Source organism: Mixophyes fleayi, chromosome 11 (genome assembly GCF_038048845.1).
Source record: "Mixophyes fleayi isolate aMixFle1 chromosome 11, aMixFle1.hap1, whole genome shotgun sequence".
Taxonomy (NCBI): Eukaryota; Metazoa; Chordata; class Amphibia; order Anura; family Limnodynastidae; genus Mixophyes; species Mixophyes fleayi.
The window spans coordinates 30825303-30897391 of record NC_134412.1 but is presented as its reverse complement, the minus strand read 5'-3'; the positions used below and the strand labels follow the sequence as shown (position 1 = coordinate 30897391).

Here is a 72089-nt window from a genome sequence, read left to right as displayed (position 1 = left end):
CAAGGGGAGGAGTTGCAGGTGGTCAGAGAAGTAAGTTGAAGATGGCACATAGGCGAGTTGGGTTAGAAGACTGGGTGGATATTAGAAATTTGAAGTATCCTGCTGTTAAACAGTGTTTATAATTTATAATTGAAACACCGGAACCAACTTAAAATATTTTGGCTCAACATAATCACAAATGTAGTAACGTGAATAATAAAGAGAAGTCCAAATTTTCTCAATTTAATTATAATTAATTTCTGAGTGTTGTAAAACTCCAAAATGGAGGAATAATATAAGTTACTTCAAGAACATCAGTGTAGAACAGGCCTAGCCAACCTGTGACTCTCCAGATGTTGTGAAACTACTAGTCCCAGCATGCCAGGCCTGGTGTAGATGGATCCTGGAAAACAATATCAGTGAAGGGTGTTAGATCTCAAATTCTGATCCAAGTTTGCTTGTGGTGTCAAGTATATCTGGAAGCGCTTCAATCAGCTGGAAAGAATTGACACAGACCAAGTTCTGTATACAAGGAATATTCTCTGATTTATTGATACAAAGATACATGTTTTTATAGCCTGCTGAATAAATGAATCCTACGTCATAAGCATAGTCTATACCATTAGTCTATGAGAAGTGCTACTGATTAACTTTCTCACATATTCTTGAGGTGTTTACTTTCTCCCCCTTCTAAGGACAGATGAGCCTCTTATTCTTATCTCAAGGGGAGCTGGAGGTTCATATCCTATATGCCACAAGGGCACAGCTCCCACACTACGGGCTGAACATGAAGCTACTTATTGTTCTCATATCTTGTTACATTCTTCAGGTGTTCTCTATGTCAGCTTAACCTCAAGGCCATGGGCTTACATCTTGTAAAACTGCAAATCAACAGGGAAATGAATAATCTCTTTTAGCAAATAATATTTCTATGCAAGTTACAATAAATTGCTGAACAAAGGCCTTATGAGGACTTAACAAACGAGGAGGGGGCTCAGAGGGGTTAAAAAACGAGGGGGGGCTCAGAGGGGTTAAAAAACGATGGGGGGCTCAGAGGGGTTAAAAAACGAGGGGGGGCTCAGAGGGGTTAAAAAACGAGGGGGGGCTCAGAGGGGTTAAAAAATGAGGGGGGGCTCAGAGGGGTTAAAAAACGAGGGGGGGCTCAGAGGGGTTAAAAAACGAGGGGGGGCTCAGAGGGGTTAAAAAACGAGGGGGACACAGAGGGGTTAAAAACCGAGGGACAAGCAGCATGGCACAGGGGGTTAAAGAAAGGAGGGACAAGCAGCATGGCACAGGGGGTTAAAGAAAGGAGGGACAAGCAGCATGGCACAGGGGGATGATGAAAGGAGGGGGCAAAGGCAGCATGGCACAGGGGGATGAAGAAAGGGGCAAAGGCAGTATGAAGGGTGCAGTGTGATCATAAGGGGGCATAGCGTGGTGATGATAAAGGGGCACAGTAATGTGTGTGTGATGGCACAGAGCTTTTGGCAATGTAGTGTGTGTGAGGTAGATGGTGGCTAATTAATGGCTGCCATTTTGTTTGCGGGGTAACGGGAATACTATTTTAATGTTGGGGCTGGAGGAAGGCCTAATTATTAATCATGGATGCTATTGATTTAACGCTGGGGCTGGCTGTAATTTTCTAAATGTAGCCATTTTTTTTCCAAATAGGTTCTCCAACATTCCAGGATCCAGACAAGCCGCAACTAAAGAAACCAGCAGCCGCAGGTGGAGAAAGTGAGAAGAACAGGTAGGACAGAGCAGCATAGTGTGTGAAATGTTGCGATTCTAGTAGGGACAATGCCAATTTTTGGTGAGTGTTTGGTGAGCCCAGGGGGCGCAGGCCAAGACTACACTCTTTCTGTACACACTTCATTCTTCCTATACTACACAAGGGTGCTAGATGTCCTGAAAGTCAGGAGTGCTTGGACAAATGTCACGCTCCGGTGAATTCAGGACCTATTGATTTTGTTGTGCTAGCCACGCCACAATGGCGCATTGCTACGCCCCCAATTGTGCGACCACACCCCTGAATCTTTTTTCTGCTTACTCAACTATAAGGGGGGGCCCCATCAATTTGTTATACCGGGGCCCTGAATTCCTCTTGGCAGCCCTGCTATCCATAACCTGTTAGTGAGTACAACCTTAGCATCTTTCCCCAGATGCACTTTCTCATGTGCGACATTGGCCATTTTGGGATAAAGTACTTTTGGCAGACACAAACACTGAAATTTACACCACTCTCCTTGCACTTCTAGTGCTCCATGTTTTGCCCAAGTCTTTTTCTCATTCTCTGTTGCTTGTCTTTGCATAAGTTAGAGTGTGGTTTGGTCCAACTTGGGGTCAGAGGGTCACCATGTAAATAGACTCCCCTTGGGGTACTGGGGCTATGGCGGCTTCTCGTGCGGCCTGGTCTACCAGTCTATTTACCTTAGTTTCGGGGTTAGTGTGTGTCTTCACCTTTAATCAGTCTGGAGGACAGCTGGAATGCGGTGAACAGTGCCCTGGTATGTTCATCATATTGACTGGTTTGCTTGCTGAACCCATAAGGTCCCAACTTTTCTAGATACAGCCATAATATTGCGCAATTACAAATGCATAACTTGAATCAGTGTAAATATTTACTCTTTGTCCTTCTGCATATATGCATGGGAGTGTCAGGGCCTATAGTTCAGCTTCTTGTGCTGACATGTGACTCGGTAGAGTCTGTTGAATCACTATTTCTGTGTGTGTGGTTACAGCACACCCTGTATAACAGACAGGATCTATGTAATAGTGTGAACCATCTACAAAAAGAGTGATGTCTGCATCTGGTAATGGTTTATCTTTAATGTCAGATAAAACCAGAGATTCTTGTTTCATTAGTTCTATACAATCATGTTCAGAAAATGTTCAGAAAAATTTTGTGCTTGCATTTTTTTTTCTTCCTGTTCAAGCTGGGATGGAATTTCCCCAAATCTCTAGGTGAACCCCGATATATACAGGTACTTCTCCCATCTTTTGAAACTTGCTGCAATAAGGCAGCAGGATTCAACATTGTGCACAGCTTAAGTGTAACATTACAGGGAGTTAGCAGTGCTACATCATAAGGATAGGCTTCACTAAGGAGCATGTGGAATCCAAGGAAAAGCTTCTTGGTTTCTGAATTCCACAAGGTTCACACTCATTAGATGGGGTGTACAGTACAGTGGTTAAGACAGGTGTGGTAACATTAATTTTTCTGGAAAAGAAACACTTAGCTTTAAAACACTTGGTAATAAGCAACATCATCAGTTTTATTAGTGTATATAATAATAATAATAATAATAATAATAATAATAATAATAATAATAATGATTAGTAACAGTCCTTGAAGTACAACATGTATAAGACCTGATACCAATCCTCCTATACCCTTGACCCAATTGGCCAGGTACAGCCATGAAAATTATCCTTCTAGATAAGCATCTCCAGTGTGCTCCTTTAAAAATTTATATTTCCTGTCTTATTTTTTTGTAAGTGTTCATCAAACATTTTCTCTGGATCATTTGCATCACTATTTAAAAAGGTGCAACCCTGGGATTCAATTTACATATTTAGGGTCAGGCACTACCCTCCAGACTAAGCTGTCAGGTAGTCCAATATTAACCTATTGTCTTGTGTAAATGTAATAATGTGTTGGGCCACATTACTCACAAATACATTTTCTGCATTGGGTGTAAACCCCTACAGTCATGGGTTGCTCTTTTCTTTATTTGGTTATGTTAAACTTTCATATTAGAATTTTCTAATTATGTATAATGATCTCTACATTATTATTGGCATGAGTCTGGCTCTTCCAGACCTGGCTTTCCTTTCTAGACTAGTACACATCCACAGCCTACAGCAAAGCAAAATAACGTGCAATCAATATTCCTCCTGCTAATATCAACGAACTCCACTCTCTGGTGTCTCTTGGACCTTTAAAAAACTTTTAAAATACATTTTACTCAGACTCCCCTTATCTGAAGATCTTAACATATATCCAGAGCCGGATTTAGACCTCATGGGGCCCTAGGCTAGATATTGGTCTGGGGCCCCCTCCCTGAAAAAAATCCATAGCACTATAGTTTTTAAGCATAACATATACCCCTATTCAGGGGCTGGCTGGCAGACTTTAGCCCGGGTGGGGCAAGCATATAGCACTGGCCCATAAGTAGCAGTTCATTTTTAAAGGGTGGTTTCTCTGCCGGCCCTGGGAGGGCCCTCTGGGGACCGCTGGGCCCTAGGCAATTGCCTAGGTTGCCTAGTGGTAAATCCGGCCCTGCATATATCCGTGAACATGAGAGACTCTGGGGCCTCTTGTGCTTCCTTTTTGTCTTCTAACTATGGATTTCTTAGGCATGGAAAAAAGGAAAGGGAGGAAGAAAATACACAGTGCGCTTAGCAAGTGTTCTATGTCACTTATTTCACAATAGAAGGGAATGTCCATTGTGCTGTATATCTTCATATTTAGTAAATCTGACCGGTAACAAATGTTTTGTTTGTGCTTGGTTTCTGTCACAGCGTGCTGTACCGTTAAGGTAACTGGGTGTCCTAGCACAATATCTATACTCTTTGCAAGCACTAAAGCAGCTACAGCTTATTGCTTTTACGCAGGTGGGTGCTGCTGATAGTACTGGGTCTAATTGTGCAGAGTAGTATGCAAGTGACCTTAGCTTGCGACCATGTATTTGTGTCAGTATCCCTTGTACATGTGCACTGACTTCATAACAAAATAATGTGAAAGGCTTGTCATAATCTGGCAAAGCCAGTGCTGGCGCTGAAGTTACTTCAGCTTAAAATTGGTTAAACATTTGGCTCTACTCAGAGGAGAGTATAAATGGCTTGTGTTACGGTGCTGGTAGTTACAGGTCTGATAGTCAGAGCAGGCCTGTACACGACCAGATGCCGAGTCTACTAGGTTCTGAATAAGGAGGCAAGACACGATGTAGTTCATCAATACTTCAATGAAAAACACACACACTATATATATATATATATATATATATATATATATATATATATATATGCAGATGATGATATGCAGATGTCAATTAGCCATGGCGGAGCGTGACAAGGTGATAACCACAATAGCAGTCTTGTTATATGCACATAAACAGACTTGCAGCAGGCTGTGAATCAGTAGAGGCACAATAGAGAGAAAACAAAGTCTTGGTAATAAACCCAAGATGATACTTGCAGCAGGGAAATCCCAGTAGAAGTGCTCCAGCACTAGGTAGAGAACTGAAACTCATACACAGGAAGACACAGGAGTCCAAGAAATCAGGCTAGCAACAAGTTGCACTGACAGTGAGCAGATGTCAGTGCTGAGTTTAAATAGAGCAGGTAAAGTGACCACGCCCTGAGGGGGAGTCATGTGATGCACAGAAAAACAGGGAAAGTAACAAAACCTGGTCAGGATTGTTACAGCTTGCTATCATCCAGAAGTGCTATTGCAGGAGCACAGATAATAGCTCTTAAAGCCTTAAGGCTTTTTTCATTTATGTACAAACATTGAATTCCCTTCAAAGCATTACCATACCCACAATTCAAATAATTATTTACAGTATATGATGATTATAGGACAGTAAATAAGGGCAGTAAATGTCTTTACAACACTGATTGACTCAAAACTGTAATGAGGATACAAATAAAAACCTTTTGCTTTCTGCACATACAGAAAAACCACCTAGTTCATGCATTTGCTATGCGAATAGCCCACACACTCTAATATCTCTTTCCAAAACAAGGTAATCATTACTCAGCAGAGTCTACATTCTTTAAATCCTTAATTAGTTTATACTTATGTTTGCTGTGGTTGTAGACCAAAACATATTGCAAACTTCTATTTATTAGAAGTTGGATCAATGCAATCTGGATTGCCTAATGGGTCTTTGCAGCTTGAGACCTGTGAATAAAAAAAAACTTTTGCATAGAGATTAACATTTATTCACTAGGAATTACAGTAACTATCATGCTTGTCAGTATCAGTACACCGTTATCAGGTAAACAGTAAACATTTTTGTTCAGTGAACAGCTGCTAATAAGACGCTATGCATTCCAATCCATGAAAAAATGATTTCCTCAAAGGGGCAGTCCCCAATATCACCAACAGAGTATGTCAAAGCCACTCCTCATCATCACCTAGTACAGCCCCTTTGAATGACTCCATTGAAATCCAGGATGAAACAATCATTCATCACCAACAGCCCCTGGAGCAACACTGCTCCTCTCATAAACCAGGGTTAGACACCACACATTGTGTCTGCAAATCACTCAACATTTTCTCAACAAAATCTCCCGTCACTAAATATTCACACATATTTCCATATTCTGTGATTTCCATGTTGAATGTACAAATATATTCACTTAAGTCTCGCTCAAAGACGATATTTTATCTTGTAACATTTCTTTAAAGGAATAACAAACCCTCCTGATTTTTGAGAACATTTATCAGCACTATTTTCACGCAGATAAAAACAGCTTATAATATCTGCATGTAAAAGCTCCCTCCCACAATTCTCAACTTCATTAAAGAGAAAGCTATTTTTCTCAATTTCAGAAACAAAATTATTTTGTTCAAATACAGAAAATGCTTGTTGGACCCTAGCCAGCTGAAAGTCATTGTGTTCTTCTGACATTATTCTATCTACATTATTTACAATCTTGTCCGTCCACTGATTCGTGCAGTCATGGAACAAAAATTTCAACACTTCTTTTGGATCTCTTCAAAAGCTTTACAATTAAGCAATGAATGTACAACTTTTTCAACCTTGAAACATGTATCTTTTAAAAACGGACAAGACAGACAAACATTGTGATTTAAACTAAATCACACCTCTCCCTTACAGAGCACTATAAGACAGAGAACAACCAGCGTGAAGTTATCACGGATCTCCCTCACACGCAGTAAGACAGAGCATACACAGAGAGAAAAATTAGCAGATATCTTCCAGCCTACTGCTGTGGAACTACAAGTCCCAGCATTAGACTAAATACAAATTAGCTTCAACATGTTATTATCACTCAGCACTCGACATATTTTATCAAATTTACATACTTTGTCAGATAACAAAAAACAGAGAGCTTCTTATCTCAACACACTGAAATCTCTTAGACAGAATAAGGGAGGGGCACATTTCACTCTTTCAGCTGCACAGGATCAAACATACATTTTATAATACACAACCTACTTGATTCATTATTTTAGTCATTATATCATTTGTATCAGTTTTTGAACAGTTGATTCATCATTCAGTTTCTGATGCATTTAGCATATCCACATATATTGCAACTTGCCAGATCTCTTAACTTTTCTGTGCCACCTCAAACAATCTCTTGGGGTTTGATCTCAATACCCCTTTGTTCTTGTCACATTACCACTTGCAGAACCTTTGTCTCTCCATCCACACATATCAATTCCTTCTTTGGCTATCCCCGCTTTCTTGAAAAATTCCCTGCAGACCTTCTACTCCCCCATTTCTCTAAAATCTTTGTGCATCATATCTATAAGGGAGCTGCTGTCATCTATCTGTTTACTATCTATATTTCCCATGTTGACAGTATTCTGTTGAGTCCAAATCAGGACTCTTATCTAGTTTCTGTGGGTTGTCCTTGCAGTGAATGTCCCGTTCTGTGAACTCCTTGTACTGGATGTCCGTGCAAAATAGCTTCTTTGACAGTATCTGGGACGAAGGTCTTTTGGAATTCTTCTACACTTTGGGCAGATTACAGAATCTCCCTTCTTTGATATATCTCTGGGGATGGTGTCTAAAATGTTCACTCAATGTTCAAAACAATAACTCTCTAAATCCCTCTATTCCATTACATGCTTCTTTGATCAATGTCTTATTTGACTTTTATGCTTTATACATCATACAATAGGTACAAACACATGCACTCAAAATTCACTCATCTTACAAAAATCTAATCAACAATACAATTACAGTAAACAAATTGGGTTAGTACTGTATTATATTAATCAGATGATACTTGAGACTCACAAATTCGCATGTTAGGTGCCTCAGACAGAGATGAGGTGACTCAGACTAGGAACACCAACGAGTAGAAATCTACTGACCGCGAATGTTGGGGTTCAATGTCCTGGGAAACCTCCTTTGTCTGTCTTGTAGCCTGCTGGACAGCGAATCTCTGTGGTGACCTCCAAGTTGTTAGATCTAAAATTCTGATCCAGGTTTGCTTGTGGTGTCAAGTATATCTGGAAGCGCTTCAATCAGCTGGAGAGAATTGACACAGACCAAGTTCTGTATACAAGGAATATTCTCTGATTTAATGATACAAAGATTCAAGTTATTATAGCCTACTGAATAAATGAATCCTACGTCATAAGCATAGTCTATACCATTAGTCTATGAGAAGCACTACTGATTAACTTTCTCACGTATTCTTGAGGTGTTTACTTTCTCCCCCTTCTAAGGACAGATGAGCCTATTATTCTTATCTCAAGGGGAGCTGGAGGTTCATCTCCTGTATGCCATGTCCAACATCAAGGGCACAGCTCCCACAGTACGAGCTGAACATGAAGCTACTTATTGTTCTCATATCTTGATACATTCTTCAGGTGTTCTCTATGTCAGCTTAACCTCAAGGCCATGGGCTTACATCTTGTAAAACTGCAAATCAGCAGAAAAATGAATAATCTCTTTTATCAAATAATATTTCTATGCAAGTTACAATAAATTGCTGAACAAAGGCCTTATGAGGCTTTAACAGAAATCATATTTAACAAGTGAAATGCATCTCCTCAAAGATAAAATCTAACAAAATGTAATATTTGATAGGGATGTGCACCGGCCACTTTTGGTGTCTCGTGTTTTGTGTTTTGGATTCAGATTTGCTTGAGGTTTTGGGTTCGGATTTGTTTCGCAAAACACCTGACGAAAGGTTTTGGTTCGGATTTAAGGTTTTGGATTCGGATTTATTTTGAAAAAAACATAAAAAATGTTAAAATCAATTTTTTTTGGTTTATTTTCACTCCTACGCTATTATTAACCTCAATAACATTCATTAGCAATCATTTCCACTAATTCCCAGTCTATTCTGAACACCTCACAATATTGTTTTTAGTCCAAAACGTTTCACCGAGGTAGCTTTCTGGACTGCATAGTGCAGTGGTCCCAGGACACAATTTGGTATCGGGGCCACAATATATCACCCTCAACTGGTCTCAATTCCACCAAAAAAGTATCTGGACTGCGTAGTGGAGTGGTCCCCACAATATAATAAAAAAACCCTCAACTGGTCTGAATTCCACCAAAAAAGTATCTGGACTGCGTAGTGGAGTGGTCCCCACAATATAATAAAAAAAACCTCAACTGGTCTGAATTCCACCAAAAAAGTATCTGGACTGCGTAGTGGAGTGGCCCTGGTACCCAATTTGATACCGGGGCCACAATATAATAAAAAAACCCTCAACTGGTCTGAATTTTACCAAAAAAGTATCTGGACTGCGTAGTGGAGTGGTCCCCACAATATAATAAAAAAAAAACCTCAACTGGTCTGAATTTTACCAAAAAAGTATCTGGACTGCGTAGTGGAGTGGTCCCCACAATATAATAAAAAAACCTTCAACTGGTCTGGATTCCACCAAAAAAGTATCTGGACTGCGTAGTGGAGTGTCCCCGGTACCCAATTTGATACCGGGGCCACAATATAATAAAAAAACCCTCAACTGGTCTGAATTCCACCAAAAAAGTATCTGGACTGCGTAGTGGAGTGGTCCCCACAATATAATAAAAAAAAACCTCAACTGGTCTGAATTTTACCAAAAAAGTATCTGGACTGCGTAGTGGAGTGGTCCCCACAATATAATAAAAAAAAACCTCAACTGGTCTGAATTCCACCAAAAAAGTATCTGGACTGCGTAGTGGAGTGGTCCCCACAATATAATAAAAAAACCCTCAACTGGTCTGAATTTTACCAAAAAAGTATCTGGACTGCGTAGGGGAGTGGTCCCCACAATATAATAAAAAAAACCCTCAACTGGTCTGAATTCCACCAAAAAAGTATCTGGACTGCGTAGTGGAGTGGCCCTGGTACCCAATTTGATACCGGGGCCACAATATAATAAAAAAAACCTCAACTGGTCTGAATTCCAGGAAACAGATGGCGGACACCGGATGGACGTCTAAAACCAACATAGCAGTTAAGGGCGCAGTTCCTCTTTTTTGTGACTGCAAAAACAATTAACGTAGTAATAGAAATGACAGGTTTTTTTTGTTTTAAATATAGAAAGAAAGAAGGTAGTACTAGAAATGGCAGTTATTATTTTTTTTTTAAATAGAGAAAGAAAGAAGGTAGTACTAGAAATGGCAGTTATTATTTTTTTTTTAAATAGAGAAAGAAAGAAGGTAGTACTAGAAATGGCAGGTTTTTTTTGTTTTAAATAGAGAAAGAAAGAAGGTAGTACTAGAAATGGCAGTTATTTAGTTTCTTTTAAATATAGAAAGAAAGAAGGTAGTACTAGAAATGGCAGTTTTGGGGTTTTTTTTAAATAGAGAAAGAAAGAAGGTAGAACTAGAAATGGCAGTTATTTAGTTTCTTTTAAATAGAGAAATAAAGAAGGTAGTACTAGAAATGGCAGTTATTTAGTTTCTTTTAAATAGAGAAAGAAAGAAGGTATTACTAGAAATGGCAGGTTTTTTTTTGTTTTAAATAGAGAAAGAAAGAAGGTAGTACTAGAAATGGCAGTTATTTAGTTTCTTTTAAATATAGAAAGAAAGAAGGTAGTACTAGAAATGGCAGTTATTTAGTTTCTTTTAAATAGAGAAAGAAAGAAGGTAGTAATAGAAATGGAAGTTATTCGAATCCCCAGGAGAGTCTAAGTGGGGTGAGCCACAGAGAGATTATTTCCCTCAGTTTCTCTAACAGGTTGTCAGTGTTGTGCCTCTTCTTAAAACCTGTGAAACATAACTACACACACTCGGCAAAGCTTTTACAAATTATCTGCGGCACAGGAGAGTACCACTGGACTGTACTTTAATAGCAGTACCTATTATTTTTGGGTACAGCAACAGTGAATGATCGTAGTTAGACTTTTAAATAGCAGTACAAGCTAGATTTTTTAAAATTTTGTAATATTTTTTTCCAATTAATTTTGGGAAAAAAATTATAATTTTTTTTTTAATTTTTTATAATTTTTTTTATAAAAATATTTTTATTTTTTTTAACTTTTGGATAACTTGGAAATAATGCCCTTAGCAGAACAGACCACAGGACACAGGAAATACAGAAAGAAAGAAGGTAGCAATAGAAATGGCAGTTCCTCTTTTTTGGAACTGCACAAACAGTGATGAAAATGAAGGTGGAGCTGGTGGCATGTCACGGTCCTCTTCAGAAGACAATCTCCTGACCAGCAGGTCTTTGCACCGCTGTAGACTTGTGTCCGCCGGAAACAGAGACACAACATACGCTTTAAACCGAGGATCGAGAACGGTGGGCAGAATGTATTCCTCTGACTTTAAAAGACTGACCACCCTCGGATCCTGGCAAAGCGTACGAAGGGCTTCATCCACAAGAGCTACATGCTTGGTGGAATCGCAATGGTTTACCAGCTCCTCCCTCACTTTCTCCAGCTGCTTCTGCAAAAGCCTGATCAGGGGAATCACCTGACTCAAGCTGGCAGTGTCGGAACTGACTTCTCGTGTGGCAAGTTCAAATGGCTGCAGAACCTTGCACAACACGGAAATCATTCTCCAGTGCGCTTGACTGAGGCGCATCCCCACTCCTTTTCCTATGTCGTAGGTGACTGTGTAGGCTTGAATGGCCTTTTGATGCTCCTCCATCCTCTGCAGCATATAGAGGGTGGAGTTCTAGCACGTCACTACCTCTAGTTAATTTAGATTGCAAGGCTTGTAAATACTTTGAAGATAAAAAAAGCAGGCTGCACAGACTGTGGAGCTAGAAAGTGAAATTAAATGGACCACGTTACTTTGGTGGCTATCTATGCCCATCCCCCCCCGCCCTACACTTGTAGTTGAATATAAAAAAAGCAGCCTGCATAGACTGTAGAACTAGAAATTCAAATATACAAAGAAATGGACAAAGGCAGTTTGGTATCTGTCTGCATCAGATCCCCTCTCCACTAGGAGTAAAATAGAAAACTATTCAGCCGTTATATAATCTAGAATATAAATAGAAATTGAGAAAGGCAATTTGGTATCTGTCTGCATCATAATCATCAACATCCTCCTCAGCGCCAGCTACATCAATATCCTCCTCCCGGTGTACAACATTCACACCTTCATTAGCCAAATCTGTAACTGGACTGTGGGTGATCCTTCCAGCATATGCAGAGGGCGTGCTGCAAATGCTGGATGGAGTCACCTCTTCCCGTACAGTGATGGGAAGGTCAGGCTTCACAACCACCAACACCCTTGGACTCGCCTTGGGGATTTGTGATGTCATCTGTTTAGAAGGCAGAGTTCTTTGCTGTTTTGTTGTTGTTGCTGACAGCATAACTCTCTTAAATTTTTTGTAGGGGGGGGGAGGAGGAAGGCTTAGATCCTTGGGTGAAGCTGGACCACTAGTCATAAACACGGGCCAGGGCCTAAGCCGTTCCTTGCCACTACGTGTCGTAAATGGCATATTGCCAACTTTACGTTTCTCCTCAGATGATTTTAAGTTTCTCTTTTTGCTACTTTTTGAGAACTTGGGCTTTTTGGATTTTACATGCCCTATACTAGGAGATTGAGAATCGGGCTTGCCAGACGACGTTGATGGCATTTCATCGTCTATGTCATGACTAGTGGCAGCAGCTTCAGCATTAGGAGGAAGTGGGTCTTGATCTTTCCCTATTTTATCGTCCAAATTTTTGTTTTCCATTATATGTAGCACAAGAGAGCGTACCCCTAAGCCACACACACTCGGCAAAGCCTTTAAAAATTATATGCGGCACAGGAGAGTACCACTGGACTTATACTGCTGAATCAGTGAACTTTGTAATATAGCAGTACCACTGGACTTATACTGCTGAATCAGTGAACTTTGTAATATATCAGTACCACTGGACTTATACTGCTGAATCAGTGAACTTTGTAATATATCAGTACCACTGGACTTATACTGCTGAATCAGTGAACTTTGTAATATAGCAGTACCACTGGACTTATACTGCTGAATCAGTGAAATTTGTAATATATCAGTACCACTGGACTTATACTGCTGAATCAGTGAACTTTGTAATATATCAGTACCACTGGACTTATACTGCTGAATCAGTGAACTTTGTAATATATCAGTACCACTGGATTTAAACTGCTGAATCAGTGAACTTTGTAATATATCAGTACCACTGGACTTGTACTGCTGAATCAGTGAACTTTGTAATATAGCAGTACCACTGGACTTATACTGCTGAATCAGTGAACTTCGTAATATACCAGTACCACTGGACTTATACTGCTGAATCAGTGAACTTTGTAATAGCAGTACCACTGGACTTATACTGCTGAATCAGTGAACTTTGTAATATAGCAGTACCACTGGACTTATACTGCTGAATCAGTGAACTTTGTAATAGCAGTACCACTGGACTTATACTGCTGAATCAGTGAACTTTGTAATATATCAGTACCACTGGACTTATACGGCTGAATCAGTGAACTTTGTAATATATCAGTACCACTGGACTTATACTGCTGAATCAGTGAACTTTGTAATATATCAGTACCACTGGACTTATACTGCTGAATCAGTGAACTTTGTAATATATCAGTACCACTGGACTTATACTGCTGAATCAGTGAACTTTGTAATATATCAGTACCACTGGATTTAAACTGCTGAATCAGTGAACTTTGTAATATATCAGTACCACTGGACTTATACTGCTGAATCAGTGAACTTTGTAATATAGCAGTACCACTGGACTTATACTGCTGAATCAGTGAACTTTGTAATATATCAGTACCACTGGACTTATACTGCTGAATCAGTGAACTTTGTAATATAGCAGTACCACTGGACTTATACTGCTGAATCAGTGAACTTTGTAATATAGCAGTACCACTGGACTTATACTGCTGAATCAGTGAACTTTGTAATATATCAGTACCACTGGACTTATACTGCTGAATCAGTGAACTTTGTAATATAGCAGTACCACTGGACTTATACTGCTGAATCAGTGAAATTTGTAATATATCAGTACCACTGGACTTATACTGCTGAATCAGTGAACTTTGTAATATATCAGTACCACTGGACTTATACTGCTGAATCAGTGAACTTTGTAATATATCAGTACCACTGGATTTAAACTGCTGAATCAGTGAACTTTGTAATATATCAGTACCACTGGACTTGTACTGCTGAATCAGTGAACTTTGTAATATAGCAGTACCACTGGACTTATACTGCTGAATCAGTGAACTTCGTAATATACCAGTACCACTGGACTTATACTGCTGAATCAGTGAACTTTGTAATAGCAGTACCACTGGACTTATACTGCTGAATCAGTGAACTTTGTAATATAGCAGTACCACTGGACTTATACTGCTGAATCAGTGAACTTTGTAATAGCAGTACCACTGGACTTATACTGCTGAATCAGTGAACTTTGTAATATATCAGTACCACTGGACTTATACTGCTGAATCAGTGAACTTTGTAATATATCAGTACCACTGGACTTATACTGCTGAATCAGTGAACTTTGTAATATATCAGTACCACTGGACTTATACTGCTGAATCAGTGAACTTTGTAATATATCAGTACCACTGGATTTATACTGCTGAATCAGTGAATATTGTAATATATCAGTACCACTGGACTTATACTGCTGAATCAGTGAACTTTGTAATATAGCAGTACCACTGGACTTATACTGCTGAATCAGTGAACTTTGTAATATATCAGTACCACTGGACTTATACTGCTGAATCAGTGAATATTGTAATATATCAGTACCACTGGACTTATACTGCTGAATCAGTGAACTTTGTAATATATCAGTACCACTGGACTTATACTGCTGAATCAGTGAACTTTGTAATATAGCAGTACCACTGGACTTATACTGCTGAATCAGTGAACTTTGTAATATATCAGTACCACTGGATTTATACTGCTGAATCAGTGAATATTGTAATATATCAGTACCACTGGACTTATACTGCTGAATCAGTGAACTTTGTAATATAGCAGTACCACTGGACTTATACTGCTGAATCAGTGAACTTTGTAATATATCAGTACCACTGGACTTATACTGCTGAATCAGTGAATATTGTAATATATCAGTACCACTGGACTTATACTGCTGAATCAGTGAACTTTGTAATATAGCAGTACCACTGGACTTATACTGCTGAATCAGTGAACTTTGTAATAGCAGTACCACTGGACTTATACTGCTGAACTAGTGAACTTTGTAATATAGCAGTACCACTGGACTTATACTGCTGAATCAGTGAACTTTGTAATATATCAGTACCACTGGACTTATACTGCTGAATCAGTGAACTTTGTAATATATCAGTACCACTGGACTTATACTGCTGAATCAGTGAACTTTGTAATATATCAGTACCACTGGACTTATACTGCTGAATCAGTGAACTTTGTAATATATCAGTACCACTGGACTTATACTGCAGAATCAGTGAACTTTGTAATATAGCAGTACCACTGGACTTATACTGCTGAATCAGTGAAATTTGTAATATATCAGTACCACTGGACTTATACTGCTGAATCAGTGAACTTTGTAATATATCAGTACCACTGGACTTATACTGCTGAATCAGTGAACTTTGTAATATAGCAGTACCACTGGACTTATACTGCTGAATCAGTGAAATTTGTAATATATCAGTACCACTGGACTTATACTGCTGAATCAGTGAACTTTGTAATATATCAGTACCACTGGACTTATACTGCTGAATCAGTGAACTTTGTAATATATCAGTACCACTGGATTTAAACTGCTGAATCAGTGAACTTTGTAATATATCAGTACCACTGGACTTGTACTGCTGAATCAGTGAACTTTGTAATATAGCAGTACCACTGGACTTATACTGCTGAATCAGTGAACTTCGTAATATACCAGTACCACTGGACTTATACTGCTGAATCAGTGAACTTTGTAATAGCAGTACCACTGGACTTATACTGCTGAATCAGTGAACTTTGTAATATAGCAGTACCACTGGACTTATACTGCTGAATCAGTGAACTTTGTAATAGCAGTACCACTGGACTTATACTGCTGAATCAGTGAACTTTGTAATATATCAGTACCACTGGACTTATACTGCTGAATCAGTGAACTTTGTAATATATCAGTACCACTGGACTTATACTGCTGAATCAGTGAACTTTGTAATATATCAGTACCACTGGACTTATACTGCTGAATCAGTGAACTTTGTAATATATCAGTACCACTGGATTTATACTGCTGAATCAGTGAATATTGTAATATATCAGTACCACTGGACTTATACTGCTGAATCAGTGAACTTTGTAATATAGCAGTACCACTGGACTTATACTGCTGAATCAGTGAACTTTGTAATATATCAGTACCACTGGACTTATACTGCTGAATCAGTGAAATTTGTAATATATCAGTACCACTGGACTTATACTGCTGAATCAGTGAACTTTGTAATATATCAGTACCACTGGACTTATACTGCTGAATCAGTGAACTTTGTAATATATCAGTACCACTGGATTTAAACTGCTGAATCAGTGAACTTTGTAATATATCAGTACCACTGGACTTGTACTGCTGAATCAGTGAACTTTGTAATATAGCAGTACCACTGGACTTATACTGCTGAATCAGTGAACTTCGTAATATACCAGTACCACTGGACTTATACTGCTGAATCAGTGAACTTTGTAATAGCAGTACCACTGGACTTATACTGCTGAATCAGTGAACTTTGTAATATAGCAGTACCACTGGACTTATACTGCTGAATCAGTGAACTTTGTAATAGCAGTACCACTGGACTTATACTGCTGAATCAGTGAACTTTGTAATATATCAGTACCACTGGACTTATACTGCTGAATCAGTGAACTTTGTAATATATCAGTACCACTGGACTTATACTGCTGAATCAGTGAACTTTGTAATATATCAGTACCACTGGACTTATACTGCTGAATCAGTGAACTTTGTAATATATCAGTACCACTGGATTTATACTGCTGAATCAGTGAATATTGTAATATATCAGTACCACTGGACTTATACTGCTGAATCAGTGAACTTTGTAATATAGCAGTACCACTGGACTTATACTGCTGAATCAGTGAACTTTGTAATATATCAGTACCACTGGACTTATACTGCTGAATCAGTGAATATTGTAATATATCAGTACCACTGGACTTATACTGCTGAATCAGTGAACTTTGTAATATATCAGTACCACTGGACTTATACTGCTGAATCAGTGAACTTTGTAATATAGCAGTACCACTGGACTTATACTGCTGAATCAGTGAACTTTGTAATATATCAGTACCACTGGATTTATACTGCTGAATCAGTGAATATTGTAATATATCAGTACCACTGGACTTATACTGCTGAATCAGTGAACTTTGTAATATAGCAGTACCACTGGACTTATACTGCTGAATCAGTGAACTTTGTAATATATCAGTACCACTGGACTTATACTGCTGAATCAGTGAATATTGTAATATATCAGTACCACTGGACTTATACTGCTGAATCAGTGAACTTTGTAATATAGCAGTACCACTGGACTTATACTGCTGAATCAGTGAACTTTGTAATAGCAGTACCACTGGACTTATACTGCTGAACTAGTGAACTTTGTAATATAGCAGTACCACTGGACTTATACTGCTGAATCAGTGAACTTTGTAATATATCAGTACCACTGGACTTATACTGCTGAATCAGTGAACTTTGTAATATATCAGTACCACTGGACTTATACTGCTGAATCAGTGAACTTTGTAATATATCAGTACCACTGGACTTATACTGCTGAATCAGTGAACTTTGTAATATATCAGTACCACTGGACTTATACTGCTGAATCAGTGAACTTTGTAATATAGCAGTACCACTGGACTTATACTGCTGAATCAGTGAAATTTGTAATATATCAGTACCACTGGACTTATACTGCTGAATCAGTGAACTTTGTAATATATCAGTACCACTGGACTTATACTGCTGAATCAGTGAACTTTGTAATATAGCAGTACCACTGGACTTATACTGCTGAATCAGTGAAATTTGTAATATATCAGTACCACTGGACTTATACTGCTGAATCAGTGAACTTTGTAATATATCAGTACCACTGGACTTATACTGCTGAATCAGTGAACTTTGTAATATATCAGTACCACTGGATTTAAACTGCTGAATCAGTGAACTTTGTAATATATCAGTACCACTGGACTTGTACTGCTGAATCAGTGAACTTTGTAATATAGCAGTACCACTGGACTTATACTGCTGAATCAGTGAACTTCGTAATATACCAGTACCACTGGACTTATACTGCTGAATCAGTGAACTTTGTAATAGCAGTACCACTGGACTTATACTGCTGAATCAGTGAACTTTGTAATATAGCAGTACCACTGGACTTATACTGCTGAATCAGTGAACTTTGTAATAGCAGTACCACTGGACTTATACTGCTGAATCAGTGAACTTTGTAATATATCAGTACCACTGGACTTATACTGCTGAATCAGTGAACTTTGTAATATATCAGTACCACTGGACTTATACTGCTGAATCAGTGAACTTTGTAATATATCAGTACCACTGGACTTATACTGCTGAATCAGTGAACTTTGTAATATATCAGTACCACTGGATTTATACTGCTGAATCAGTGAATATTGTAATATATCAGTACCACTGGACTTATACTGCTGAATCAGTGAACTTTGTAATATAGCAGTACCACTGGACTTATACTGCTGAATCAGTGAACTTTGTAATATATCAGTACCACTGGACTTATACTGCTGAATCAGTGAATATTGTAATATATCAGTACCACTGGACTTATACTGCTGAATCAGTGAACTTTGTAATATAGCAGTACCACTGGACTTATACTGCTGAATCAGTGAACTTTGTAATAGCAGTACCACTGGACTTATACTGCTGAACTAGTGAACTTTGTAATATAGCAGTACCACTGTACTTATACTGCTGAATCAGTGAACTTTGTAATATAGCAGTACCACTGGACTTATACTGCTGAATCAGTGAACTTTGTAATAGCAGTACCACTGGACTTATACTGCTGAATCAGTGAACTTTGTAATATAGCAGTACCACTGGACTTATACTGCTGAATCAGTGAACTTTGTAATAGCAGTACCACTGGACTTATACTGCTGAATCAGTGAACTTTGTAATATATCAGTACCACTGGACTTATACTGCTGAATCAGTGAACTTTGTAATATATCAGTACCACTGGACTTATACTGCTGAATCAGTGAACTTTGTAATATAGCAGTACCACTGGACTTATACTGCTGAATCAGTGAACTTTGTAATATATCAGTACCACTGGATTTATACTGCTGAATCAGTGAATATTGTAATATATCAGTACCACTGGACTTATACTGCTGAATCAGTGAACTTTGTAATATAGCAGTACCACTGGACTTATACTGCTGAATCAGTGAACTTTGTAATATATCAGTACCACTGGACTTATACTGCTGAATCAGTGAATATTGTAATATATCAGTACCACTGGACTTATACTGCTGAATCAGTGAACTTTGTAATATAGCAGTACCACTGGACTTATACTGCTGAATCAGTGAACTTTGTAATAGCAGTACCACTGGACTTATACTGCTGAACTAGTGAACTTTGTAATATAGCAGTACCACTGGACTTATACTGCTGAATCAGTGAACTTTGTAATATATCAGTACCACTGGACTTATACTGCTGAATCAGTGAACTTTGTAATATATCAGTACCACTGGACTTATACTGCTGAATCAGTGAACTTTGTAATATATCAGTACCACTGGACTTATACTGCTGAATCAGTGAACTTTGTAATATATCAGTACCACTGGACTTATACTGCTGAATCAGTGAACTTTGTAATAGCAGTACCACTGGACTTATACTGCTGAATCAGTGAACTTTGTAATAGCAGTACCACTGGACTTATACTGCTGAATCAGTGAACTTTGTAATATAGCAGTACCAATGGACTTATACTGCAGGATTGTTTTGGGATATTTTTTTTTTTTTTTATAATTACTTTTTTTGTAATTTTTTTTATAACTTTTTTTGAAATTTTTTATATTTTGGGAATAATGGGGAAATAACAATGCCCTTAGAAGGACAGAGCACAGGACACAGCACCACTGAACTGAACAGGACACAGCACAGGACCCAGCAGCACCACTGAACTCAGAAGGACAGAGCACAGGACACAGCACCACTGGACTGAACAGGACACAGCACAGAACCCAGCAGCACCACTGAACTCAGAAGGACAGCGCACAGGACACAGCACCACTGGACTGAGCAGAACACAGCACAGCACAGCACAGAACTGAACAGCACAACACAGCACAGCACAGCACAGAACTGAACCGCACAGCACGAGATATAGCAGGACAGAGGACCACCTAACACAACCTCCCTCTACCCTGATCAATGCCCGAGTGAAGATGGCGGCGACTAGCGGGAAATATATAGGATCCGAGTATCGCGAGATCCGACAGCGGGATTATAACTCAGAGCCTCGGTTTCAGTTTTGCAATTGGCGGGAATACCCGGATCTGTCTCGGATCCGGCTCGGATCGGCAACGTTCGGGTGGGCTCGGATTTCAGATATCCGAGCCCGCTCATCTCTAATATTTGATAATGCTGGGAACCATGCACCTTGCTAGTCTGACAGAAATCCTCAGAACTTTGAGGAATTTTTGTGATCTGATTGACATAGCAATTACACTATTGCAAGTGGCAGCTCCCTGAAAATATGTCCATTACCCACAAAATAGTGGGGTGTTATAAGGTATAACCACTATAATAAATACATTAAAGGTAGCCATATAGCATCAGGGAGATATTATTATTATTATTATTATTATTATTATTTATTTATTTATAAGGCGCCTCAGATTCCATAGTGCTATAAACAGAAGCAAGAAACAAATAGATGAGGTAATCCATGTCAACAGCATAGATGAGTGTAAGTAATGCTATGTGGACTCACACAGAGTGCAGCAAAAGACGTGATGGGACGTACGGGGGACAGGAGACAGACATGGGACAATAGGTACAGAGGACCCTGCCCACGAGGGCTTACATTCTAGATGGAGGGGTGCTGAGAGACAGTAGGACCAACTGGGAAAAGAAAGAGATGGCAGGCGAGGAAGAGGAGGTGATGGATAGAAAGATCAGGAGGTGGTACGATAGGCGAGCTTGAAAAGGTGAGGTTTGAGTGTAAGATTTTATATGTATTTTCTATATGGTCTATCTTTTCTGTGAGTAAAAGCAAACAATTGTATATATCTGCACTGTGATTGTAGGTGAGTATACACTTACTACTAAAGTTGCAAGTGTATAATCACAAGTTTATTATGCTTCTATTTATGGAGGTGTGACATAGTATACCGATCTGACATTTACACAATGTGCCTCTTCCTACGACTATGCACATTTCTGTTTTGCAGTGGCTATTCCTGAGAACAGATAATAGACAAGCACCTTAAAATGTGCTGGGCAGACACTAGTGCAAAACCAAGACATGTTCCGATGCGTATCCAGTTCACTTTGTAAGTTATAAAGTTAAAATAGGGCAAGAAAGGAAATGATGCTTTGTGCATTTAGTGTATAACATTAAGCATTTATAAAAATATTGTGTTACTTTCCATGGTTGTGAATCTGGTGCAGCCTATTACATACAACCATGTCCCTTCAATGAATTACTCTTATTTCCATTTCCGTTAGTAACAGCTTGATTTATTTTTCCTGATAGGCTGCTTTCCACGCAATGACAGAGTGTTCCCTTTTTTTTTAGGAAGTACTGAGAGCTATACAAAGTACAGCTAGAAATGAAACTTTCAACTAATAGTGAAAACAAGTGATTCAGTGGAACCAAAGGAGAGAAGGAACAGTCTAGTGTTTATGGTAAGAAAGCAGGCTATATATTTTTTTTTTTTTTTGAACTTAGATGTCTTACAGCAAAGTCAGAGGGGAACTGAAATGATACCAAAACCATGCTGACATGTACATCCACCACTGCTAGAGAGCCACGCGCTGCCTGGTTCTGCCTTAGAGGAAACCACAACATAGAGGTGTCTAGTTATGCTGCATGAACTACTATAAAGTTAGGGTAAGTTGGGCATTGCAGAATCTTGAGCTTAAGGAACTGGTTTATTGTTTATAGTTTTATTTTACAGTACGCTGTAAAGATTTGTTTACATATACGATGGTATGTTATGTCATATAGACAGACTACTGAAAGTCATGTTAAAACAGTGCTGTATTTTAAGTAGGGATGTGCACCGGCGACTTTTGGTGTCTCGTGTTTTGTGTTTGTGTTTTGAATTCGGATTTTCGCGATGTTTTGGGTTCGGATTTGTTTCGCAAAACACCTGCCAAAAGGTTTTGGTTCGGATTTAAGGTTTTGGATTCGGACTTTTTTTTGAAAAAGGCATAAAAAGTTCAAAAATCAAGTTTTTGGGCTTATTTTCACTCCTACGCTATTATTAACCTCAATAACATTCATTAACAAGCATTTCCACTAATTTACAGTGTATTCTGAACACCTCACAATATAGTTTTAGTCCAAAACGTTGCAACGAGGTATCTTTCTGGACTGCGTAGTGGAGTGGTCCCCACAATATAATAAGAAAACCATCAACTGGTCTTAATCGCACCAAAAAATGTACCTGGACTGCGTAGAGGAGTGGGTCACCACAATATAATTTAAAAACCCTGAACTTGTATGATTCGCACCAATAAATGTATCTGGACTGCGTAGAGGAGTGGACTTTTACTGCTGAATGTGTGAACTTGGTAATATTGCAGTACCAATGGGCTTATACTGCAGGATTGGTTTGGCAAATTTTGTTGTAATTAAAAAAAACTTTTTTTTAATTTTTTAAACACTTGGGAATAATGGGGAAATAACTATGCACTTAGATGCACAGACCACAGGACACAGCACGACTGGACTGAACAGGACACAGCACAGGACCCAGCAGCACCACTGAACTCAAAATTAACAAAGCACGACTGGACTGATACTGCAGAACAGAACACAGCACAGCACAGCACAGCACAGAACAAAACAGCACAGCACGAGATCTACCAGAACAGAGGACCACCTAACACACCCTCCCTCTACCCTGATCAATGCCCGAGTGAAGATGGCGGCGACTAGCGGGAAATTTATAGGTTCCGAGTATCGCGAGATCCGACAACGGGATTATGACTCGGAGCCTTGCTTTCAAGTTTTCATTTGGCGCCAATACCCGGATCTGTCTCGGATCCGACTCAGATCGGCAACGTTCGGGTGGGCTCGGATTCAGGAAATCCGAGTGCGCTCATCTCTAATTTTAAGTATAGTATTTCCTAGTAAGAAAATTTGGGACCAATGGAATACCAATGTGAGTGTGGGGCAAAAACAGCCCTTAGAATAAGTTATATTTAAGAACCGAGTCTCCTTAGGATCTGTTAATGACCCACAACAAATTAAGTTTGAACTCGTTTGGTTTACGATTTGTTTCTGTCTATTTTTGCAAAGTAGGTCAACATTTATATGTCAACAGGTAGTTGGAAAGTAGTTATATTTTGCAAAAATTCAAGAAAATAGACCTGCATAAAAATAACTGAAGTTCTGGGTGGTTTACTATGATTTACTCAGGACCTGTTACAGCAAAAGTCTGCGGGGCTCATTTACAGATGAATGCATTTGCACACTGAACATATGTGGGAAAAGACTCATGAGAAGTGTACTGACTTATGTTTGTTGAGTTGGACATATCTCAAGATGTATCCAGCTCAAAAACACCAGCATTTTGCACTAAACGTACATCAGGCATACAAGTATGTATACTTAGAGATGTGCGTAGACCCCCGTGTTTTGGTTTGGTTTTGGTTCTAAAACCACCTTCGCGTTTTGGTTTTAGACAAAAATCTTCACATGTTTTAGTGTTGGTTTTGAATCTGGTTTTAATTAAAAATTGTGAAAAATAGGTGAAATCATGTGTTTTTGTTCCTACATTAGTATTTATCACATTTACAGTCAATTACGGTCTATTTTCTACTGATCTTTTCACAACTGCCACCCCACAACTTAATTGGTTTGAGAAAATCGCTGAAACATATAAAGTGTAGAATTCCACCTCGTTACTTCCTCTTGCTGACAGTTACATGATCGACATAATATAGACAGGGTTGGAAAGTTGACAATAATGACATCAATAGGATTATTAGGTTGACAATTTTAATGTAGACAGTATTATTAGGTCAAGAAGTCAAATTCAGACAGCATTATTAGGTCCGCAATTTGAATATAGACAGTATTATAAGGTCAAGAAGTCAAATGTAGACAGTATTATTAGGTAGAAAATTGAAATGTAGACAGTATGCAGGTCTATGTTTTGGCCACTTACTAAAGATGTCACTGATACTGCCCCTCATACAATTGCATTCAGGTTAAACACTTTGGACTTTAAAACCAATAAATCTATTTGTTTTTTGCAGTTTGCTGCTCACAGTCAAACAGGACCTTGTGTTTTGTCCACTAAATAGTTCAGATGTCACTGATTCTGCCCCTCACGCAATTGCTTTTAGATTGAAACACTTGGGATTTTAAAAACTAGAAATCTATTTGTTTTTTGGGGTGTGCTGCTCACAGTCATACAGCACCCTGCTTTTACTTCACTTACACTTACAGTACACTATACTGTATACTATAATATACTATTACAATAACCAGTAGCCACTGCTTATTTGTGCTTCACTCTCTGACACCCACTTAATCAGCAGACTGATCTTTAAATAAACTGCAGTAAAACCACAGCTAATGCAATATAATACCGCTTTCATACTGCCGCCCCGGTAATATCCCGGGTTTTTCAAGCCGGGATTTTGCCGGGGCTCGGAGCGTCCCAGCTCAGAAACACCATTCATACTGCACCTCGGACCCGGGAATTTCCCGGGTTGACCCCATTCATACTGCACAAGTCTGTGCCCTGACAATCTGTGGGAGTCATCACCAGAGCAGTTTTCATTGGCTGAAAAATGAAGACTGGATGCTGCTCCAGTGTTTAAATCCTGGCAGAAAAACCTGAACTTTGCTTCCTTTCACGCAACTAGTATTTCCCAGACTTTGTGACTCTGTAATGTGAGATATCAGCTACATCAGACACCCAAATAAATACACAGCACTGCACTTTAATCAGGACAAGTAACATTTAAAGGGAAATATACTCTATCTATTAGCATGATTTATATATATAAAAAAGTACAATAGTGATGGTATGCCTTCTCTATATCTCCAATCATGTATACCCAATGGTATATTTATGTATGTAATAGCCATTAATAAAATTTCTGTAAACTGCCCTTCTTTTCATATACATTCTTTGTATTCTCCTGCTTTAAATCCTCCAGAGACAGGCAGACAGCCAATCATCTTGTTTTCTGTGCAACCCGGGTTGAAAAACCCGGGTTGCACCATTCTTAGTGCAGACAACCCGGGTCCGACCCGGGAATTACCCCTCGATAAATCCCGGGTTGAAGACCCGGGTTTTTAGACCCGGGATTTTTGACTTGTACCATTCATACTGCACCAAGACCCGGGTCGTTTGAGCTCGCCCCGGGAAAAACCCGGGATTTTAGGAATGGGGTATAAATTGCCTCTTACACTCTGTCCAACCCTTTAAAAGGGATTTTCTTAGCACAGAATTGCAGCCAACCTCCTACCCACATGTTATCACTTCTAAAATACCAAATGAGAACAGGGGGGGAGGGCTATATATGGAAGATATTAATCCGAAACTCGTGAGAGCCCACATTTTACCAGAAATTATGTTTTGCCTGATTTGGCGCGAAAAACTGAGTCATAACTCAGTTCGACACGGAACACCAAGATTCATATCTGTCGGACTTCTCAGAGTCCGAACCACTCATGTCTAACTTATACACCATGATAGCGTAGAGGTGTTGGCTTGACAGTGTTAGTAGAAAATTCTCCTATTGTATCCGCAAGAAATATGCATCCTGCATATTTCAGGATGCGTCCACGTCTAATTATGTTGCATTTAGGTGAGCATGAGCTTACTGTACTCATCCTATGCTTGCCCAGCCCTGCAAGCCCCATTCAGCCTCAGAAGTTCTCTGCTACACCTTCAGCCTGTGAACAGTTCCCACAGCCCCCTGGCTCTCTAACTACACTGTAGACACCACAGCACTCTGCTGTACCTCAAACCTAGGTACAACTTCTACTGTGTCCTTCATTGCAGCAGCCATAGCACCCCGACGCACATCCACCTGGACCAGCTTCTGCTGTCCCCTGTGTCTCAGGTGGCACATCTGCTGCAGCACCCCCAGTCTCCACTGTTCTCTGTACCTCAGCCAATCCATAGTACCTATTTTGCCTGTCTACCAGCTGTTGTCATCCACCAACTACTACCTGTACAATAAAACCCTGTTCATCACAGTATTTGCATCCAGTGCCATTTGTGTAATGACACTTTGACTAAAGATGACTTGGTTTTTGGCTGCAGGACTGTTACTATAGTCAAAGGTGGATGGATACCTTTAGTCTGATACAGTGTCAAGGATTTGATTACACTCTTGAGCCTAGGACTAGGAGAATAAACTGGTTCCACTGATTTCACTGTTGGAAATGAAAACAGGTGTTCTTCACATTTTTAACCAATCCTGACATTAATATTAGGAGGTGATTAGTCTGAATGAAATATAAAGGCTCTTCCTGACAGAAGCATTGTGACTCTTCTACTTTTCTCTTTTTAATTTGTTTACTTGTTATATCTATATAACCTAAATATTACATCCTCTTTACTTAACACTATTATCTTTTATTTCTCTTGCCCTGTTTCTGTCCATCTCCAGACTCCCTGACTGATTGCCACTTTCACTGACTTTATTTTTTCTCTTACACTATTTCCTCTGCTCTGCTCCTCACTGCTTAATCATTCCTCCCAATCACTGCTCACACTTCTTTCTGCTTCTCTATCCACTCTTCCTCTTCCTCTGTTGCTTCCTATTTCAAATTGTTGCCCGTTTCTCTCTCACCACTCTTCACTGCTCTTTGTCCGCTCCACACTCTTACATTGTTTCTTTTAATTCTTCTTCAGTCCATCTGTCCACACCTATCTCCAGGGCTGGAATAGTGCATCAACAAGCTCCATAGTCAAACTTGGGTAGGGAATCAGTCAGTGAATCTGAAAAGAGCAGAGACGGGGCTTCTTCTGAGCATGCACTGTATGGCTAATGTAAGTGCCATACTCTATTCTGCTCTTTGCAAAGCAGACAGGGGTTCTCAGGGAGTGCTGTGTGGGCCTTCAGGTGTGTGCTGGGCCTTGGGGTGTGGTTGATTTCCTGCACTGCCAAGCCTCCCTCACCTTTGGGCCCATAGCGTCTGCACCCCCTGCACCCATGGTAGTTCCGACACTGTGTATCTCTCTTCCTTCGTTCTCTGAAGTTTTTCTCCCCACAATGTGTCCTCTTCTCTCTCTCTTCCATCTTTTCCTCAAGTTTTCCTCTCCTTATCTGTCTGCTCCTCTCTCTTTTGTCTCTCCCTCAACTGCTGTAATCGCTTTCCTTCTTTGGTTTGAGTCATTTGCTGGCTGCTCAAGCTGCTTGTTTCTGATTGGCTGGCCAGGAGGTGTGGTGGGAGGCTTGCTCCTGTCATGTCCCAGCACAACATGCACTACAGTCTGGACTCATTTCTACTTACAGTCAGCAATTCACCACTCGCTCTCAATGTTTAATGTTATATATTAATTAGAGATGGGCGGGTCCGGTTCCCCGAGAACCGAACCCACCCAAACTTTGGGTATCCGAGTACCGAGCTGAGTAGCTCAGTACTCTTCCGCCCGTTTCGAATCCAAATCGAGGCCGAACGTCATCGTGACGTCGTCAGATCTCGGGGCTCGGTTCTCGCGATACTTCAACATTATAAATACACGCCTCCACAGCAATCCATCGCCATTTGACAGAGGGAGAGAGCAGGGTGTAGTCACAGGCTGATTAGAGCAGGGACAGAGAATCCAATATTCTTCTTGCAATTGCTCTAACAAAAATCGCTAGAGAAGAGAGGAGGATATAGGTTTATTATTTTTTGTTTGGCACTCCTCCTTTGTTATTTGGCACTCCTCAGTGCTTTTGGGGTGTCCCCCATAATTGTGCATAAATATTTCTGGCTGTCAAGTCATATCTGTCAGCAGTATCTACCAATTAATTTTTAGCACTCCCCAGTGCTTTTGGGGTGTCCTCCCTAATTGTGCATAAATATTTCTGGCTGTCAAAAGTCATATCTGTCAGCAGTATCTACCAATTAATTTTTAGCACTCCCCAGTGCTTTTGGGGTGTCCTCCCTAATTGTGCATAAATATTTCTGGCTGTCAAAAGTCATATCTTTCAGCAGTATCTACCAATTATTTTTTAGCACTCCCCAGTGCTTTTGGGGCGTCCTTCCTAATTGTGCATAAATATTTCTGGCTGTCAAAAGTCATATCTGTCAGCAGTATCTACCAACTAATTTTTAGCACTCCTCTGTGCTTTTAGGGTGTCCCCCATAATTGTGCATAAATATTTCTGGCTGTCAAAAGTCATATCTGTCAGCAGTATCTACCAACTAATTTTTAGCACTCCTCAGTGCTTTTAGGGTGTCCCCCATAATTGTGCATAAACATTTCTGGCTGTCAAAAGTCATATCTGTCAGCAGTATCTACCAACTAATTTTTAGCACTCCTCAGTGCTTTTGGGGTGTCCCCCATAATTGTGCATAAATATTTCTGGCTGTCAAAAGTCATATCTGTCAGCAGTTTCTACCAACTAATTTTTAGCACTCCTCAGTGCTTTTGGGGTGTCCCCCATAATTGTGCATAAATATTTCTGGCTGTCAAAAGTCATATTTGTCAGCAGTATCTTACCAAATAATTTTTACCACAAGTGCTTTGCGCTCAGAATGGATTCAAAGCAGTCCACATATGATCAGAATGAGCAACCAGGTTCTGTCACCAGTCCTGATGTTAGTGTTCCCAGTACGTCATCTGGGCAAGGTGATGTCAAACTACAGAGTATTTCGAAATCAGTCCAAAAAACAAAATAAAAATAAAAAATTACTGTGTTGAAGCGAAAAAGAAGTGTTACTGAGCACAAGTTAAGTGCCGATAAAAAAAAAATTGCCAACATGCAATTCTACACACACAGTGGCAAAGAGAGAATGAGGCCTTCTACTTTGGCTATTAGTGGCAGATCCAAAAAAGTTACCGAGCCTAAAATTGGTGCACAACTACTGTTACGCGTCAAAGCCAAGCTGCAAGATAACAGTAAGGCATTAGAGCATAATGTTTGCTCTGATTCACAAATGACACCAATCCCTGTGGAGAGTCCATCTAACATTGGTATGTCTAATCGTGAGCATTCTGTTAGTGTACCCATAAAGAAGGGCCCTTTCAGCAGTTCTGCTGCAGTGTACCTGAACAGCCCGAGTGTAGCTGGTGATACACAAATTGAGGATGGCACTTTGGAAATAGAAGAGGATGAGGGGGAGATTTATGGAGGTGACGAGGGCACTAATGAGGATGTTAATGATTATGATGCAGAGAGATACCAAATTGCCTTTCTCAATTTCTATTTATATTCTAGATTATATAACGGCTGAATAGTTTTCTATTTTACTCCTAGTGGAGAGGGGATCTGATGCAGACAGATACCAAACTGCCTTTGTCCATTTCTTTGTATATTCGAATTTCTAGTTCTACAGTCTATGCAGGCTGCTTTTTTTATATTCAACTAGAAGTGGAGGGTGGGGGGGGCATAGATAGCCACCAAAGTACCGTGGTCTATTTAATTTTACTTTCTAGCTCCACAGTTTGTGCAGGCTGCTTTTTTTATATTCATCTACAAGTGGAGGGCGCGGGGGGGGGGGGGGGCATAGATAGCCACCAAAGTACCGTGGTCAATTTAATTTTACTTTCTAGCTCCACAGTCTGTACGGGCTGCTTTTTTTATATTGAACTACAAGTGGAGGGTGGGGGGGGGGCATAGATAGCCACCAAAGTACCGTGGTCCATTTAATTTTACTTTCTAGCTCCATAGTCTGTGCAGGCTGCTTTTTTTATATTCAACTACAAGTGGAGGGTGTAATATACACCCAAAGACGATGGCTACATTGCCAATAATCAAAGATGGAGGAGGTAGACAACCAGGTTTGACTGTATAATTTGCAGACAAGTGTTCGCATTAAGGAAGGCCTACCAGGGATTAAACTGTTTTTTTCATAATTTATTAGCTTTAGAATTACCTCACTTATCTAAGAAACTGGTGGAGCACTAAATTAGGTTATTTTAGACCAAAAAAATTGTATTTTTTTCAAAAATAGCAAAACAAAACCAAAGAAAACCAAAACACGCAAGGGCGGTTTTGCAAAACCAAAACCAAAACACAACGGTAATCCAGATCCAAAACTGAATCCAAAACCAAAACACGGGGGTCAGTGACCATCTCTAATATTAATGTTATAGACTATATAGATACATTTTATGTTTGATATACTGGTCGGAAGTACCACTAAGATAAAGTTGTCAATATTTGCCAAACACCATTGTTATAGCTTGTTGATTGTTACTTCTGTTGCATTTGTTTCTAGCTGTAACTTATTGGCTTTTGCATGATCTCCCATAACTTTTATTTCATTGCCTTTCTGGGCTCTTTCTTGTTGTTCAGCAATGTGATTATATAATCAGTCAGCGTTTTATATTTTGGAGTTCTGGGATACAAATCAGCATTGCTGTGCTTTCTGAATTGGATGTAACTGCATCCAGACAGCAGCCTTACATACCACCAACAAAGTACAACCCTGCTTGACTACATTAATACATACTTGCCCACTCTCCCAGAATGTTCGGGAGACACCCGAATTCCGAGTAGGTCTCCTGGACTCACCCTCATCTGCCCACTTCCTAGTGAAGAGGGCAGGATTTGAAGCCTTCATGATGAGATTCTCAGAGAATCTCATCATTTTGGGGGGTCAAATAACGAAATTCGCCGAGCCCCACCCCCACACGCCCTCCTCTCCCCGGTGTCTCCCAGAGGTTAAATTTGAAAAGTTGGCAAGTATGCATTAATCTGACTGATATAGTTGTGCTTTTATCCCATTTCTAGTGTGTTACCAATGAAAGCTGCTATTTTGTGGTGTTAAATTTTTATGCCATGCATTGATTTATGCCATCAAATAAAAACTTTGGGTGTTTATTTTTCAGATCACAAGAGCGAGGCTGTCCTATTTGATGAAACAATAACATTTTCAATATGAATTATTACTACTACTCAACCAAGCAGATAATTGTCTTACTAACAGTAATACTATACATTGCTCCTCCAATAGTAGCCTTTGGATATGCAAAGTGTGTTCTGACCTACGAGAACACAAGATACGTTAATTGTATAGAACAAGGAATTGTGAACTTAGCAGAATCCATTCAACATCTTCCAAATACAACACAGTGGTTAAATATTTCTCGAAATAACGTTGCCATAGTGGAACATGGAGCCTTCTCTCACATGCCAAATCTTGTAGAGCTTCAACTGAGTAGAAATAAAATCTGCACTATTCAGTCTGGGGCTTTCCATAACTTAAGAAATCTTCAATTTCTGGACCTCAGTCATAATTCAATTCAATCTTTTGTCAATTTGGACATGAATGATTTAGCAAATCTGAGAATTCTTAGCATCGGTGATAACAATATAAGCACAATACAAAGCATGGCCTTAAACCCTTTAAATGCTTTACAAGAACTTGATCTGTCTCTTAATATTATTTCACATTTTATAAATGTGGCTGAAGCAATTAAAAACTTAAGTGAGTTATCCAAACTCAACCTGAGCTATAATTCTATTTCTGACCTACAAAATAAGCAAGCTTTGATGGCTCTTCCATCACTGAAATTTTTAGACCTGAGCTATAACTCAATTTCTGTTCTAGATCTTAGTTATCTCTATATGCCAAATCTAACAAATCTTAGAGTGATGAAAAATAGCATGACTGCAGTAAATATTACCTCCTTGGCCAATGTACCTAATTTAGCTCAGATTACCTTTGATGCAAATCCTTTAAACATTTCCTCACTTTTGAGTATTCAGCTACCCAACCTGACTGAACTTCACTGGTCCAGCATGAGGCCTTCACTCCACAATGAATTGTCCATTGCTTGTCAGGTTTTCCAAGCTTTGCCAAAACTACAGCTGTTGGACATCAAGCATTCCAAGATCTCAAGCTCTAATCTAAAGCAAATTGGCAAGTGTACTAACCTAACTTCACTCATTCTTTCAACAAGTTCTATTAAGAAACTGAATAACATGGATCTTCAGACATACAAGTACCTTAAAGTCCTATATCTTGACAAGTGTAAAATAACAGCAATCCACAAAAATGCATGGGTTGGTCTTGAAGCTCTCCATACCTTGATCCTAGAGAGAAACCGTCTGTCAAACTTAGAAAATGATTCGTTCAGTCCTTTGATTAGCCTTCGGTATTTGGACTTATCCAAAAATCATTTGACCTACATCAACACATATGCATTTAAAGGCTTACACAAAATAACCCACCTTATTCTGAAAAGTTGCAAAATAGCAGTTGTTACGAGAGACACTTTTATTCATTTATGGAATCTGAGGTTCTTGGATATCCAAGGCAATAGTATTTCATTAATTAAGGACAAGTCTTTTTACAAACTTGACAGACTTGAAACACTTTTATTGGCAGAAAACAAAATTCAGACAATACAGAAGTATGGTCTGCAAGGACTTAAGTCATTAAAGACTCTTTCTTTAGCTGCAAACATTATTTATAAAATTTCAAATAATACATTTACATGGTTGAAAACACTCACAAATTTGAACATAAGTAGAAACCAGTTGTCTTTCAATAAACGTGACTCTGAGAGCCCATTTGAAATGCTTAAACTTTTAGAAACGTTGGACATGAGCTACCAGATGCATCGTTATGAGGATAGTGTTTCAAAAAAACTGTTTCAAGGTCTGCTGTCCCTTAAAAAACTGAATATTCAAGGTATTTCAAGCTTCTTTTTTAAAAATGTGCAATTTTCCATTTTGCCAAATTTGACAGAATTGGATATGTCAGAAACCAACCAGGGGTCAGATTTCCTTTCCACAGTAGAATTAATTACAAAATGTAACCAACTAAGGCGTCTTACCCTTGATAACAATCAACTCAAAGATCTTCCGGAAAATATATTTGTTCATTTCACTTTGTTGGAAATGCTATCAATGAAGCAAAACAAATTCAGGAATATTAGCCAAAAACTTTTGAAACCCCTGTCCAATTTAAGATATTTTGATGTGTATATGAATCCCCTCTCATGTTATTGTGAAAATTATTGGTTCCAGAACTGGTCTGCATTGAACACCCAGGTACAGGTTCCCCTAATACAATCATACAGTTGTTTTGACCGAGCAGCGCGGGACATTAATTTCATCAGCCAAGATCTCAGTTTTTGTAGAGCGGACATCTCAGTGTTCTTTTTCATTGGAACCTTCACTTTAACATTAATCTTCCTGGTAGCAAGTCTTGTGATGGTTAAGCTGAAGTGGTCCATACTTTACTTCTACTACATGCTACGAGTATGGTGTCAATGGAAGCTACAGAAGGAGCATAAAATGTACACATACGATGCATATATCTCCTACTGCTCAGATGATGAAGACTGGGTTATAAAAGAACTATTGTTACATTTGGAACGTCAAGGTCAGCGCAAATATAAACTTTGCTTCAAGCCAAGAGACTTCATTCCTGGATGCTACCATATTGATAACATACAGGATGCCATTAACCAAAGCCGCAAGACTTTGTGTGTGGTCAGCCGGAATTACTTGGAAAGCCAGTGGTGTAGAACGGAGATTGAGATGGCATGTTCTAGAGTCTTCTACCAGAAGGAGGATGTTTTGCTTGTGGTGTTTTTGGAAGAAATCCCAGATTTCAGGTAAGATGTAATATATGTTTACCCTATAATTTCCATATCATATCATAATCTATATGTGTATCCGCTTTGAAAGAGTTTAAAAATCACAATGCCCTGTAAAGATCAGCTAGTACAGCTGTTTGTTCAGCAAACATGTGCAGGGCTGCCATCAGGGGGGTACAGGGAGTACAGTAGTATGGGGCCCAGCAGCAGAGTGGGGCCCCACCAGCCATGGGTCGAAACAAATTTATTAGAGGAGGAGTCATCCAGAGTGAATTAATGGAAGTAGCGGGTGCTATTTCTAGACAGCAGCTGTTCCTGAGATGTGAGAGGTGGTGTGGGGAGAGACTTTTACATGTAACTAAGAATGTGACAGTGGGCCCCCTTGTAGACATGTTTGGCTCCACTCCCAAGATGTCGGGGCCCCACAGTTTCCGCTCTTTGCTTCAGCTCCAGCCTTAGGTGCCCGGACAGAGAGCCACGACAAGGCAGAGAGACTCCCTGCAGCATTGCTGACGTCATGTAGTTAATAACGTCACAGAGCTGTCAATAGAGAGGAGTCAAAAGCGGACAACAAGAAGATGCAGAGAGGTAAGTAAATTACTGCAGGGGTTAGATGAAGCTGGGGATGGGGGGTGACTGTAGAGAATGGGGGGAGGCAAATGTTGTCTAGAGAATAATTTAAAAATGGAGGTGAGGTGACAGAAGCAAGGAGGGGGGCCCTGCCTGTCACATGTGTACTGGTCCCCGCAATTTCTGGTGGCAGCCCTGAACATGTGGCAGTGTATCAGTTTTAATCCATGTTTTAAATAATATGTCTGGTCAGTAGGGGGATCCTGAGCACCGGTAATCATCCAACGCCCCTGTACTTGTCTATGCGGAAGAAGCAAGAAGAAACAGATTGGTAAATGTTCTGTGCAGAGAAACATTCACCTCTCAGTTTCTACCACCCCTGTAAAACCATTCCTGGCCAATTCAACACCATACTGCCCTCAGTAGATTCCCTGACTGACCTCCGTTCCTCAAACGCTGAAAGGAGAAAGATGGTGGTGATTGGTGAATGAATGACATCTACAATTACTACCTCCTGCTGGTATATGAAAAATGGGGAGAGTGGGGATAGAGGAACCTCTCTATACCTGCCCACATCTGGGCATTTCTTAAAAATCACAAAAAAAAGCCTAAATTCACTGATAAATCACCACCCTATTTTGTGGATATCAGACTTATGTGTAATTCTTTTTTGTCCACTCAGTCCAGCTGGTCTACCTGAGGCAGCCTTATGCATTAGTCAGGGGTACCTGATACCTCATTGGGTGCAGAATCCCTTAGGCAACAACTGGAAAAATACAAATGTACCTTCATTTTTATATAATACATAGATATATGTATATTTACAAATCACACAGGAATACAACACGATTGGCAAAGCCCAGGGGGTTCCACAAAGATGCAATGTCTGTGAAGACTTTGATATCCAAACAGGTATGATCCTGAACCAGTCCAACAGGAGTCATGACCGCTATCTGTAGTGCTTGTTGTCTTCTTCATATATTCAAACACATTTTCTTTACAAGGATGCTCTTATGCTTAAAATAGAGGTATCGTTGAAGAAGATTATATAATCTATTATTTTATATTCCATTCTTCTTATTTTAGTAGATATTTCAAATAGACCCTGCACATAGTTTTCCACCCCCACCTTAATTAGGTTTAGGCCTTGGAGGCAGACTGCATGCTGTGAGCAACTGCCTGTGGAGGGTGGGCTCCACCCCAAGGAAAGGTTTGATATCATGCTACACTTTCTTCATTGCTCCCACCTTGAATGGACATGCATACAGCTCCCAGCTGAACTTGAGGGAAGTTGAATGCAATGAAGGTTTGTGTATATGTGAGTTGGCCTGGAAGGCCATGTATATTAGATGATGGCTAGAATCATATGTCTTTAGTTTGCAGATGGTTGGTATGTGAAAATGGATTATAGTGTATTTCAATGGAAAGTGAATGGAAAATGTGTAACTGCAAGGCTTGTGTAAGTTTGCATAAGTTACATTGAGTTTTGGTTAATATATGTGGAGTTTGAATGGAATTATCATCAAGTGAGTTTATAGACATTGCAAGTACTGTTAATGGAAGTTAGCATAGGAAGTTTTGATAATGGAGGTTGCTTTGTAGATTGAGGTTTCATGGCTAAGAATTGTATACATTTGAGGTGGCACTGTGGTTAAGCAGTGTGGCTGGATTTAGTGGCAAGATGGCTGACAATGTGCTAGCTTCTGCAGTGGTGTACATTCGATTTCTGAGACGCAGTGAAGAAGTATTGTGGTGTTTGAGTGGATTATATAGAGTTTGTATCCTTTGTCTTTGGTTTGAGATGTGAGTCTTGGGGGTATATTTACTAAACTGCGAGTTTGAAAAAGTGGAGATGTTGCCTATAGCACCCATTTAGATTCTAGTTCTCATCTATTTAGTACAGTCTACAAAATGACAGCTAGAATCTGATTGGTTGCTATAGGCAACATCTCCACTTTTTCAAACCCACAGTTTAGTAAATATACCTCCTGGAGTGCCTTTGATATTTAGAATGGATTATGGAATGACTGAATGTAGTTTGTAATGTGAATTTTGAAATAATGCGGCTTATTTCTGGGAAAATTGAGTTAGTTAATATGGGATCAATGTAATTCTATGCTTGCAAGATGGCTGCTATTGTACGTTGATCATCATGATTAGATAAAATGGCTCCTGTGTGAGGTAAATAATATATTTGCTGTGATGCTGAAAGTTTCCATGTGAGATAAATAGAAGTTTATATGAGAATAAATGCTAGAAGTTTATATGTGTTTATAGTATGAGACTATTAGTTTAGAATGTATGTTTGGAACATCCTCCCCCTCTCTACACATACAGAAGTGCATCTTAGATTACCATAATACAGATCCGCACAATCTAAAATTCAATGCAATTAAACATGTTGCACTGGGTTCTAGAGGTGGGTGTCACGGGCACTAGGAGTCTTTACCCAGGGATCACCAGGTGGTAGGCTTACCAGAGCAATGTAGATGGTAATAGGGTACTCTGGTAGCTGGGTGATCACGGAACAGGAAATGGTAGATGATGAGATGCTCAGGAAAGTCTATGACTAGCAACACTGGTAATATGGAGGTAATAATACACGAGGAACTGTATGGACAAAGGACACGTGAAGGTAGTCAGTGGTCTGCGGTAGCAAGTTGTACCACTGCTATAGTGAGGAGGAATGTCCAACAGAAACGAGGAGGTGATGAGAGTCAGCGGTCTGCGGATAGCAAGTTGTACCGCTGTCTGAGTGAAGGAATGGAATCCAAGTGGAGGTATCCGGGTAGTCAGTGGTCTGCGGTAGCACGTTGTACCACTGCTATGTGAGAGGATACTGGAACAGGTGATACAGGAAACAGGGATCAGTGGTCTGTCATCAGCAAGTTGTACCACTGAATATATATGTGAGGAGGTGCACGGGGAGAGACTGCAACACAGGATATACACAGGCACCTTATACACGATCCACAGTAACATGCACAATATATATAAATGACTGAACAGATCTGCAAATATAGAAAGTCTCTTGAAGCAGTCCAGCACAAGTTAACACAGTCAATGATGGCAATAGACTCAGCGGATAGCAGACTCCAGAGGAGAACCAACACAGTCCAGCAAGATATGCAATACACCAGCACAGTCAATGAGAAGTATGCATACCGTGGTTCAGAAGCAGGCAGTCAGATAGGAGTGCAGCGATACCTGAGCGGCAGGAGGCCGGCTGGATGAGAAGTCCCTGGATGGATGAGGCAGCGGTCTAGTAGGTGCAGCGCACAGGTAAGTAGACCAACAGGGACACGAATCCACAGGAATCAGTAACACGTGGAACTGGACTCATGGAGGACCCAGGAGAATGGAGATGATCCAGCAGAGGAGTAGTTGATGAGATACGAATCCAATGCTGACAGGAGGGTAGAGACCAGCGGGACACGTGAAGGCGTGAAGAGCGGATCAGCAGTAGATGGACGATAGCGCGGTCAGCAGCAGCAGAACTCTGCGGGTACACGGAGGTAACCAGTAGCAACCAAGAGGTGTCAGTAGCGATGGAACACGGGAGAGCAGAGTAGACCAGGAGCTGTTGATCACGGAGAGTAGCAGATGGCAATGAGAGCAGCAGTCTCGAGGAAACACAGGAGAGCTGAGAAGAGACTGCAGTGCACAGGGGCAGCGGATAGGAATCAGCTAACAGTCACGATGATGAACACAGGCGAGTTGCAAGCTGGAGGCTGTAGTGCACGGAGGCAGCGGATAGGAATCAGCTCACAAACTTGATGAGGAACAGGTGAGTGGATGTGAAGTAAAGGCTGGAGTGCACGGAGGCAGCGGATAGGAACCAGCAAACAATCACAATGAAATATAATAGCGAGATGTGGTTTAGAGAACTGTAGTGCACGGAGGCAGCGGATAGGAATCAGCAAACAGTCACAATGATATATAATAGCGTTGAAGTGGTTTGGAAGACTGTAGTGCACGGAGGCAGCGGATAGGAATCAGCAAACAGTCACGATGATACAGTTGATGGTAGAAGTGGTATGGGAACCACAGTAGTAGAAGTGGTTTGGAAACCACAGAGGTAGAAGTGGTTTGGAAACCACAGGAATCAGCAGCGCTGAATACACGAGGAATACAGGAACACCTTCAGAGACTCATAGGGAATGAGACTCCAAGATCAGGCAACGTGGTGTTGACCACAGGTGCTTAATATAGGGAGTGTTGCCTGATCTGCCAATTGAGTTAAAGGGACATACACTGAAGTATAGGAAAGGGCTGCGCATGCGCAGAACCTCAGGATGGAGGACGGCCACGGTTCCTAAATGTCCGGGAAGAGGCACTCACAGTACGGTGAGTGACAGTACCCCCCCTTTTAAAGGTGGGCACAGAACGCCTGGAACCGGGCTTGTCCGGATTTTTGGAATAGAACTTCTTCAAAAGGGCAGGAGCATTAAGATCTTCAGCTTTGATCCAAGAGCGCTCCTCAGGACCAAAGCCCTTCCAATGAACGAGGAAACGGAGGACTCCTCGCGAAATTTTTGCGTCTAGTACCTCAGTAATCTCAAAATCCTCCTCCTGATGAACTTGAACTGGCTGCGGAGCTGAGGGAGGAGTTGAGAAACGGTTGATAATAAGAGGTTTGAGCAAGGATACATGAAAGGCATTAGAAATCCGAAGATTCTTAGGAAGAAGAAGTTTCACACATACTGGATTGATTACTTGAATGATCCTATATGGACCAATAAAACGAGGGGCGAATTTCATAGATGGGACCTTCAAACGAATATTTTTGGTGGATAACCAGACACGATCTCCAATTTTTAGTGGTGGAATAGCCCGCCTCTTCTTATCTGCAAAAGATTTATATTTGATAGATGTCTTCTTTAAACAGGTTTTGACCTGAGACCAGATATTTTTAAAGGTCTGACAAACAGTTTCCACCGCAGGAACTTGGGTGGGCGGGAGGGCAGGAAATTCCGGAAAAGACGGATGCTGACCGTAGACCACAAAAAATGGAGTTTTGGATGATGACTCATGGTACATGTTGTTATGGGCGAATTCAGCCCAAGGAAGCAACTCTACCCAGTTGTCTTGATTGGCTGATGAGAACATCCTTATAAAAGTCTCAAGATCTTGATTGACACGTTCAGTTTGTCCGTTAGATTGCGGATGGTAAGAAGATGAGAGTGCTAATCGTATGCCCAAGGTTTTACAAAGGGCTCGCCAGAATCTGGAAACGAATTGTACTCCTCTATCCGACACAATCTCAGAAGGACATCCATGGATACGGAAGATCTCTTTAATGAAATGTTCAGCCAGAGTAGACGAGGAAGGCAAACCAGACAGAGGAATGAAATGAGCCATCTTCGAAAATCTGTCCACCACCACCCAAATAGTGTTATGATTCTTACTAGGTGGTAAGTCAGTAACGAAATCCATACTAATATGGGTCCACGGTTTGGACGGAATGGGTAGTGGTCGCAGCAACCCTGCTGGAGTTCTGCGGGAGGATTTGAACTGGGAACATAGCTCACACGAAGCAATGAACTCTTTGACGTCTCTCCTCATTGAAGGCCACCAGTAACTTCGAGAGAGAATCTCAAAGGTCTTGTGTTCACCGGCGTGTCCAGAAAAACGAGAGGCATGGAACCACGAAAGGATTTTCCTCCTTAGAGTAGGAGGCACGAGGGTCTTCCCAAATGGTAGCGTTTTGGTGGATGAAGCAGCCAGTGAGATACATTTGGGGTCTAGAATGGTATGGTTGGAAACCTCTTCTATATCAGAGGACGTCACAAAAGCTCTAGATAAAGCGTCAGCTTTTTTGTTCTTGGCAGCTGGTTTGAAGGTTATTATTAATTCAAAACGGGAAAAGAAAAGAGACCATCTTGCTTGACGAGGGTTCAAGCATTGGGCAGACTGGAGATATGACAAGTTCTTATGATCCGTGAAGATCGTCACCGGATGGCGAGCTCCCTCCAATAAGTATCTCCATTCCTCTAATGCAGCTTTGATAGCCAGTAACTCCTTGTCCCCGATAGTATAATTCTTCTCTGCGGGCAGGAGGCCCCGAGAATAGAAGGCACAAGGATGGAATTTTTGCTGTTCCGAGCGTTGAGAGAGAATAGCTCCTAAGCCCACATTAGAGGCATCTACTTCCAGGAAGAAGGGGAGTGTCACATCAGGCTGTCGAAGGATTGGAGCCGAAGAGAAGGACTCTTTTAGTGTTTGAAAGGCTTGAAGAGCCTCAGGTGACCATTGCTTAGGATTAGCCCCCTTCCTAGTCAGGGCCACAATAGGAGATGCAATGGAAGAAAAGTCTTGAATGAAGCGTCTATAGTAATTGGCAAAACCTAAAAAACGCTGGATAGCACGAAGAGTAGTTGGCTGGGGCCAATGTAGTACAGCATTCACCTTGTCTGGATCCATCTTCAGGCCAACTCCGGAAACTATATACCCCAAGAATGGAATCTGGGGTAATTCGAATGAACATTTTTCTAATTTACAGAACAATGAATTTTTCCGTAGCCTGGAGAGGACTTCTGCCACATGTTGGTGGTGAGAAGGCAGGTCCTGTGAAAAGATCAATATGTCGTCCAGGTAGACGACGACACATACATATAATAAGTCCCGGAAGATCTCATTGATGAAACCTTGAAAAACAGCGGGGGCATTACACAGCCCGAAAGGCATTACCAAATATTCGTAATGCCCGTCTCTGGTGTTAAACGCTGTCTTCCATTCGTCACCGGAACGAATTCTGATTAAATTGTAGGCACCACGAAGATCCAACTTAGTAAAGATACGGGCTCCCTTGATGCGATCGAATAGCTCAGTGATCAGCGGAATGGGATACCGATTCTTGATAGTAATGGCATTGAGTCCACGAAAATCTATGCAAGGGCGTAAAGATCCATCCTTCTTTTTAACGAAGAAGAACCCAGCTCCAGCGGGAGAGGTGGAAGGTCGAATAAACCCACGCTGGAGGTTCTCCTGTATATACTCAGATGTAGCTTGAGTTTCAGGTAACGAGAGTGGATAGACCCGGCCCCTGGGGGGAGTCTTGCCAGGTAGAAGGTCGATCGGACAATCCCAAGAACGATGAGGAGGAAGACGTTCAGACTGAGCTTTATCAAAAACATCAGTAAATGAAGCATATTGAGGAGGGAGTCCCGGTGAGGTAGATGAGATGGAAGATTGCTGTACTTTGAGAGGAATGACTTGGGAAAGGCAACGATGGTGACATTCAGACCCCCAAGACGTGACTTGAGGGGTGCGCCAGTCAATCTGGGGAGAGTGACACTGAAGCCATGGAAGGCCTAAGACAATTGGACTTGTCGTAACAGGAAGGATTAAAAACGATATCTCTTCATGATGCAGGGCACCAATCAGAAGGGTTACTGGAGACGTACTCTGGGTGATGAGACCGTTGATGAGACGTGATCCATCTATAGCCGTCACAGTAATGGGTGTTTTTAAGGTAATCACTGGTAGGGACCATTGATTTACTAATGATTTGGAAATAAAATTTCCTGCTGCTCCGGAATCAATCAATGCCTGTGACTCAAAGGTTTTGGTAGCACAGGAAATCGTAACATCGAAGGCGCAGACTTTAGATTTCATGGAAGATGGAGAGGACTCCAGGGACCCTAACTTCACCTCTCCAGAACTAGTTAGGGCCTGGCATTTCCCGATCTCTTAGGGCAAGAGCTGAGAATATGAGTGGAATCAGCACAATAGATACAGAGTCTATTCTTTACTCTTCGTTTCCTCTCCTCTGAAGATAATTTGGAACGTCCTATCTCCATGGGAATCACAGAGGGTGAAACTGGACGAAATTGAGGGTTAGAACGAAGAGGTGCTTTAGCAGAAGTTGTTTTCTCAGCCTCTCTTTCACGAAATCTCATATCAACACGATGGCATAGAGAGATCAAATCTTCAAGTGACGAAGGAAGCTCTTGAGTAGTCAGTGCATCTTTAATTTTATCGGAAAGCCCCTGCCAGAAGGCGGCAACTAGGGCTTCAGTATTCCACTGAAGTTCAGAGGCTAAGATCCTAAATTGAATGACGTACTGGCCTACTGTATGAGATCCTTGTCGTAGACGGAGGATGCTGGAAGCAGCGGAGGTCACACGACCTGGTTCATCGAACACACTTCGGAATGTAGAAATGAATTTGGCACTATCTTGTAATATTGGATCGTTTCTCTCCCACAGAGGGGAGGCCCAAGCCAGGGCTTGTCCTGAAAACAAAGAGATAAGATAGGCCACTCTGGAACGATGGGTAGAAAAATTTTGAGGTTGGAGCTCAAAATGGACTGAACATTGGTTAAGGAAACCCCTACAAGTTTTGGGGTCTCCATCGTATTTTGACGGAGTAGGCAGGTGAAGCGTGGAAGCTGTAGACACCTGGGATGGCACTGGGGAAACGGAGGAAAGCACAGGAGCCTCAGTAGTAGCTGTCACAGTCTGTCCAGATGTTCCTTGGGAGGTTAATGACTGATAACACTGAAGTAACAGCTGTTGGCGGGCATCCTGTTGCTCCACACGGCTGACCAGATGCTGCAGCATCTCCTTGGCGGTAGGTTCCGTATCTGGGTCTGTCATGGCCTGATCTTACTGTCACGGGCACTAGGAGTCTTTACCCAGGGATCACCAGGTGGTAGGCTTACCAGAGCAATGTAGATGGTAATAGGGTACTCTGGTAGCTGGGTGATCACGGAACAGGAAATGGTAGATGATGAGATGCTCAGGAAAGTCTATGACTAGCAACACTGGTAATATGGAGGTAATAATACACGAGGAACTGTATGGACAAAGGACACGTGAAGGTAGTCAGTGGTCTGCGGTAGCAAGTTGTACCACTGCTATAGTGAGGAGGAATGTCCAACAGAAACGAGGAGGTGATGAGAGTCAGCGGTCTGCGGATAGCAAGTTGTACCGCTGTCTGAGTGAAGGAATGGAATCCAAGTGGAGGTATCCGGGTAGTCAGTGGTCTGCGGTAGCACGTTGTACCACTGCTATGTGAGAGGATACTGGAACAGGTGATACAGGAAACAGGGATCAGTGGTCTGTCATCAGCAAGTTGTACCACTGAATATATATGTGAGGAGGTGCACGGGGAGAGACTGCAACACAGGATATACACAGGCACCTTATACACGATCCACAGTAACATGCACAATATATATAAATGACTGAACAGATCTGCAAATATAGAAAGTCTCTTGAAGCAGTCCAGCACAAGTTAACACAGTCAATGATGGCAATAGACTCAGCGGATAGCAGACTCCAGAGGAGAACCAACACAGTCCAGCAAGATATGCAATACACCAGCACAGTCAATGAGAAGTATGCATACCGTGGTTCAGAAGCAGGCAGTCAGATAGGAGTGCAGCGATACCTGAGCGGCAGGAGGCCGGCTGGATGAGAAGTCCCTGGATGGATGAGGCAGCGGTCTAGTAGGTGCAGCGCACAGGTAAGTAGACCAACAGGGACACGAATCCACAGGAATCAGTAACACGTGGAACTGGACTCATGGAGGACCCAGGAGAATGGAGATGATCCAGCAGAGGAGTAGTTGATGAGATACGAATCCAATGCTGACAGGAGGGTAGAGACCAGCGGGACACGTGAAGGCGTGAAGAGCGGATCAGCAGTAGATGGACGATAGCGCGGTCAGCAGCAGCAGAACTCTGCGGGTACACGGAGGTAACCAGTAGCAACCAAGAGGTGTCAGTAGCGATGGAACACGGGAGAGCAGAGTAGACCAGGAGCTGTTGATCACGGAGAGTAGCAGATGGCAATGAGAGCAGCAGTCTCGAGGAAACACAGGAGAGCTGAGAAGAGACTGCAGTGCACAGGGGCAGCGGATAGGAATCAGCTAACAGTCACGATGATGAACACAGGCGAGTTGCAAGCTGGAGGCTGTAGTGCACGGAGGCAGCGGATAGGAATCAGCTCACAAACTTGATGAGGAACAGGTGAGTGGATGTGAAGTAAAGGCTGGAGTGCACGGAGGCAGCGGATAGGAACCAGCAAACAATCACAATGAAATATAATAGCGAGATGTGGTTTAGAGAACTGTAGTGCACGGAGGCAGCGGATAGGAATCAGCAAACAGTCACAATGATATATAATAGCGTTGAAGTGGTTTGGAAGACTGTAGTGCACGGAGGCAGCGGATAGGAATCAGCAAACAGTCACGATGATACAGTTGATGGTAGAAGTGGTATGGGAACCACAGTAGTAGAAGTGGTTTGGAAACCACAGAGGTAGAAGTGGTTTGGAAACCACAGGAATCAGCAGCGCTGAATACACGAGGAATACAGGAACACCTTCAGAGACTCATAGGGAATGAGACTCCAAGATCAGGCAACGTGGTGTTGACCACAGGTGCTTAATATAGGGAGTGTTGCCTGATCTGCCAATTGAGTTAAAGGGACATACACTGAAGTATAGGAAAGGGCTGCGCATGCGCAGAACCTCAGGATGGAGGACGGCCACGGTTCCTAAATGTCCGGGAAGAGGCACTCACAGTACGGTGAGTGACAGTGGGGATCTACCAAATACACTCTCTTGCTTTTGGCAGCATAAGCAATCTCCAGATCCACTAGTTTTCATGAGAGATATTCTATGAGGTGCTCACGACCATCCTCTGCTACCTGGCTAAGCACTGCTCCTAGTCCACACTCTTGATGCATCGGTCCGTACAATGAACCGTCATCAGAAGTTAAGGACTGATTGGAATAAATTACAACCTGTGTGTCTAGCGCTAAGTTCGGTACAGCAGCCTGTAGTATGTACTGAGAGTTCCCCTAAATTCACTCACATTAGACAGACAATAGAATGGTTTTGTACATACATAAAAAGCGCTCTCCTAGTTGCACTGCAGTTCTCGTCACTGCTGTGTGTGAACATAAACGTCAGCATCTATGGTGATTGCTGAAACATAAAAACTTATCATAGCGCAATACAGTAAAACATATGGAGCAAAGTTCTGTGTGAAAAGGAGTTGTGTCTCAATCTGTGGGTCACCACCAATCACCCGTGCTCCCCTTTCACTTCGCACCCCAATGGGTTTATGCTCACAAAATGCAGATGAATATAGTGCCCCACGTATAGCGGAAATCCTCCTTCCGACTGTTCCGTGGCTATCTGAAGTCTCATGCACGCCTGGTTTGCTCCCAGCGGACAACCACTTCTTATAGTCACCCGATATGTACACTCCGCAGATATTCCATGAATGGTATCATATAAAAGAAAGGAACACTCTAGTGTTTCACCTTTTAATAAAATGCTCTAAAACAATCATTGAACTTTGAAAAACAGGACCCATACCATATTGCAAATCAAAACAGGCATGAACATATCGTGAATCACATAAGCTCACCACAGTCTTGTCTGATATGAAATGCTGTCAGGTCCAACGATTAAAACCAACGCGTTTCAACTTAAAACAAAGTCTTTATCGAGGTTCAAATGTTAAGTCCCTCCAGTCGCTTCTTATATGGAGACATATCCACTCGCTAGCCCAATCATTATACATGTCCAGAACGAGGCTTGACTCCTCCGCCTCTCCGGAAGTGTATTCATTATCACATCGAGGTTTGGTTTCTTTTTCACTCGTTATTCAAAGCAATGATTGGCTCCTCCGTCTCTGCGGACGTTAAGGACTGCTAGGACCAGTGTCAGTGCTAGGACAGCCTTCAACTGAGTGAAGTCTTGATTGCACTCTGGAGATCCTGTTGACTGCTTGGCAAGTCTCTTGGTTGTTAAGTCATTCAGGGCTTTGGCAATGGTACTCTAATGTGGAAAATAATTTCAGGAATGATAGTCAGACCTACCTCGCTAATACATTTCTCTACCTAGGCAATGTACCTGAAATACTTTCCCATGTCTATCTGACTATAGCTATGTCATCCAAGTATGCCTGGGCAAAGATCTGACACCCCTCCAATAGGTGATCCACTGAGCACTGAAAGGTGGCTGGGTCATTCTTCATTCTATAGGGCATTGCATTAAATTTGAAGAATCCAAACAGAGTGATGAAAACAAAGTGCTTGTGTGCGTCCCTGGTAATGGGTATCGGCTAGTACTCCTTATTAAGATCTAGTGTGGACACATAGCCGGTCTAATAGCTCATCTGCCTGTGGCATGGGTTAGGCATCTGTCACAGCTACCTCATTCATTCATACCCCCCCCTGAACATCCCAAATCCTAGTAGCCGGCTTGGTACTTTTCAGCTTCCTCGGAACTGAAATCAAGGCAAAATGTCATTGTTGCGTTGTCGGATCTTGCAGGTTTTGGTTTCCATAATTACCTCTCTCTACCGGAGATCCGGTGCCATTGCTCAGACAGACACAGGAAGGGTAGCAGCATTCTTGTCAGTCTCCAGTGCCATTGTCCAGTGTCATTGCTCACATAGAAACAGGAGGGGTGGCAGTGTCCTTATCAGTCTCCAGTGCCATTGCTCAGTGTCATTGCTCACACAGAAACAGGGGGGGTGGTAGTGTTCTTGTTACTCTCCAGTGCCATTGCTCAGTGCCATTGCGCACACAAAAACAGAAGGGGTAGCAGTGTTCTTAGAAACATAGGAACATAGAATTTGACGGTACATAAGAACCGCCTGGCCCATCTAGTCTGCCCATTAACCTATGGTACCTTAAACCCAATTTGATAATTTGTTATTTATAAGGATATTCTTATGTCTATCCCAAGCATGTTTAAACTGCTCTGCTCTACTGTATTAGCCTCGACCATCTGATGGGAGGCTATTCCACTTATCCACTATCCTTTCTGTGAAGTAGTTTTTCCTCAAATTTCCTCTGAACCTACTTCCTTCCAGTTTCAGTACATGTCCTCGTGTTCTAGTATTTCTCTTCCTTTAAAGAAAGTTTCCCTCCTGTACTGTGTTCAAATCCTTGATATATGTGAAAATTTCTATTGTGCCCCCCCCTTTCCCTTCTATGCTCCAAACTATACATATTAAGATCTTTGATTCTTTCCGGGGAAGTTTTGTGCTGTAGGCCATGCACCATTTTAGTTGCCCTTCTTTGTACAATCTCTAATATATTTATATCCTTCTGGAGATATGGCCTCCAGAATTGAACACAGTATTCTAGATGAGGCCGTACCAATGACCTATACAGTGGCATTATTACTTCTTTCTTTCTGCTACTGATTCCTCTCCCTATGCAACCAAGCATCTGACTTGTCTTCATCATTGCTTTGTTTGTTACATTGCTTACCTGCCTTTAAGTCACCTGAAATAGTGACTCCTAGATCCCTTTCCTCTTCAGTAGTTTCCATTATTATGCCCTTAATACTATATTTAGCCTTTGGATTTTTGGGACCCAAGTGCATGATTTTGCATTTTTTGGCATTAAACTGTAGTTGCCACTCTCTTGACCATTCCTCTAGTCTACCGAAATTATCAATCATTTGTTTTACCCCTCCTGGTGTGTCTAACTTGTTGCATATCTTTGTGTCATCTGCAAAAAGGCATACATTCCCTTCAATACCATTTGCAATGTCTCCAATAAAGATATTAACAGCACTGGTCCAAGTACAGATCCTTGGGGTACTCCACTGGTAACCTGTGAATGCACTCCATTTACTATAACTCTCTGTTTTCTATCTTGCAACCAATATCTTATCCATTCAACCATCTTAGAATCCAATCCCAAGCTTTCAAGTTTATTTAACAGTCTGCGATGTGGGACAGTGTCAAAAGCCTTACTAAAATCTAAATAAGCTACATCTACAACTTCTTGTCTCGGAGACTCTCCATTCTCCAGTCATTGCTCTGTGACATTGCTCACACAGAAACAGAATAATTAGGTCGCCAATTCACATGGTGGACAGTATGATTAGGTAGATTATTCAAATGTGGAGAGTATTATTATAGGGCTAGGGATATGGTTAAGGACAGGTCTAGGGACAGGATGGGACAGATATAGGGATAGGGATAGGGATAGGGAAAGGTCTATGGACAGGGTTAGAGTTAGGGATAATACTGTCTACATTTGAATTGTCAACCTAATAAATACTGTCTACATTTCAATCGTTGTCCTAATAATACTGTTATTATATTGTCGACTTTATAACTTTGTCTAGTCTGCTGTCCATCAATTATATTATGGCAATCCAACATAAGGGTGGGTGGAAACTTCAAAGGACAATTCCATTTTGCACCACTTTTCTTTTCTGCCACTGCTGTGTGGTAATGTTTCGTAGATGTGATATAAACGCCCATGTGTTTGTGCTGTTGCTCTGTCGCTTTGTAATCAGCCAACTCGCTGCAGTCTTAGGGCTAGATTTAATAAGCTGCGGGTTTGAAAAAGTGGGGATGTTGCCTATAGCAGCCAATCAGATTCTAGCTGTCATTTTGTAGAGGGTGCTAAATAAATGAAAGCTAGAATCTGATTGCTTGCTATAGGCAACATCCCCACTTTTTCAAACCCGCAACTTAGTAAATCTAGCCCTTAGAGTTCATTGACAGGACTGTTAGCTTAGCTGCCTTAAGCCCATTGGTAGCTTGTTTTGTGGGAGCCCAAACAAACCAAGCACTTCAGCCACAAAAGTGGAAATCCATGTTGCTGAAGTGCTTGTTTTTTTATACTGTACATGTCCCTTTTAATATCCAACATAAGGGTGGTTAGGAGGGCCCAATGACAATTCCATCTTGCACCACTTTTCTTTTCTGCTACTGCTGTGTGGCAATGTTTCCTACATGTGATATAAACTGCCGTGTGTTTGTGCCGTTGCTCTGTTGCTTTGTAAGTAGCCAGCTTGCTTCAGTCTTTGGCCTAAACTGGATGAAAATAATATTGTGACCTGTAAGGTGGTCAAAATTGCCTGAAAATAACTGGAAATTAATGTTATTGAGGTTAATAATAATGTAGGAATATAAAAAGAGCCAAATGATGTGATTTTTAGCATTTCTTAGCAATTTTTGCAAAAAAATACAGATCCAAAACCAAAACACGTGAAAGCGGTTTTGGCAAAACCAAAACCAAAGCACGAAGTTAATACAGATCTAAAACCAAAACCAAAACACGGGGGTCAGTGAACATCCCTATTAAAAACAAAGAGGAACTGAGTTTTACAAACGTGCGAAGGAGAGAGATGAATGTTAGGGTTCCTTATTGAAAAGGATTCCAAAACTTGACTAATTTCTCAGCCGTTCTGTGGTGGAGGTGGGAGGGTTGAAGAAAGACAGATTATAAGTTAAGGACAAGTTTGTTTATGACTTCAGCATGTTAGCCTGGCATGGAAGGTGGTGGGCACTATTAGCGTATAAGCCTGGGGTAGCCTAAACCCTTAACCAGGCCTTCTTGCTATGAGTTACATTACAATAGTCAAGTACATGTGTTCACTACGTTATACACATATTTATTACTAGAAAATGATCTCTCTCATTTCTATACATCTACTCTTGATTATTAGTTTGTAATTTTATTCATGTTCTATGTTTTTTGCTTTCTATTCTATACTCTCTCTTTTTTCCTTAAGTGAGAATTATCCTTTTTTTAATCAATTATATTTAGTAAGTTATTTCTTTTCTATGAATTTGACTCAGGGACTGATGTGAATAACTACATATTCTCTGTACATCACTGCATAATATGTTCATCACTGTTTAAATAAACAATAATAAACTGCCATTTTTGGGAATTAAAACATAAGGGAGAAAAGCTACATCTGTTCAATACCATATAAAAACCTCTAGGTGGTGATATTTCCATAGTTGTCAATATGTGGTGAAAGAAGAGCACGATCAAATGAAAATAAAATAAAACAACATTCTTTCAAAATATAATAAACTGCAACCTTGAATTATATTATATTTAGCTTTACACAACAACCTTATAACACTGTTATAAGGTTTGAGCAATGAGGAGTTTAGCTGTACATCTTTATATTGTAAACTGTGCAGATCATCTAGGTGTTAAGCTATCATGAACACTGAACAAGTAGTAATGTGACTGCAAGGCATTGAAAATGTTTTTCAATGCCTAACAAATTGGTGACACTTTGCATTTTTAATTACACATGTTTAAACTATACCAATATTTGTCCAGAAGTCAAAGTAGACACAGCATGAACATTCAAAGGATTCTGAGGAATGTAAGAAAGGGTAGGGTCACATTGCAGTTTTGGGATTTATGTAATATTCTGATTAGTAAAACACAGCGTTCTGAAGCAATGATACGCTCAGTGAGCAGAGCATTACAGTGCATGGGGAAAGCTGTTCTCATGTCTCAATAGTCACCCATGTGACCCAGCGCTAAGGCACCCGTGTGACCCAGTGCTAAGGCACCCGTGTGACCCTGCCCTATTACCAGGAGCTGGCTGGGCTGGGCTGGGGTGCAGGGGGGCATATGCCCCCACTGCCTGTCACATAGTGGGCTACCTTGGGCTGGGTCTCTGGGCTGGATGCATTTATTGTCCTTTGAAATGTTACTAATAGGCTGTTGAGCCGAGACTTCCCCCCTCCCCCCGGGCTAAAGTATTCCAGCCCTCCCCTGCCTAAGACTCTGCCCAACAATTCAAAGTAATGGGTGTGACACTTCTGTGTATATTACTGCATTGTTAGAGAATCTGATTTTTACTAGCCTCTACTTTTTCTTGCCCTCAATTGTAAATGTGATTTTTTTATTCACTGCCAGTAAATTTACTGATGGTTGGCAACCTTGTGCTATAATGTTATTTGTATTCATATTATACTAGAGAAACTTGGCAACAACCACCTTAAATTAAACTGAAATGCAATGACTAAATTACTTTATTAACCGAATTCAATAACTTTTTCATACACTACATTACATGTACAAGGTTTAACAACGGATTATAATGAATAAATAACTATAATATTAATCACTATATTAAAGGAACTAAATAACTTCCTTATACACTACAATATATGTATAACTTCTTCCTTCAAAGTTACATTGCTGGGCATGGTCCCTGCAAGATGCACTGATATATGTGGCTGCAAATAACTGTCATAGTTGCCAGATCACCCAGCAGGTCACATGTTTCAGGTCACCCAGCAGGTGCGCAGGGAGAGTTCACTAACTGTCACAGTTTCCAGAGTAGCCAGCAGGTGCACAGGTGCAGTGCTAAATGTCACATTTTCCAGAGGGCAATGGTAATGCATTGTTATAACTGGCAGGCAGACGTTTTGCGAAATAACTCAGAAACGATGCAACTAATCACAAGGCCAATATTTTTCTGCAAATCTACAGACCAAGACCTCTAGTTTGGCATATGATGCTCAGACAACGGCATCATAGAAATAAGTCGCTCATAAAGGTCATACTTACGTTACTAATATATAAATTAGAAGGCAACACATGTATTAAGATATAAGACTGAGAAAACAACACTTGTGCAGCACAAGTGGGCATTCCACATATAGGTGTCTCTAAGCAGATATTTTACCAACATCAAACTCTAAAACAAACGTTCACATTATTTTAAAATGGATTTTAGATATATACATTTATAGGAAAATAAATTAAAAGGATAACTTGTATGTAAACAGACTTGTATGTAAACAGTTTATGCAGGTAATCCATGTCTTGAAGATCTTAAGCAGTGTAATGAGAGCCAAATAGACACAATAGGATTATATGTAAGTACGTTCAGTGTGCACATGTTAAGACAATGGAGATGGTAAAGTAATACTAACAAAATCACCAAAATAGGGTTAATCCAACTTCATCATTGTTCCAACTCTAGTTATACATTATAAACTTAAAAATACAGGGCGGAAAGGCATTATGTGGAGCAGTGAAACAAAACCTGAACTTGCAGATTGTCTCACTGGAACTTTGCACCTCTGCACAACAGCCAGTTTCTCTGCAAAACTCAATTTATGTGAAATTTTGTTGCAATTTCACTTATCTCTCTGGTTGTCATATTAAGCTAGCAAAATATTGATGTGTTTAAGCAGTCACTGGAATGTCAAAGACTGCTCTTTTTGCACTAGAATGAAAGTCATCTTGAGAGGCAACCAAATGAAGTAATCTCATTTTGTTTCTGTCAACAAAGATAGAAGTTATATAATATTCATTTTCCAGTGCATTATTTTCTTAATTTATAATCTACTTATAAAAGTAGTGATATAGCCTATATTAGTGGAGCTATATAAATAAATAAATAGATGATGATGATGATGATGATTATGATGATGATATGGTGGGAGTTTTGTAGAACAGGCAGTTTATTAATTCAAAATAAAGTATTTTAACTCAGAGGAATAAAATAACGGTTGAAAACGACTTTTGGACGGCCACATCCGTCATCGCAAAATGCCCCCACATGCCCCTCAATTGCTTCAAAATTCCACCACATGCCCTCAGATCCCTGCTTGCCACACCATACACTAACATGCACTCAGACCCCTAGTAGTCCTCAGATCCCACATATAGTCCCTTATGTCGCTAAGACCTTCCCACATGCCCCCAACATGCCAGTCAGACATCATCACATGTCCATCAGTCCTCTCCCATATGCCTTCTCCCACATGCCCTCTCAGACCGCCCCCACATATCTTCTCACCTCCCACACATGCCCCCAACATGCCACTCAGACATCATCACATGCCCATCAGTCCTCTCCCACATGCCTTCTCCCACATGTCTTCTCAGACCGCCCCCACATATCTTCTCACCTCCCACACATGCCCCCAACATGCCACTCAGACATCATCACATGCCCATCAGTCCTCTCCCACATGCCTTCTCCCACATGTCTTCTCAGACCGCCCCCACATATCTTCTCACCCCCCACACATGCCCCCAACATGCCACTCAGACATCATCACATGCCCATCAGTCCTCTTCCACATGCCTTCTCCCACATGCCCCCTCAGACCGCCCCCACATATCTTCTCACCTCCCACACATGCCCCCAACATGCCACTCAGACATCATCACATGCCCATCAGTCCTCTCCCACATGCCTTCTCCCACATGTCTTCTCAGACCGCCCCCACATATCTTCTCACCCCCCACACATGCCCCCAACATGCCACTCAGACATCATCACATGCCCATCAGTCCTCTCCCACATGTCTTCTCAGACCGCCCCAACATATCTTCTCACCTCCCACACATGCCCCCAACATGCCACTCAGACATCATCACATGCCCATCAGTCCTCTCCCACATGCCTTCTCCCACATGTCTTCTCAGACCGCCCCCACATATCTTCTCACCCCCCACACATGCCCCCAACATGCCACTCAGACATCATCACATGCCCATCAGTCCTCTCCCCCCATATGCCTTCTCCCACATGTCTTCTCAGACCGCCCCCACATATCTTCTCACCTCCCACACATGCCCCCAACATGCCACTCAGACATCATCACATGCCCATCAGTCCTCTCCCACATGCCTTCTCTCACATGTCTTCTCAGACCGCCCCCACATATCTTCTCACCTCCCACACATGCCCCCAACATGCCACTCAGACATCATCACATGCCCATCAGTCCTCTTCCACATGTCTTCTCAGACCACCCCCACATATTTTCTCACCTCCCACACATGCCCCCAACATGCCACTCAGACATCATCACATGCCCATCAGTCCTCTCCCATATGCCTTCTCCCACATGTCTTCTCAGACCGCCCCCACATATCTTCTCACCTCCCACACATGCCCCCAACATGCCACTCAGACATCATCACATGCCCATCAGTCCTCTCCCACATGCCTTCTCTCACATGTCTTCTTAGACCGCCCCCACATATCTTCTCACCTCCCACACATGCCCCCAACATGCCACTCAGACATCATCACATGCCCATCAGTCCTCTCCCATATGCCTTCTCCCACATGTCTTCTCAGACCGCCCCCACATATCTTCTCACCATCCACACATGCCCCCAACATGCCACTCAGACATCATCACATGCCCATCAGTCCTCTCCCACATGTCTTCTCAGACCGCCCCCACATATCTTCTCACCTCCCACACATGCCCCCAACATGCCACTCAGACATCATCACATGCCCATCAGTCCTCTCCCACATGCCTTCTCCCACATGTCTTCTCAGACCGCCCCCACATATCTTCTCACCTCCCACACCTGCCCCCAACATGCCACTCAGACATCATCACATGCCCATCAGTCCTCTCCCACATGCCTTCTCCCACATGTCTTCTCAGACCGCCCCCACATATCTTCTCACCTCCCACACATGCCCCCAACATGCCACTCAGACATCATCACATGCCCATCAGTCCTCTCCCACATGCCTTCTCAGACCGCCCCCACATATCTTCTCACCTCCCACACATGCCCCCAACATGCCACTCAGACATCATCACATGCCCATCAGTCCTCTCCCACATGCCTTCTCCCACATGTCTTCTCAGACCGCCCCCACATATCTTCTCACCTCCCACACATGCCTTCTCACTCCTCCACCACTTACCTTCACAGATAGAGCTCGCACAGGAAGGAGGGAGATCATACAGTGCAGAGCAAACTGCACTCACTCTTCCTCCACTGGTTGTGTGACCTCCCTGAGTTGTACATAGGTCATGTTTTGCTGCTCCCAATCAGTCTTATTCTCTGATTTAAAACGAAGCTGAGAATAAGAGCGATTGGGAGCATATAGCCAAGGGCTGCAGGTGAAGGCTTGCTGGGCCATCTGTTGCCCTCCACTGCCCTACACCATATGACATATTAGAAAAAGGGGGGGCACAGAGGTTAGCATTGCTGCCTCACAGTGCTGGGGTCATGAGTTAGATTCTGATCAGAGCCTTATCTGTGTGGAGTTTTCAAATTCTCCCCTGTTTGCTTGGGTTTTTCCCACAGTTCAAACATATTCTGGAGGGTTAATTGACAAAATGGACCCTAGTGTGTGTACTAGTATTCCTATATTTGTGGGGATACTGATCTGTTTACACACCAACACTGTGTGGACCTCAGCTGCAGTGGGGACACATAATGAGTTCCCCCCCAAAACTGACTAATGCCTGTCAATACAGGAGACCTTGCTAATATAGTCAGCATCAAAATCTGGCATGTCCCAATGTCCCCATGAGTCACTTTTCTCTGACAAAAAAATATGGGCCATGACACAGCAGTGGTGGTGGCTCCGAAAATAACCTGAGAGCAGAGGAGACGAGTATGTCCATGACCATTCAGTGGACAGTGGTTCAGACACCAGCAATGACAGCGGGTTAGAGGATCAATACGAAGGAACACAGAGACTCACTCTACACACAATGATTCTTGACCTGATGACAGCAGTGGTCTAAACACAGAAAGCCTAAAAGCTGATGTTTTTTTTTTAAAAAAACACTTTCTAAAAAAAAGTGACGGCTCCAGCGTGTAAAAAAAATGCAGTACTGCCTGTACTGTGAGAAACTTGTCTCAAAAATAGTTCAGCATATCGAGCATATTCACCGTAATGAGACTGAAGTTGTTTGGCCTACGAAATTTCCCAAGCACTCGAAGGAAAAGTGCCTGCAATTAGCACTTCTTCAGAATTGAGGCATTTTTTTTGCATAACTCCTAGATAATAAAGACAGCATGTGGTGTTCTGATTCCATGCAAACTACCAGACAAAGACATGGTTCCCGAAGGTTTCATGCGTGTTGCTTGCTAAGGCTTGTTTGCAAGAAAATATCAGAAAATACCAGCTCAGTCTGTTCCACATGACATCAGCGGTGGCTTTTGGAAGCTTTGAAGCAACATGACCCTAGATGCAATTTTGCTCACAGTTAAAAATCATAGATGCATCAATCAGATGAGACAGGAACTCATCATTTGAGTCAGATCAGATGTCGGCAAATATGAGAACATCTGTCAGAAGCTTTGAGAAATGGGATGGCTACCCCTTTGGAGAAGATGGGATTCTTTACCATTCCATAATTCTGCATGTAGTAGATGTGGTGAAGCTGTTATCTGACTATGTTGATGAAACTGGTACATTCAAGACACCCTCACTGACGCTGAAGGCCTGGCATGACTTGCAAAAGATTTTGAGTATTGTGGAATGCAGAGCAATGATGTACGGCTGCACTTCTGTGGTGGAAAATGCATGCAACTTCAAGAAGATGTATGAGGCAAGATGGAACGAGCTGATATCATTGGCTGCCTTAAAAACTCTGAAGGAGTCGAAGTGGAACCTGTCTCAGCTCTTACTTTTCACTGAAGATGAGAAACAGCAGAGATACCAAAGCAATTTATCCACCGAGCTTTCACTTCAATACTTGCTAAGGTCACCCTGGCACAGGTGATCTTATTCCATCAAAGAAGGCGAGGAGTATTTTTCAAGATTCTGTCGACTACTTTTCCCTCTAGAGAAACTCCGGATCTCCATGAAGCTCTTGCTCTAGCACAGGGTTGTCCAACCCGCGGGCCGCATGCGGCCCAGCACGCCTGTAAATGTGGCCCAGAAGGAGTTTTGGTTGTGGCAAGGGGGCAGCGCTTTTAATGGAAAAAAAATCCTGCAAAAAAAAAAGAAAAGAAACTACTTACCTAGCGGTCACGTCAGCTGGTACTCCGGCTCCCTCCCTTGTCTCCTCCTCCGTGCAGCGCTCGCAATGAATGTCGGGCGTGATGTCATCACGCGCAACATCCATTGCGGAGCGCAGCACAGAGGAGTCACCCGCGCGAGAAGAACAATCAGCAGCACAGAATTGGAGAAGAAGAGAAGAGGACAGGAGAACAAGCCGATTAAAAGGTAAGTTAAGGGGGATTTTTTTTATTATTTCAAGGGACGCTGACAAGTGAATAAAAGTCACCTGGTCCTGGAGCATCATGGACCTTATCTCCCTGCTACATACTTCTACTTGTAATACTAATGGGGCATTATATATTATTCTCTTTGGCCCATTATAAGTTGTTATCCCTTAACTAACATAGTGGTGTAATTATCAAAACAGGTCACAATTTGGGGTCACAGTGGTGTATATGTCAGGTACCGCAGGCCTGGTCAGGGCACCCTGATATACAATGCCTGGCTTAAATGATATTGCATTGAAATAATACAAAAAGTGATTATAGGATAATAACTAGAGAGGATTTATTGAACAGGGCGATTGAAAGGTAAGTATAGGTGGATTTGAAAAAAAATTGATATATATATATATATATATATATATATATATATATATATTATATATCACTTTTTTTCTCATATAAATATATGTTAACTATGTTTTCTATGGTTTTTTGGATGATCAGCTATCGTTATTGTATCTTATGTGCGGCCCAAACCAACTCGTCGTCTGCCAATGTGGCCCAGGGAAGCTAAAAGGTTGGACACCCCTGCTCTAGCACTTTTTGAGCTTGAAAAGAAGGGCTGCCAGCACATGGATTAAAATCTGGGGAAAACTAGGAAGAAAAGTAAAAATAAATGGTGTTGATGATGAATCCTGCTGACACAAGTAATGCAAAGTGCAGTGAAACTTCTGCAGAGAAGTGTGAACAATGTGGAAAATATCTACATGTTTGCCAGACCAGCTGTATTGTCACATTTCAGAATCTCCGATTGAATACAACTCTTTGCTCAGAATGTGGAGTAAAAATCCCAAACACTGACTTCCACTAAGCTTGAAAAGCATGTTGCCATTCTTTCAAAGGTTCCCAACCTAAATGATACAGAATTGAATCAATTGGCAGACTTTGTGAGCATGACATCAGGATGCAATGGCAGTATTACCATCTCCCATAAAGTGCCCTCCAACTCCCCAAGATCAGAAATTTTATTATGGCACTCGAGAGGGGAAGACTGGGTGAATTCAAAGGCAAGAATTTAAAAGAGGTGGACATTGGTCCAGCTACACAGTGACGACTCAGAAAATAAGCAATCCCCTGAACCAGAGAGACTTGTGGAGATGCATTCGGTTGACACATTCTTGTCAGAAGGTAAAGAAGGTGTATGGATCCAGCAACATGGATCAAAGCCCAGCCAAAGCTTCCAAAGGTTGGGGTAGCACACGGTTTTGTTACTCAAAGCATGTTTTTTTCTGTCTTGAGCAGACTCATAAAGAACTCTGCTTCTTTTCACACAGAAGTGCAAAGGAAAGCCTGGGACAGAGACGAGATCCAAGCTGTGGACAAGCACATAATGAAGTTTATTCAGACAAGCAGGGTGCCTGTAAAGCATGATTGCTTTACATGTATCATGGCTGAACCATCAGCACTGAGAGATCGAAACTGATTAGCTGTGAAATTCTACAAAAATTACTGCATAACAACTATAAAGAGAAATAAAATAGTTGAATGTATACACAGTGTTTGACAGTGATCTGTTTGACTAGCCACGGCTATGTGTCAGTGTATGAAGATGTCCAGAATACATGAAACTGTCCCCACAAGGCAGTTAGGTGTCAATTCTTTGGTCTAAGTCAAACTGAAAATCTCACATGGTAACTGTTGTCACCTGCCCATTTTTCCTCACGCCTTTTTTTAAATTGCGACACATTGGTAGAAGAACCTGGGCCACTTGCTTATGGTTGCCTCAGGTCAAAGTTGCCAACCCTCCCCTTCTCACAGCTTAACCAAATCAAGTTGAGTTTTGCACATTCTTGCAGGTGACGATCTTCTGGGCATCTCATTTCAATAGGACATCTTTGTATCATGTAGATGCATTTTATATGAGCTAGCACATTTATATATGTGCATAAGGCATGTAACTAAAACATTAAAATGTACATATGTGATACATTCAAAGGAAGATACACCAAAGGTGTTATAAAGTCAGCGCTACCCACATCAAATAATGTTATTGCCAAGTATAGTCCATAAAAGATTTCCTTGATCCAATAGTAGAACTTTAATTCCAGCTGCTCTATCCCAAATAGAAATACGGATCAATGTCACACAGTTGAATGTTGTAGTAACAAAATAGAGGAATATGCACTAAGAGAAAATATCAATGAAAGTCCCAATAGATCAAATGCAAGATGGTTTTGGGTTTATGTATTCATAAAATATATGCACTTACATTGGGCTAAATCATGCATACTCTGGGCACTTTGGCAGTCCCCTCTCCTCTTTAGGTAATTTGTCCCCTTTCCAGGATGAAGAATCAAATGGTGCAAAATCAAGCAGAATCTGGGCACTTTGGCAATCCCTTCCAGATAACATGCAGGATATCTGGATGGAATAACCAGGTCCAGTAGTAGATCAAGTTGGAAACACTTTATTATAGATAAAAATACAAATCTATGCACTTACAGTTTTTGTACTTATAGAGCACTTTGGGGCTTATGGTAGCCATGAACTATGTAGAAAACAAGGAACCTGCTTCTAAGTAAGCGCTCTGCAACTAGTTTCAAAGTGCAATACTTCTTCCTCAAACATCAGATGCACGTAATACCTGAATTAAAGACAATCCAATATACCCTGGATCTCATGATATATTTAGTACATTATTGATGCAGCAACTAGAAAGTTTTCACAACAATTAAGGGAATGTCCCAAAAGTGATAGTAGCCTAATGCCATTTCTATTTATATAAACACCTAAATGCTCTCCGCACGATTCACTGACTCATCTTCATTAAAATTACTTTTATCTCCTATAATAACCCTGTCCTGGCCTGGTAACATGCTCACTTCAGACCTAGATAAGGTAGCTCAAGGTAGCTCAACAACCTGCAAAAGTGCTCTTACACTACTGAGCACCACTAAGCATTTCCTGCTCCAATGCTGATTTTCTCCACTATAAATTCATCCTTTTTTCTTAAAACACTGCCATTTCACTTTAAAAGCAAACCTACTTTACCTCTTTTATACCTACCCAGGCTTCTAACCACTGACGTCTCGCTGCCCACTTGCACCACTTACCTCTTCTTCCCCCATAGCACCAGAGCCGGATTTAGACCTCATAGGGCCCTAGGCAGGATACTGGTTTTGGGCCCCCTCCCTGAAACAATCCATAGCACTATATTTTTGCAGCCTTCCATATACCCCTATAGTTACGTAGAAGTGAAAGCATGTGCCGCCGCATGCCTACCATATACTCCTATAGTTACGTAGAAGTGAAAGCATGTGCCGCCGCATGCCTACCATATACTCCTATAGTTACGTAGATATGAAAGCATGTGCTGCCGCGCAGCGGCGGCATGCCGCCAAAGGAGGTGAGGGCGTGGCTTGCATCTTTGGGGGCGTACCTAACATGTGAAAAGAGCAAGGCCACCCTGCTGCAGAAAAAGGCACCCCTAAATAATTACCAAGCAGTCCCGTTTTTTTAAGTAGTTGGGTCAAAACAACTTAATAAATATTTAAGTCAGGGCAGAAATACTTACTTAAATTGTTTGCAAAAATAATACGCATAAATTCAAGTATGTGCTCTTGTCACTTTTGCCCCTCTATCATCACACTGTGCCCCTTCATTGTCACTTTTGCCCCTTCACAATATCACATGTGCCCTTTCACCATCACCACCTCTGTGCCAATCACCATCACCACCTCTGTGCCCATCACCACCTCTGTGCCCTTCACCATCACCACTTCTGGGCCAATCACCATCACCACCTCTGTGCCTCTTCACCATCACCACCTCTGTGCCCTTCACCATCACCACTTCTGTGCCAATCACCATCACCACCTCTGTGCCTCTTCACCATCACCACCTCTGTGCCCATCACCACCTCTGTGCCTCTTCACCATCACCACCTCTGTGCCCTTCACCATCACCACCTCTGTGCCAATCACCATCACCACCTCTGTGCCAATCACCATCACCAATTCTGTGCCCCTTCACCATCACCACTTCTGTGCCAATCACCATCACCACTTCTGTGCCAATCACCATCTCTGTGCCCTTCACCATCACCACCTCTGTGCCCTTCACCATCACCACCTCTGTGCCCATCACCACCTCTGTGCCAATCACCATCACCAATTCTATGCCCCTTCACCATCACCACCTCTGTGCCAATCACTATCACCAATTCTGTGCCCCTTCACCATCACCACCTCTGTGCCAATCACCATCACCACTTCTGTGCCAATCACCATCTCTGTGCCCTTCACCATCACCACCTCTGTGCCCATCACCATCACCACTTCTGTGCCCCTTCACCATCACCACCTCTGTCCCTCCGTTGTTTTACTTGCCTTTCTACTCCGGCGCGCTGCTCCTCCTTGGTCAGTCCAGATTTAAAAAAAAGAGTCACGTGATCGCTCGTCGGATCCCGGCAGCCTCTCTTCCTCTCTATCACTGAGACACTGAGAGGAGAAGAGGCTGCCGGGACCAGATTCGCGGGACCCGACCCCCCCTCCCCCGATTCGCGGCACCCGACCCCCCCCCCTCCCCCGACTCGCGGCACCCCCCATCCCCCACACGAGTCGCGGGGAGGTGCTACAATTTTTTAAAAAAATTGCTCCTGTCCCCCCCAGCTGTGCCCCCCGAGAGCCGCTAGTCCCTAGGCAGGTGCCTAGGTTGCCTAGCGGTAAATCCGGCCCTGCATAGCACACTTACTTTAAAAACAAAATCAAAACCATTCGACTGGATAAATCCTTAATCTAGATTTGCACACCCCATCCATCTTCTTCTTCTGCTCTCTAAAATCCATCCTCAGTTCATTCTCCCCCTTAACTGAGGATGAAGTCTCTGCTCTAATATCTTCATCTTACTCAACAACCTGCCCTTCAACCCAATTCTCTCCCAACTTCTGCCCTCCCTCTCCCCCAATGCATGTCCACCTCTAGCTCATTTCTTCAACCTGTCTCTCTCCACTGTCACATTCCCGTCCTCCGTTAAATATGTGTTAATCTCACCTATCCTAAAGAAAACAAGCCTCACTCTCAAACTACCACCTTATTTCTCTCCTCCCCATCTACTTGAGCAGTTCTTGTTCAACCACTTTGCTCACTTACTGTTCTCTATCTACCTTCTTGACTCTGCAATCAGGCTACCACCCCCAACATTTCACTAAGATTTCCCCCACAACAGCGAACAATTATCCACTTAGAGCAAAAGGTAACTTTTCCATATTCATCCTCCTGGATCTTTCTGCTGCATTCAACACCAATAATTACCCTATTCTTCTACACAAGCTTTACACCATTGTCCTTATAACACAGTTCTCTTTTGGTTCACTTCCTACCTATCCAACACTTCCTTCGGTGCCTCCACCTCTGACACATCCTCAGCTCCTCTCCCACTATCTGACGGGCCCCACAAGACTATGTTCTGGGCCCTCTGCTTTTCTTACTTTACACCTTTTCGGTTGGTGCACTAATTAGTTGATTCGACCTCCAGTACCACTTCTATGCTATCAACATCAAATCTATCTCTCCTCCCTGACCTCTATTGTTCTTTACAATCTCATGTGACTAACCATCTTTATGCTATTTTCACATGGATCTTCCAATGTACCTAATGCTCCACATGTCCAACCAGAGTTCATCATATTCTCTCCTCCCAGAGTCAAAACCACCCCTCAACTCTCCCTTACCAACAATGATAGCCCAATTTCCTAAAACTTTTGTCTCTGTCCTCCGCTTTACATCGCACATCCAGCCTGTTTCCTAGACCTTCAATATTTTGCTGGAATAGGCCCTTTTCTTACACAAGAAGCAATCAAAACCTGTACCCATTGTCTTATCATCTCCCTCAAGTACTGAAACCACCTCCTATCTTGGCATTCCCCTCATCCATCTTACCCTGCTGCAATCCATCCTAAATGCTCCAGCAAGACTGAACTTCCTTTCTCTCCCCTCTACAACTGATGCAACACTTTGCAAATTCCAAAACTTGGTCCCCATATGCTCCAGAAACCAATTTAAAATACTCACCCTCACCTAGAAAGCCCTAAACAACACCATCCTATCATACATCTCAAATCTTATCTCAAAATTCTCTCCTTCATGCCCTCTTTAATCTGACTTCATCTCTGATAACCACCTCTCACTTCTACCTACAAGTATTTGTCTGTGCCACTAAACACTTGGATGGAATAAGTGGAAATCCCTATCATTCCTCAGCAGACTCTACCCCAGACTTCAAACCTCTAAAAACTGTCTGAACACCCACCTCTTTATTAGAGACTTCCTTATTCCCACCTATACTACTCACACTGTATACTCTCACTTCTATCTCAATCTCCACTCTGACTCAAACGCACTCCACTTATCTCAGATCTGCCGTTCCCCACTAGATTGAAAGCTCTCCGTCCACCCTTTGTTTTCACATCACCTTTGTTTTCTACACTGCTAGGTGCTGCAAAGCACTGCGGAAAATTGCAAATCAACCGTAATAAGATTAAAGCTAACTCCAACGACTGATCTCAAACCTGAAAATTGTTGCACAAAGCATCTGGAATGGCGTATGCATCTGTGTATGCACCTGGCACATTTGTGGCCAAAATGAGCTCTGCATCTCTTTTTCCAGGTTCATAACTGACACGTCAGTGACTCGTACATGGAAATAGATGCAACTCAAGTGAAAGTGAATTTGTGGGACTAGGAATTGTTAGCAATAATGTATTTCCTGAAATATGTTGCCTGCCCTGTAGTGAACTTATCCAAATCTAGACTGTGTGTTGTAAGCAAATGCTCAATCTGACATATTTTCTTTTTAGGAAGCTGCCACATCCTATTTCATGATGGTTTGCTTTCAGAAATCCCATTAGCCAACGAGCCATTGAGGTCTTTCTGTGATGAGAAAGTCTTTTGTGTTATGATAGGATTCTATTCCCACAGCCAGATATTCTCTCAACTCATTGTGTTGTTCAATTTCTTTTTAGACTTTCTGCCTACCACAAATTAAGGAAGCTGATAAAGCAGAATACATACATTAACTGGCCTGAAGACCCTCGAGGCGATGAATTCTTCTGGTTCAAGCTTCGGAAAGCATTAGATGTCGACATATTAGAAGAGGAAAACATACAGTTTTCTGTGATTAACTGACCACGTCCATGTTATGAATGTGAAGTTTCTAATGCACTAACTTTAAGTCGTATATCATTTTCCCAAAAATTAGTTAAAATTTGAACACCACTTTTTCATACTGAAGAATGCAAAGATTAACCAACTTGCACACGTAAGCAATATTCACCTACTCATGCAAAAACACAGCACTAAAGAGAAAAACTTGATACTTTTGTGACACAGTTTAGGTGGTTAGTGTCAGAGGCGAAATTAGTGAGCTGACCCTCTGGATCAGCCATACAGTGGGCTCCATTATCTCCATGGGCCCCGATGCACTGCACTTGCCGCACCAATGGTAGTTCTGCCACTAGTCAGTGTAAGATCAGATGGTCCACTTACAAAGATGACACACTGATTAGTATTAAGTGAAAAAAGACAAGTTTTATGTAAAGATGCACAGCTTATTTTGGGGTTTTTTTTAACAAAAAATGCCACTAAACTAGATGTTTGTAGGGTATGAATGTCAGGAATTGATAGTCCTTGTTTGCCTTCTTTTTGTTGAATCACAGTAAGGATGCCCGTTATATTAATCTGCACCACTCAAATGCAGAGGTGTTGGTGATGCCTCTGAAACCTGGGATTGCCTGATTGGCTTCAATAAATTCCAAATTCAGCTCTACCTGAAGAATTCTTAAGATGATGAAGCCATCTACTTGAACAAGGGTTCACAAGCCTGTCCTCAGGAAACCCCCCTCTGTGGATATCCTTCCATGAGAGCACATTGATTCCTTCTGTGCACAGATGAATGTCTTATATTCATTAAAAACCTGTGTTACTTTGATGGGATCCACAAAACACGCACTGTTGGTGAGACCTGAGAAAGGTTTTTGACAACCATTGTGTATCAGATCTTCACCACCCTTGATACAATTACAAATATTCACAACGTGCAGGATTACGAAATGGGAAAGACAAAATTTATTAGATGGAGGTGTTAATATACTGTGTACAATAATGTAATATACAAAAATTTTATTGTTTAGGTTACTGCATATTTATGTATACAATATGTTGTTATGTTGTAATAAAAAAATATTTAAAAATATATTTTTGAAAAATTCAGCTGTAATTGTAAACAAATATATTCTTTATTAATAAACAGATCCAGTAAGTCAATATATTTGCTTAGTTTATCATAATTAATTTCCTTAAGCTAGCAAATTATTTTACACTCTTGTTACCTACATCCACCACCTTCCTTCCCATTCTGAACCAACACAGCAGAGACCAGCAGGTCATAGATTCCTCCTTATTAAAATTAGTAATACCAGCACTAGCCTATGCCAAACAGGGCTAGTAGCACTAAAGTAGGAAAACCTACAGCATGGGGTCCCCCTGCCATAGTGCCACCAACCAGCCCTAGGTCTTACAGGACAGGGCTGAATACTCCAGGAATACCCAGCTCTATATTGATAGCACTAGGGCTATTCCTACAGTGATAGGTGGTGGGTGTAGGTTAATAATGTAAATTAATGGTTGAAACAGCATTTTTTTCCATTTTGCACTACAGGTGCCAGCATGCCCTGGCCGACTTTAAGTAGTACTACAAATTCCATAATATCCATGACTGCCAGGACACGCAGGCAGTGTCGGACTGGGGCCTGAAGGGCCCACCAGAGGGGGTGTGGCCAGCCATCATAGAGGCGAGACCAGACACTAAATGGGGAGTGGTCAGCCCACGAAGGACAGCTAGCACCATAGTGTAGTATATAAAGAATGCAATGTGTATATAAAGAGTACATAGTCTTGACCTGTCCCTTAGATTGGGCAGAACAGTCCCACTAAAATCAGAACATTTTACAGACTGTCCTACCTGTTCTTGTCACTTTAACCACCTGTGGCTGCTGGTTTCTTTAGTTGCGGCTTGTCTGAATCCTGGAATGTTGGGGGCCCTATTTGGAAGAAAAATGGGTACATTTAGAAAAATCCAACCAGACCCGGTGTAAATCAATAGGGCCCACGATTAATACTTAGGCCTTCCTCCAGCCCCAACAGTAAAGTAATATTATTCTCAAATAAACCTATTTCCCTCCCTCCAAACAGCCCCAGCAATAAATTAATAGCATTTACCTATAATAAATATACCTATTTCCCGCAACCGCCACTGCCATTAAATAATTAATATTTACATTTAATAAATAAACCTCATGCTCCTCAAACTCAGCCCCGCATTCAATTAATAGTCACCAAACCACCCCATCTTAAATTAATAGTCCCCACTATAAAATTAATTTGCCCCACCATCACCCCACAAACAAAATAGCACCCATTAATTAGCCGCCACCTACCACACACTCATTACATTACCACAAGCCACCTGTGCCCTCACACACCACACATTACATTGCCACAAGACCCCTGTGCCATCACACACACACACACACACACACTATATTGCCACAAGCCCCCTATGCCATCACACACTGCATTGCCACAAGCCCCCTGTGTCATCACACACACACTAAATTGCCACAAGCCCCCTGTGCCAAGACACACACACTACATTGTCACTAGCCCACGGTTCCATGACACACACATTACATTTCCACAAGCCCCCTGTACCATCACACACACTACATTGCCACAAGCCCCTGTATCATCACACACACTACATTGTCACAAGCCCCCCTGTACCATCACACACATTACATTGTCACAAGCCCCATGTCTCATCACACACATTACATTGCACAAGCCTCCTGTACCATCACACACACATTGCCACAAGCCCCCTGTACCATCACACACACTACAATGCCACAAGCCCTATGTCTCATCACACACATTACATTGCACAAGCCTCCTGTACCATCACACACACATTGCCACAAGCCCCCTGTACCATCACACACACTACAATGCCACAAGCCCTATGTCTCATCACACACATTACATTGCCACAAGCCCCCTGTGCCATCACACACTTTACTATGTCCCTTCATCACCACATTGTGCCTCCTTATGATCACACTATTCCCCCTTATGATCACCACGCTGTGCCCCCTTATAATCACGCACCCTCCATGCTGTTTCTCCCCCCTTTACCCAGCCCAACTTCATCACACTGTGCAATGCCGCCCCCCATTCATCACTCTATGCCATACTGCTCCCCCCCTTCATCACTTTGTGCCATGCTGCTCACCCCCTTCATCACTTTGTGCCTTTCTGCTCCCACTTCATCACTCCGTGCCTTTCTACCCCCCTTCTTCATCACCCTGTGCCCCCTCTCTTTCATCACTCTGTGCCTCCACCCCTCTTCTTCATCACCCTGCGGCTTTCTGCCCCCCCCCACCCTCATCACTCTGCGGCTCTCTGTCCCCTCCCCTCTTCTTCATCACTCTGTGCCTTCCCCCCACCTTTCATCACTCTGTGGCTTTCTGTCCCCCCACCCCCCTCTTTATCACTCTGTGGCTTTCTGTTCCCCTCCCCTTGTCTCATTCCTTTACTTACCTTCCTATTGGCTTATTTCATCTCTTTTTTTCTCTTCTTGTCTTCTCTCTTCTGTCTTCTTTCTTGTGTGCTGGGTCCTCTCTGCGCCGGTCCTCCCTCAATGTCAGGCGTGACGTGAGGATGTCACGCCCGACATTCAATGCGATCGGAACAGAGAGGAGGAGGAGAAGCGCCGGCGCCGAGACATGGTAAGTATATTTCTTTTTTTTTAAAAAAAAAACTCGCTTCCTCCGACCAACAAAAGGGGGCGGAATTTACAGGGGTGGGGCCTACCGGGGGATATCCATCAACAACCAACCACACACCGATTTTAAAATACATTTAATTGAAATAAAAAACACTGCATCCCAAAACAACTCTCTTTGACCCTCTTTATATGCTCGCCTAATTCTTAAGGTTGGCACTGTAGACATCTTCCTCTAACCATCTAGGTCTTGGAAAATAAAAACCCCTCATATACAATGCCTGACTAGCTCCGTTAAGAGCTCAGGGCATATTGGGACCTGTAGTACACCACATACAAAACGCTGTTTTAACCATTTTATTTACATTATTAACCCACACCCATCGCCCAGGTTGTGGGAATAGCCCTATTAGTATGGAGTTGGTTATTCCTAATGGAGAGGGTGTTTCCCTATGGAATTCATCCCCATACTGACCGTCCTTGCTGGTTGGTTCTATGGCAGGTGGACCCCATACTATAGGTTTTCCTGCTGTAGTGACACCAGCCCTGGCTGGCATAGCCTAGTGCTGTTATTTCAGGGGACCCCAATTCATGATCATAAATTCAATTTTAATGCATATAAGCACTGCATTGTGACCTATCAGTGAACAGCATATTGTTGCAAAAGGGATATATTTAGCACTGTACTGATGAAGATGAGAGCAAAAACATCTTTTAATTATAATAAAAATGATTAGTTTGATTGAGCTAGGCAATGTGTCACAAACTGGATCAATGTTTGCATAAACTCCAGCCATAAAAAATATGTTAAGTTTGCCGTTTGTGACAGGATGGACCTCCTATGCCACCCTGTCCATTGTTGCTGGGGACCGGCTGGGCTTGCCTTGCCACCGCCCCCTTTCTTTATCCCAAATTGCGCCCCTCTAACCGCAGTAGGAGGGGCTTGCTGCTGCCATCACTATGTTCCTTCACTGATGCCTAGAAACACTTCCTTCTGGATAACTTGTGCTGCTATGGTACCCCCTTGCTGGGTACCTGGGCTGGTACACCTGACCTCTTGCCTTCAGATCAGGGTTGCTGTGGATGGTTCCTCCTAGCCTATCACACTGACCAGAGCTGCAGGGTAGCGGGCAAAGCTTTGGTTCTGGATGCAGGATTCCAACCTCAAAACAGCCGGATAACGGATTAGATTGACCTAATCTGTAGGTCACAGGAATTATGACAGGTAAGTAGAATCAAAGCAGGCTCTTGAAGCGGTGATATTTATTAGCTCAAGAGTCCTAATAAGGACAGTTACATACACTAGTTTAAGGGACTAGTGATCTCTAGAAGTACAGATGAAATAATAATACATTACATGGTCAAACAGTCCGCTTTTTACACAGATTTACACAGATACCCTGGAAGGAAATAATCCAGCCTCCTGCCCTCTAGCCAATCCAGGTGCTTTATGCAGTATGCACATAAATCGGCCTGGAAGGGTTTAACATTGCTGCTAGCGGCACCATGACATCTTAGGTTCTATATTGAATGTTTACCATGGGGATTTAACATTTTCTCTAATCTTGCTTTTAATGTAATTTAACTTGCAAAATTCACATTAATCTGGGATCACTTGCATCCTGAGACTCACACACATGCTTACAGGCTCAGCAGCACTGAAGTTGCTGGCCAGTCAAAAATATTATAATATTATATTATAATATATAAACTTGCCATAGGAGAAAAAAATGGTACGAAAGGCTGGGGGGGGGGGGAGCATCTTTTTCCTGGGCCAGTCCCATAGTGGGCTGGGTCACTCGGCCACCTGCATTTTTTTCCCCCTTTTAAAATGTTCTTAATAGGCTGCTAAGCCAAGGCTTGCCCTCCCCGGGGATAGAATTTGACAGCCCTCCCCTGCTGATATAAAATGTGAAATATATAGAAAGAATATGAAAAATAAATAAATGAACGTAGAAATAAGGATGTCCAGGTGCAGTTGCTTTATTAAGCAAAAACCAGCAGACAACCTTAGGCAAAATAGAAATGTTACTGGTAGCTAGACAGATTAGTAATCCATGTATCGACAATATTATTTACAGAATATGATGATAGCCAAAAGTATCACAAGCTTTCTGGATTTCTTAGTTGGGGAGTCACAACCAATTGGATGCAAGCAACAACTTCATTACCCAAACTGGAAAACTAACCATCATTATGAAGAATGTCACACAGTGCTGGGAAGGTATAGGGTAATACTGAACCAGGGAGGAGGTTCTGTGATCGGATGGGACCAGATGCTGCAAGAAAGGTGTATATATAATGGTGATAATTTTGGACTGGGAGCACAAGTGGTGTCATTGATCTTACTTTTTGGCCATTTGTTTAATTTGGAGATTTATTGTATTTTTTGTCACCTTATTGCCTTTTTTTTTTATTACAACTTTAGCTCAATAAAAAAAAAACCTGAATGACCTAAACATCTATGGATTTTAAAGTGTTGTACTCACAAAGTCAATTGTAGCTTGAGGACTGGAGGTGGGAACAACTGAACAACTGTCCAGTTATTAAGTATACCTATATTTGTGTACAGGGGGCCTGAGTCATTAAGTCACTTATCTGCCGATTTTCAGCGTATCTTGCGCAAAATCACTCAGCGCATGCCCAGACTGATAGATACGTCCATGAACACCATTTACAGTGGGAGCGTGCCAAGCCCGAGTGCACGCAGCCATGCCGGAATCAAGCTCTGGGTGCCTGAAAGTTACTTGTTTTTCTGCCGTATCTCTTGCACCAGCTATAGGGCTAGTCTAAGTGCTGAGTCCTAGTGATGTGTGTATTGTATTCATGCTATAGCATGTGTCTGCAATCATTAGCAACTGTAAAAATGTCTGTTATGTACAGTAATTATTAAGGACAGCCTAATAAATGTTATCCCAAGAGGAAAAAATAAATTAAAAAGACAAAACAAAATAATGTAATTTCCATTTCTAATTATAAATGAGTATATTATTGACAGGTAACATTAATTGCTTAATATATATATTTTTCAGTGCGTTCTTTTAAGATTTTATATTCCACATAGGTATTGTAGGTATCCTGCAGTGTCTGGTCTAGTAGAGCAGAATTAAACTACACCCATAATCAACACCCCACGTATCTATAGATCCGTTCCCTGTTGACTTTGGGTGTAGGGAGAGCCGTTTTACGCTCGGTTTATAACAAACAGAAGATGCACTCAGTATGTGTGCCTTAGTGACTTAGGCCCATGAGGTTCAAAATGAATGAGGCACTAAAAAAGTCACCTGTTCACGGAAAAAGTCACCTGTTCACAAGCACAAGCACATCCTTAAAATCTGAACTTTCCCGACAACTTGAGAATTGGATGTCTTAAACTTAGTGCTGATACAATGCCATTCAATAGAAATGCATATATGCTGTACCACTTCCATCTGCAAATGTGCATATGTATTACAAAAATACCATTTAATGTGCCATTGATAAATTGTTAAAATTCTTCTTATTTATTTATTTATGTTGGAAACATGTAATGCATACTTGGCACATAGTATACCTATGTGCCAATTATGCATTTACATGGCCTTATTTGTTATACTTAACCATTCTTTGAAATTAGAAACTTTTATGTCTGTGGTTATATACTTGGTGTAATATTTAGCAAATCAATCTGTTTTATACCCACTGTTTCAAAGAGAGATTGGTGATGCAGGATTGCAAACAGAGAATCTCAGGATAATAGGACCCAGTGAATTTATACTGA

The 72089-nt window shown here is 41.6% G+C and overlaps 1 protein-coding gene across 2 annotated transcripts; it reads left to right on the top strand.

Moving 5' to 3' along the window:
• Positions 1 to 22063: 22063 nt before the first annotated feature.
• Positions 22064 to 65109, top strand: LOC142106801 (uncharacterized). Of its 2 annotated transcripts, none has more exons than XM_075189813.1 (3): positions 22064 to 22150; positions 31489 to 34227; positions 64512 to 65109. In XM_075189813.1, the coding sequence occupies exons 2-3, from the start codon at positions 31538 to 31540 to the stop codon at positions 64672 to 64674; spliced, it is 2853 nt and encodes a 950-aa protein (XP_075045914.1). In that variant the 5' UTR covers positions 22064 to 22150; positions 31489 to 31537; the 3' UTR covers positions 64675 to 65109. The 2 variants fall into 2 exon arrangements, with proteins under 2 accessions (XP_075045914.1, XP_075045913.1); XM_075189812.1 differs by having other exon boundaries at positions 22118 to 22355.
• The last annotated feature ends 6980 nt before the right edge of the window (positions 65110 to 72089 follow it).

Excerpts from the sequence above, each read along its gene's own strand:
- LOC142106801 (XM_075189813.1), top strand. The coding sequence starts at position 31,538 with ATGAATTATTACTACTACTCAACCAAGCAGATAATTGTCTTACTAACA. Across the intron at positions 34,228-64,511 it reads GAAGAAATCCCAGATTTCAG|ACTTTCTGCCTACCACAAAT; the intron begins GTAAGATGTAAT and ends ATTTCTTTTTAG.